The 62,192-nt window shown below is 31.5% G+C and overlaps 1 protein-coding gene and 2 long non-coding RNA genes across 4 annotated transcripts; 2 read left to right on the forward strand and 1 right to left on the reverse strand.

Annotated features, from left to right (window-relative positions):
* The first annotated feature begins 27,583 nt into the window (after positions 1-27,583).
* LOC139488700 (N-alpha-acetyltransferase 60-like) lies at positions 27,584-60,654 on the forward strand. 2 transcript variants are annotated; one of them, XM_071274518.1, is made up of 6 exons: positions 27,584-27,687; positions 51,946-52,144; positions 53,509-53,638; positions 55,079-55,175; positions 55,683-55,917; positions 58,398-60,654. In XM_071274518.1, the coding sequence occupies exons 2-6, from the start codon at positions 52,035-52,037 to the stop codon at positions 58,528-58,530; spliced, it is 705 nt and encodes a 234-aa protein (XP_071130619.1). In that variant the 5' UTR covers positions 27,584-27,687; positions 51,946-52,034; the 3' UTR covers positions 58,531-60,654. The 2 variants fall into 2 exon arrangements, with proteins under 2 accessions (XP_071130619.1, XP_071130618.1); XM_071274517.1 differs by lacking the exon at positions 27,584-27,687 and adding an exon at positions 49,477-49,594.
* Positions 30,864-32,730, reverse strand: LOC139490378 (uncharacterized). The gene is made up of 3 exons (XR_011656304.1): positions 32,655-32,730; positions 31,871-32,056; positions 30,864-30,998 (listed from the first exon to the last, which is right to left on the reverse strand). It is a non-coding gene; the product is annotated as an uncharacterized lncRNA (long non-coding RNA).
* LOC139490379 (uncharacterized) lies at positions 45,214-47,846 on the forward strand. The gene is made up of 4 exons (XR_011656305.1): positions 45,214-45,242; positions 46,021-46,076; positions 46,805-46,990; positions 47,734-47,846. It is a non-coding gene; the product is annotated as an uncharacterized lncRNA (long non-coding RNA).
* Positions 60,655-62,192: the final 1,538 nt, after the last annotated feature.

Here is a 62,192-nt window from a genome sequence, read left to right on the forward strand (position 1 = left end):
ATGAACGGACGGACCTACGGACCGACAGCGCTACTGAAGGTAGCATTGTGTTACTATTACCCTTCGAAGCATCCCTGGTGAAAGGTAATTACTCTAGAAAAAAGAAAGCTGTTGCGGGAAAAAAATGGTCGGCATTTCGACAAAAAAAAAAATCCAAAGGCGATATACGGTATCAAATGGTACAGAATGGGTTATAATATCTCAATCATTTATGTCAACGAAGCGTGACTTGATGCTAAGATTATTGGACCCTTTAACGACAATCAGCGTGTCAACTTAAAAATTGACTGTCGCAGGCAATGTTGTACTGACTTTGCTGTCAATCAAAACAATACATAACCATAATAGGTGAACCATGCCGAGTAGGGTTTTCGGAAATAGTAATCTTTATATTGTTTTCCTGTTGCATTGCGTTAAATATTGGATCCCAATTAAAGACATAAGCGACAACCAAAGCTGAATGAATCAGCATATTTGATTCGTTTAAAATTTCTGTCGTTTCAATTTGGGTAGCTATCATACTATCTGCTTAATGATAAAAGAGGACGAAAGATACCAGAGGGACAGTCAACCTCATAGATTGAAAATAAACTGACAACGCCATGGCTTAAAACAAATAGACAAACAGACAAATAATAGTTCAGAAGACACAACATAGAAAACTAAAGACTTAGCAACACAAACCACACCAAAAAGAGTCCAATCAAGTTGAAAATCAAAACACATGTTCGCCATGATATGATTTTTTATTATTTTGATGCCAAATTAGAGTTTCGACCTATATTTAGCGGTCCTGTGAACAAAGAAAATGATAGTGCAAGAAGAGCACCCGTATTGACCCACATTTTTATTGTCTTTCGTTTTTGCTAATGTGGTTTGTCTATAATATAGTACGCCTTTTTGTTTTTCTTTGTTGACATATGTGTTTGTTTTTACATTGATGAAGATTATAACACAATGATGACTGTTGTACGCCTAAGTTTACATTTATACCTATTATGTCTGTTTGTTTGGCAAAGTTGGCTTTAGATGAATTTGGCTATTTATTTAAGGTATTTTTGACAGCGGTTTCGGTATTTACACATCTTCGGATTTTCTCTGTTTCTGTCTTCGTGCCAATGTTTTTCTTTTGGTCACTATTATATTGTTTTTTTTTACCCTTGTATGTATAGTTTACTTAATTTGTACTTTATTAAGAAAGCGTATACTACATATGACATGCATTTATCAACTACAAAACCTTTTCTATCGGCGTCTTTGGCAATATACAATCAACTACAAAAAATATCATTGTTGGCGTCAATGTCAAACGTACTATCTGCTACAAACTCTTTTGTTAGCGTATTTCTTATATTTTTTTGTGTTTCTTTTTAATATTTAGTCATTTATGAACGTTGTATGTCTGCGATTTATTTCTACACAATTTTGGCTGTGGCCGAATTATTGTCACATCAATTTAAAATAAATCCCGTTTGAAAAGAAAATACAAATTTAGTTATATTTTAATTTGCTGATGACAAAATCGATATTAGTGCCAATGTAAATTATATTCAAAGATCTAGATCATTGGTAAGATAACCCTTACTAATAAGTTTGATTAAAGGTTTGATGAGTTTACACGGACCATATATTGATTTCCGCGCTTTCAGTATATTATACCCGTAAAACTTAGAATATGAAATACCATTTTTAAAACGTTTTCTAAGGTCAGTTTTGGAAAAATGTTCTTTTCATATACCCTACATGTATACCTATTTGTAGTTTTAAATTTTACATAATTTTCCATGAGGTGCTCTCAAAAAAAATTTTGTTTTTAAACTTCAGAAAGCAAAAAAAATCCAATAGGAAACCGATTAGTCGAGTATCATTTTGGTAATCGATAATCGGAACTACCGAGCGATAATCGAGTACTTTAAAAGTACTCGTTGACATCCCTTAATTTTAGACATTTCCATAAAATGTCTGTTTATTTGACATTTATAAATTACATAAATTCGCTATTGAACAATATCGCTATTTCTTATAACATTAACGTTTGGGAGCTATGATGAAACATTCTCAGATGGCTGCTTTTTATCCTCTTCAACCTGAAAAAGACAAAAATGTAAATAATTACACATGATATTAAATTTAAGGTCAGTTTAAACTGGTATGTCAATTGTGCTTAACCTAGTTAGGGAAGCAAGTCTATTCGTTAAAGTTTACCATAAAGTCTTTGGTTGCTTCATCATAGCTCCAAAACGTTAATGTAATAAGAAATAGTAATTGTAAATGTAATTTATTCCAGAAACAACAGTTTCATTTTCTTTAAGTATAAAATCATAAGAAATCAAGTCTAAGTTGTATGATTGACCCGCGACATAGAGATGTATTGTATTAAAAGATACTAAGGAAAACAATTTACTGTTTTATACAACACGCTGTTACGCATGTTACAGTTTCTGAAATGTTCTGCATCTCGCAAATAAAATAATAACAAAAATAGACGAATATGTTGGCATTACTGTATGCAAGACTTTCTTGAAAAATTTGTGAACGAACACTACTTGTGGGATGAAAATAATGAGAAAAGATAAATATGTTAGTTAATGAATGTTCCTAGTGTTTTTATTGCTGGCTCGGAGCATATTACACATTTGGTTTCATGGTTCCCCCTGTAAAATATTCAGTATGTCTGCGAAAAATACAAATGTCAAAGTTATCAGATAAGGGTCGGATACCAGTCTACCCACATAATAAAGTCATTCATGTTTATTAATTGGTCAAGAAAAATGCTTACTTTAACGTTCTTGTTGAACATGGCATAAGTAGAAAACCATGATAGACAACATACTAAATAAATAGCGATTAAATGAACAAACCACGCTTCTCAAGAAAACATATCTAAATGATGGTTAACTTACATCTTTTACATTTACAATGTCTGCCTTTGCAATCACCACGGGAACAACCAGATCGTTTGCAACAGTCATTACAATTCTTGTCCGCCTGCACAGCCTTTTTGTAATTGTTGGACATGCAACCTTTTACAACTAGTCTGCATTGATCATCGGTCATGTAAAGTGATTGTCCATTTACTGATACTATTCCTAAAATATACAATGTGCGTAGGAATTATCTAATTTAGAAATGTTATACTCTCCAGTATGTTCTATTTGACCGATTGCAATTGGGTGTTGTTACATCTAACAAAGTCTTCCTGAATTATTTTTCATAGAATTCCACTCAGGTACTAGGGTCAGTCTGTAACTTGCAACATTTGTCCGTTGTGAAGGCCTCAATGATACATTTAGATGAAGAACAACAAAAAAAGTTTTGATTCTTTGCTTATTGTTTGGTTTTCTTTTGCTGCGCATATAATGTTTTTTTCTTCATACCCTTGGTCAAAGAAAACAAAATCAGAGTACCTAATCAGGCAGTCTGAACTTTAACTTTATTTAACAGTTAATTTATAATTATGAACATATCAATGATAACTAATGTCAAAATATACTATAACAAATTTGGAACATTGAAGTTTATGCTTAAAATATTTGCCTTCATTCGTAAAACAGTCATGAAAATGAAAATGTTTAGTTTGCGGATAAAATAATTTTGAAATTTGTAACTTTTATTATATCATGGCACCGTTCCCTTATTCCCCCTTTGACTGTTATAATATATCACATCTAATATAAATTGCATATAAGCATGATAAGGGAATAAATTTATATGATTGGTCGAGAGGATTTTCGGTAGTGGCTTTTTATTTTGTCTCTGTTTGAATACGACGTTGACGAATTTACTTTCTGTTACCAATGTTAGCAAAATGGCGGCGATAATTTAAAATCCGGCTAAACGTGAAATATATTATTTTTCGACTCGTGCTAATTTTTAAATTAAATGATAAACAGTTTAATCACACTAGCAACGTGTTTACCGACATGGATAGTAGTTTGCACTTTGCTAGTAAACATTCATATCTTGTTGTCGACGTTATCCTTTAAAAAAATAAAGACAGGAAATACGAAGAGAAACACTCGCGTTAGGTCGAAATGTAGAGATAAGCGTTTGATGAACGCTATAACTCCATGAATTTTATATTCAACATACGTTACAAACTCGTTGCAACACATTACAGATACATTTGAGACACGTTTAGTACACGTAGTATCTGCCTCATGATCAGTCAACTTTCACATGGACCTTTACTTATGCGGGCGTGTTTTAAACATACGTCTGGCGTAGTTTCAGCGCTCTGTGAACGTATAAAAGGCATCCTTGGCGTATCATAAACGTATTTTGAAATTCAACGTAACTTGCTCTGACATTTAAAACGGCATATGTCCGTGAATTTACAAGACCATGTATATTCAGAAGTAGTGCAAACACTCTATACACGTCCCAGACACTCCAAAAGCACGGATGAAGGTACGATCGGAACGTGTCTCAAATACGTTCAAGGGACGTTTGTTTCTACGTAGCGTGTATTTCATCTGCGTTAGACAAATGCCAGACATACGCAAACACTATTTACTTCAACTTCCGATAAACGCATATGTAGGCTTCTCGTACGCCGTGAACACGTTTACAGCTCGTTAGACACATGGTATATATATGTTTGGCAAATTGACCGCGTCCAAAATTACTAGCGTATAAGCAGCGTACATGGGTTTTGACAAAGCCCGGCATACGTCGATGATATACCATGATCTGTGACGCCGTTGTAATGTAGACGAAATGCGCGTATAGTGTTTCAATTTATAAGCCTGGTACTTTTGATAACCTTTTCCACCACTGGGTCGAAGTCATTGCTGGTGGACGTTTCGTTCCCGCAGGAATCAGTTTTGTTCGAAATACTTAGGATTTTCTTATCACAGACAAAGATTATCTAGCCACATTACGCACAACGCTTTTAAAATTTGGTCCTCAATTTGTAGTTCATTCACTTTATACTTGTTTGGCTTTATAACTATCTTGATCTGAGCGTCACCGATGAGTCTTATGTAGACACTCGTCTGGCGTATCTAAGTATACGGCCTTTGGTTACTATATATATCCAGTACAAACAGTAGTATGGTTGTAAGGAGAACATGTGCTTAACACAGAACTACACCGGCGGTTATATTAAGCATTAAGAGGGAACTGCATGCTTGAATTATTAGATATATTTTTAATTTGAATCGTAAATATTACATATTTAAATCATGTATGGAAATGTGCCATAAGCATAAACGCTAAATATTTCCATGTTATTTCCCAAACACTCAATTACAATAAGTATTCTGTCATTCAGGTTACCGTTGGCTACCTTTAATATTCAATAATTAAAATCAGAAAGAGGTGACAGCTTAAAAACAAAATAATTGTATTATTACTAATAAGCCAGTGTCGTTTTAAAAGAAAATACGTTTAATATCACTTTGAAGTTATTTGTCGGGGTCTGAAAAATTTGTAAACCAAAAATGTCGTTTTAATCCAAGTGTTCTGTTTTTGACATTTGGAAGTGTTCTTTGGTTTGGCACTTAAAATAAGACATCTTGTGATATTCTGTAACTTGATAGTTAAAACAATATATATTTGTCGACGTTTAACTTCGCTGTTGTAACAATTATTTGTATTGATGTGCTTCATAGCATTCGGAACACAATATTATTTGATTTTCTTGGCAAACGGAACAGTGCATTTTTTTATGTTATGAATTATTTTTTTGAAAAATTATGTTTAATTTGTTTTCCACTCTGTGATGATACCCGATTTGATATATTAACGCTAAATAATTATGAGAGTGTAGACTACAAGAATTGTTAGTGAACGACCATTGAACTTCACGCGGGAGTTACGATCTTTCTTCATAAAACACTTTTCTGATCCTAAATTTCATGAAAAAAATCTTCTTTAAATTAAGATAAGTGATCCCTGAGGAATCTCAAGTTGAAAAAATTAAAGATATAGTTCTTACGCTTTTTATTCTTCATAAAAAGATATTCTGAATCTAAATTTAAATGTTAAAATTCCAATTTTTTTCTGTTTATTTGAATGATATAAATGAACACTTACACACATTCTCAAATATTCTTAAAAATATTGTCAACAAGAATGATCATAACTAAACATTGAACTTTAAACCAACTTTTTTGGGCAGTTTAGCCATTATGTAATTGCTTAAAAGTTACTCCGTTAACATCGAAATTTTCAGTAAATATATTATATGGTTCTTTTTCATTTGATGTAATAATTGTAATACATATGTATTGAATTTTGAGGTAGACTTTTTCAACTCATTGTCGTCATTCTATATTAATAAATAATATTGTGTTCCAAATGTCAAGAAGATCAGCAATACAAATCACTGTTCCGTCAGCCAAGTTGAACGTCAAGAAGTATTTTGTTTTAACTGTCAAGTTAAGGAACATCACTAAATACACAATTTCTAAAAGTCAAAAAAAACAAAAACAAAAACACTTCCAAGATGAATAATTTCTAAATTTAAATTATTTTAAATTAAGGAATGTATCTCCCTCATGCAAAGCTCTGATTCCTGTCACGGATTTGGCTATACTTTTTGGACCTTTTGGATTATAGCTCTTCATCTTGGCCACTTTTTTGTGTTATTAAAATTTGCTGTTACAAAATATTAGAAATTATTTTAAATTAAGGAATGTATCTCCCTCATGCAAAGCTCTGATTCCTTTCTCGGATTTGGCTATACTTTTTGGACCTTTTGGATTCTAGCTCTTCATCTTTTATATAAGCTTTGGATTTCAAATATTTTGGCCACGAGCATCACTGAAAAGACATGTATTGTCGAAATGTGCATCTGGTGCAAGAAAATTGGTACCGTTAATTTTAATCCAAATGCCAAGAAAAGAACACTTGGATGATAACAACATTGTTGGTCTACAAAATTTCCATTACATATAACATGAAAGTGATAATACACGCCTTTCTGTTTAAATCGGTAATTGCTAAATAGCAATTTCACAATTATTTTGTTTCAAGCTGTTACCTCTTTCTAATTTTAATTATTGAATATTAAAGGTAGCCAACGGTCACCTGAATGACAGATTACTAATTATTATTGAGTGTTTGGAAAATGATATGGAAATATTTAGCGTTTATGCAAATGGCATATTCCCATGCATAATTCAAATAGTATGTCATATATGGACGATTCAAATTAAAAATATATCTAATAATTAAAGCTCGCAGTTCCCACTTAATGCTGAAAATAACCGGCGATGTAGTTTTGTGTTAAGCACATTTTCGCCTAGCAACCTAAACATTTTTTTCCTTGCTTTATACGTGACAGTTACCACGGAGATACATGTTTTAATCAATGTTATTAATTTTTTTTTTTTTTTGTATTTCCTGTTTTTTTTTTTTACAAAATTGATAAAGTAAATACGTTGACATTGAGATCTGAATTTTCACTAGCAATATGCACCATACAATCCATGTCGGCAAACTGAAAAATACGTGTCAGTGTTATCATACTAACCATCTCACGGACGCTGAATTTATAACATTATGACTGTCAGAGGTAGAATTAGGAAAGGGTGCCAAGTAAAATACAAGTTTCAAGATTACTTTATCAGCAAACGATCGAATTGCATTTATATTAAAAAAAAAATCCTAATGTTTTAAATTTGTACATAGATTCAACATTTACTTCTTCATAATAGTAGAAGCATTATCTGAAGGTCCGTTTGATTGGTCCCCAAATAATAAAGCTTTCGAAAACTATACCTAATTGCCGATTTTTTGAAAGTGCATAGGATAAAAAATATACACAAAACTCTTTTAAATTTTGTAACGTCACAGTTGCTCCATCATGTGTGGGCTATGTCACGCAAATGAGGAAAACTGCAGAATTTATGCAGCTGTCTAGCAATATTTCCTTTGTGAAAAAATTGTGAATCCTTTGAGGGAATTTCAGAATAAAGTGAGCATTTCTTTCTGTCTGGCTGGTAAATTGTGAAATTGTTATCAAAGGTACCAGGATTATAATTTAGTACGGTAGATGCGCGTTTCGTCTACATAGCACTCATCAGTGACGCTTATATCAAAATATGTATAAAACAAACTAGTACAAAGTTTAAGAGCATTTAGGATCCAAAATTTCCAACAAGGTGTGCCAAATACGGCTAAGGTAATCTATACCTGGGATAAGAAAATCCTTAGTTTTTCGAAAAATTAAAAGTTTGTAAACAGGAAATTTATAAAAATGTATATTCAAAGTCTTGTAAACAGGAAATTTATTAAAAAGACCACATTATTGATATTCATGTCAACTCCGAAGTGTTAACTACTGGGCTGGTGATACCCTCGGGGACGAAACGTCCACCAGCAGTGGCATCAACCCAGTGGTGTAATGAAAATTAGGCTTGACAAATTTAAAGAGATACGGCTAAGAGGAATATGACTAATTTGAATTTCAAAACACAGGTCATTTCTAATATTTGAATGACGGAAAAATAATCTTGTCTTACTTCTAAGTAGTAATTATCATAATTATCTTTTTATATGTCCATGGTCTGTTATACTAATCAATTATACCTGCAATGCATGAGACAACGCCGACGGACATGAATGCATCCACGGTAATTATAACTGACCGAGGACAAATAAAAGTAAATTTGAAAAAAAACATGTCCTAATACTTTTACTAACCAAACTGTCAATGTGTAATATTTAACAAAGCCAAATCATTATTTTTGTGTAAAAATTGTATATATATAATTATAACAAATGCAATATTAATTAAAAACCAACTGTTCAGAGAACAATTGAAGGTCTTTCCACCAGTAAAGATCTTTTTTGATATTAAAATATGAAAAATCAGTTTAAAATGTTAGTTCCTTTGGCTTTATGATGTATTAATATGAATTTGAAGCAAAGGTCAAAATCTAGAACGTCCAATTAGCCTATGACCTTGAACTAACTTTCAAGGTCACAAACAAGGGATCTTAAACAAAAAACCCTAGGTCTTAAATATGTATGGTTAATGAGTTATATCACTTTATGTCTAATTCTAAATAAAGGATGGGCGAAAACTCCCATTAATTGTCTACATACTCGTTCAACCAAAATATAAAAGTAATGACATGTCGTAACGAACAATTTAGTAAAAATAATTTGTCGATATGTTATACAGTGCTTGAAAATAATTGAAAATATTCCAAAATCATAATTTAAAATATGACCTTGACCTTTGACCTTGACCTAATTTTCATTTTTTTTCGACCAAGGATCTCAAATCAAAACACTTTAGGTCTCTATCACTTATGGTTTACCAGTTAGAAACGCATTTTACTTATATCAAATACACAAGGGGGAATAACTCTCGTATGGAGTCTCCGGATAGCTTCGGTCAAAACTAAACTCCTAATCCTGAAGATATAACGAGCAATTTGGTAAAATAAATTTGTCGTAATATTTTACGGTTGAGGAGTTGTGGCCACAAGAAAAACAGTGTTTGGGGAAATAACTTTTACAGCGTCAAGTTTTTGGTTACGCAGTTGTCAGTTTTAAAAGCGTATAAACCATACGATATCATATTCCTAATATCTAAGCGAAATCTTGCGAAACAACAAAACTACGCAAAAAAAAAGTTAGGCGGAAGAAGTAAAATAATAATTAAAAACCAATGTTCAGAGAACCATTGATGGTCTTTCCACCACTAACACTTCAGGCTGCTTGGGATTACTAATCTTACATCTGCTCCTTCATTTTTGGGATGACTCTTTAATATGCCATGGTCGTCTAAAACGAATTTCTCTTTATTAATCCAGTAACTTTTAACTGCTGGTGAGGCTGAAAACAAAATGTTCTGGGTTGGTTCTTCTTTGTCTTTTAACCAACTTAAAAGCAAAATGAGATGAGGATCTTCAGACTGTCTAGTCTTGATCTCATCATTGCTAAAGCCTGAGAAATTGATACCCTCTGACTGAGTTACAGCTGCTACGTGGCAAGAGTTTTGATCACTAGCAATTATCTGTGCTGTTGATGGTGTACATATCAATTCAATATGTGTCGAAAACAATAATATATTTTGATATGAAAACATTGAAATTCAGTTTAAATGTCAATTCCTATGGCTTTATGATGTATAAATATGAATTTAGAGCAAAGGTCAAAATCTAGAACGTCGAATTTGCTTTTCACCTTGACTTCAATTTCAAGGTCATATACCAAGGATCTCAAATCAAAAGACCCTCGGTCTGTAATATGTATGAATAATGAGTTATATCACTTTACTCATTATTCTTAATATAAAAGGGAGGAAAACAATCATTTACTGCCACGGTATCCTCGCAATCAAAATTCAAGTGTTAAGACATCTCGTTACTAACAATTTAGTGAAAATAATTTTTCGATATCTTATACAGTTTTTGAAAATAAGTCAAAATCAACAAATAAAGAATATGACCTTGACCTTTGACCTTGACCTACTTATTATTTTTTGGACCAAGGACCTCAAGTCTCTATCACTTATGGTTTACCATTTAGAAATGAATAGAACTTAATTCAATGGAAAAGGGGGAATAACTCTCATATGGAGTCTCCGTAAAGCTTCGGTCCAAATAAATATCCTTATCCTGAAGATGTAACGAGCAATTTGGTAATAATCTTTAACGGTTGCGAAGGAGTAGTGGCCACAAGAAGAACAGTGTTTGGGGAGGTAACTCTTACAACGTTAAGTATTTTGTTACGCGGTTGTCAGTTTTTAAAGCGCATAAACTTTACAATATTATATTCCAAATATCTAAGCGACATCTTGTGAAACAACAATACTACGCAAGAAAAAAATTAGGCGGAAGAAAAATAAAAATAATCAGAACGAAATCAATAGGTCTTTCCACGGAAAGGTGGAAAGACCTAATAATAATCAGAACAAAATCAATAGGTCTTTCCACGGAAAGGTGGAAAGACCTAATAAGTATCTTTAAAAGTTATTTTATTTAAATAACATGAAAATGTAAATACTGTATAGCTTAATTGTTGGCCTATTTAAAGCAATGTTTGGTTTACAAAATACAAAATTTCTTTCTGGATTTTTAAAACTTAAATTAAATAAATTGATACACATCATGAAATGAGCAATGTAATGTTATTATGATTTAGACAACCAGGTCAAATAAGATCATGATTCTTAAGAATTCCCAATTTCTTGATGTTTCTTTTCCCCCGAAATGTATCTAAAGTGATAACAACAGAAAAATCATCAAAGCCTTTATTTTCTTAATGGCGCCGGTTATTTTTCATATTGGCACTGTTTTTTTCTTCATAACGGCACTGGTTTTTTTCATAATGGCATTGTGATTTTTTTTTCATAACAGCCCTATTCATCATAGCAGTTCTGTTTATTGACAATGGCGTTGTATTACTGCCCTGTCAGTCTGCAATGGACAACATTTTGTTTTTATTAATAAAGGGACAGTTTCATACATAATGGTCTATCTAACTGGCTAATAATCGTATGCAATGCCCAAGGAATACAGACATCTGTGCTCATATCAAATGTGACATGTTGACAATGGAACTAGAACATGTATATAAAAACAGAGGATTAACGAACAGGTACATTAAACAGTTCATAGTAGGCTAATAGAGGTAAGTAATAAATATAAATATAAAATAGTATAACATAGGTACATGTATGTACTAAGTATGTGATAGTATAACAGGTAAGTACTAAGTATATGATAATACAACATAGGTATTTACTAAGCATGTGACATCTTAAACATGCTCAGAGACTACTCTGAAGGTTTTCTTTGACGCCTGTCATGAAGTCATAATTATTTGAACGAATACTTAACTTGACTATATAATCAAAAGTTTTCTTATGAAGGTGTTTTTGTGATCAAATTTATCTAAATACATCCACGTTTTCGTTTTGTTTTGTTATGAAACAAAAAAAAAATACTTCAGGTCTATACAGTGATTGTGATTTATTTCATTGGGATCTACCATCGAATTCTTTTTTTTTGGAGGCAAGAGATGTAGATGATTTCTGAGGTAATCAAAATAAAGACATTTTTTTCAAATTTAGGTTAGGACATCGTTGTTTTTTCACACAGCTTGCTTCATATTCATGTACTTTATGTCCAGATTATTTTGATTATTTATATTGATTTATTAATTTAATTGATAAAAGCCTGGAAAGACAACGAAAAAAAAACCCAAACTAATGATATAAAAACCACCTGCATAATATTGACTATAACTACATAATATTATATATTATAGAATTAGAAAAATGAAGAGTACACTTGCTATAGTCCTGTTGTTCGTATGCCTTGTTGGTAAGTTTAATTATTTACTAGACTTCAAACAGTAAATCTAATTTTTTGTTGACCTAGCGATTGATGTTTTGTTCTATATTGGTTGAAATCGACAGACAGCAGTTCTGGCTTTGCCGATCCTTGTATTATAGCTTTTCTAGTTCCATTATACTGGTTGGATGATCGTGTACCAACATGTTTGAAATACATATGCTTGTCGGTGATGCGTTCAATTGTTTATATATATTTAATAAAAGATGCCAGTGTCAATGTTTAGGTTTAACCGAACATTTTTTTCAAATCAGCACTCCAGGTAAATACCTATCATAGTGTTTGGCTTGATTTCGGTTTAACCGTTTCTATTTTGGCTTTCTTGTTCTCAATAAAAGTTCAGCCAGACTGCTTGATTAGATTCTCTGCATGACTTTGTTTTCTTTAACCAAGGGTAAGACAAAAAAGAGTACATGCGCAGCAGCAAAAATAAGAAAAAACAACAACAAGGAAAGTATAAATGAGACCTTCAAAACTGACAAATTTTGCAAGTTTAACACTGAGCCTAGGACCAGTTTGGGCGGATTTCGAGAAGACTTTATTAGATTTAACACAACCAAATTGATCGGACCCGCTCAAATAGAACATACTGAAACCAAAATTAATAGTTCCTACGCATATTGTATATTTTAGGAATAGTATCCGTAAATGGACAGTCAGCTTACATGACCGATGATCAATGCAAATTAGTTGTAAAAGGTTGTAAGTCCCGCAATTACAAAAAGGTTGTGCAGGCGGACAAGAATTGTAATGATTGTTGCAGACGATCTGGTTGTGCACGTGGTGATTGTAAAGGCAAACATTGTAAATGTAAAGGATGTAAGTTAAACATTATTTAGATATCTTTTCTTGCAAAGTGTGGTTTGTTCATTTTAACGCTTTTGATTTAGAACGTTGTCTATCATGGTTATCTTCTTATGCCATGTTGAAGAAAATGTTTAAACAAACGTTTTCCGTTATCAATTAATAAACATGAATGACTTTAGTGTGTTGTTCGACTGGTATCCGATCGTTATCTAATAAACTTGACATTTGTATATTCCGCAGACATGCTGAAAAATTTACGCGGGGAACCATGCAATCAAACAACAAGGAACATTCATTAACAGACATTTATCTTTTTTCATTATTTTCATCCCACAAATAGTATCCGTTCATAAATTTTTCAAGACTGTCTTGCATACAGTAATGCTAACATATTCCTCTTTTATTTGTTGTTGTTTTGTTTGTGAGTTCACAACATTTCCGACACTGTAACATGCGTAAAAGCATGTTGTATAAATGGTATATTGTGTTCCTTAGTATCTTATAATACAATACATCTCTTTGTTGCGGTTCAATCATAAAATTTGAGAATTGATCTCTTATGATTTTATAATTTAAGAAAACGAAACTCTTGTTTCTGGAATAAATTACATCAGTTCGCTATTGAACAAAAGATCGGATATTTCTATTTATATTAACGTTTGGGAGCTTTAAACTAACCATTTCAATTTGAAATCATGCGTATTCATTTGCATTTTTGTCTTTTTTTAGGTGGAAGAGGATAAAAAGTAGCCATCTGAGACTCTTTCAAATTCACAGTTTACTGTTAACGCACTTTACTAAAATCTCGTTATATTCGAGACCTTCATTTGAATGATTAAAATAATTATAATTAGTTGCGTCATTTTGATATATTTCGCATCTTTATTTTTAACGAAGAACCGAGATCAGCTCCAAGTTTTGGTGAGTTTTGTGTTGCTCTGTTTTAGTTTTCTATGTTGTCTTTTGTGTACTGTTGTTTGTCTGGTTTTGTTATTTTGTTTTCGACTTACGAGTTTGAATGCTACTTGTTCTATTAACTAGATACGGGAAAGTGTTAAGTGGATTGGTGGAGTGGTTTTTTGTCGTGACAAGTGATAATTGTAAAAAGGTTTAAAACAATGTTCATTGTCAACATATCAGAAATCACAAATTAATTTCTTTCATGCATAGAATCAAAATGATAAAACAGTTTACTAATGTAGATGCCCGATCTACATCTCTGAACTGTCAGTAGAAATTTCCATAATTGTATAAGATTAATTGAATAACATTGATAATCAATGGTGAAATTAAAACATAATGTAGTCCTTTTTGTTTAAAGATTGATTGATTGTTGTTTCTTAACGTTCAGTGGGAAATATTTCATGCATGTTCAAGGCGATTTTTGTTAGAAGATTATTAACATAGATAAAAATTTGAAGTTATTAATTAAATGATGCATTTATATTTGTTTCAAAGTATAAAACTGTCATAATGTCGAAGAAACTGAAATTTAATGTAAATGTCTAAAATTTAGGTGTTGTAGTTGATATAAGTCTCGAATGCATGAGTCTTTTAAAAATTGTTTTATTATTAATTGTTTTGGCTTTTGACTAGTTGTTAGTAACTGCGAGTACTCTCAAATCGTACTTTCTTGTTAATTTGACATGTTGATACTAATTGTAATGCTTTTTTGTTAATGTTAACACGGATCTTGTCTATTTACCAGCTTTGATTGTTTGGAATTACTACAAATTGTCACTTCTTGTAGTGAATGAGCTTTATTTATTGTATGAAATGCATTGTCATATGTACTAATGTTGAAGGTTTACATCCATAAGCCAACGACCTACAATAGATAAAATGGGTATAATTTTGTATTTCAATTTTGTGAATGTTTTACCGAGCGAGTACTCGGGTATCGCTCGGTAAACCCAACGAGTAATCGATTAGTAAATCTTCACCCAATGACATACCTACAGTAAAATTGCAATTTAATCTTCTAAAATAAATATCACATGACTTTATAGAATTCGAGTGTCACTGATTAGTCTTTTGAAGACCAAACGTGCATCTGGTGCAAATGAAAAATTTCGATCCTGTTATCGATGATTAGTTTATTGTTAATTTATAATGTTTGTGTACACATGTTTGTAAAATAATTACCGGTTGGATCAAAACTGTACCGTATGCCTTATTGGCACTAAAATGAATTGTATATTAAAATTTCCTTAAAGAAGAAGTATCAAAAAAGGCAGCATACATGTTCTTAAATTAATCCAAACTATAATTAGGTACAATATATTAGGGAATAAAATTTTAAATTGAACAAGTTACCATAACGAAATTTTGGCATTTTGTTATGGAAAGTAATAATCCGAATAATTTTGTCTCTTTACGTATTCTCTATCGTAGATCAGTGAAAAATAACGACTGATTCAGAATTATTTTGAAACTAACAATGTTTTAAAGATTTTAACTCTTTGTTACTTTTCAGTTAATCAGGTTAGGACTATATTCATCTTTTGGAAAAATTTCTCCTTTTGATGAAATCGTTCCAATTCAAGTATAAAAGGTGAATTGAAAAAATAGCTTTTAAAAATCATGTGAGGGATAGCTACTTATTTGGTGAACTGTTTATTGTTCGAGAGGACATAGTCTGGACTATATGCTGACCTATAAAAGGACCACTTACCTCCCGATCATGCCGATTTGATCATTACCTCATTGACAGCACAAGATATACTGCAGATTGGGTCAGTTGAAAAAAAGAATACGACAAAAGAGATGATTTCAGCTTCCAAATTGTAAACTTTCTATTCCTATGTTGCAACATTCCAGCAGCTCCTGCATACGGCGTATATATTTCCCAATTGATACGTTATCCTCGTGCTTGTATTTCCTATCATGATTTCCTTGATAGAGGGTTGCTGCTCACAGGGGAGCTATTTAACCAAGAGTTCAATATGATGAAGTTGTAATCATCCCTTCGTAAATTTTACGGACGCCATCAAGAGTTGGTTGACCGTTACGAAATAACCGTTTCACAGATGATAACGGATATGTTCCTGATGTCGTTACCACAATTCTGTTTCCATTCCACGAATGTTGCCTACACAATAAGACTATTTACAGGGTTTGTAATAATATGAGCACAACGACGGCAGCCACATGTGGAGCTGGATCTGCTTTCTTTACTAGAGCATCTAAGAGCATCCCCGGTTTTTGGTGAGGTTCGTGTCGCTTAGACTTAAGTGTTCTATGTTGTGCCTTGTGTACTGTTATTTGTCTGTTTGTCTTCACATTTTTTAGCCATGGCGTTGTCAGTTTAATTTCGATCTCTTAGTTTGACTTTCCTTCTGGTATCTTTCTCCCCCTTTTGCTTGTAAACATTTTGGTTCCATTGTTAACTATTCTGTAGGGGAAAAAAAGCAAATACGAAATAAACAAAATAAATTTAGATCGATGATTTTTTAGATATATTTCAACCAACCGAATACATGTGGCCCTGTTCATTGTAAAATATATAATAGCAGTTTGGTATACCTGTAAAGACCCGAATATATCGTCTGCCAAATTACGCTTTTCGTCTTACTCTTTGAATTTGTTAAAACATTCAATTTTAATTGTCCGTGAGGCATGTAGGACAAATTTTGTTTTTGATTTATAATATTCAACAAGGCTTAACGTTAAGTGTGTGCTCATCAAATTCAAGAGAAACATAAAAAGTTAAATAACAAAAATACTCCGAGGTAAATTTAAAACGGAATGTCCTTAATCAAATAACTAAATCAAAAGCAAATACATATTAAACGAATGGAGAACAACTATAACATTCCTGACTTGGTATAGGCATGTTATTATGTAGAAAATTTTGGATTGATCCTGGTTTTATAGATAGCTAAACCTCTTAATTGTATTACAGTCGCTTTAAATTCCATTATATTGACAACAATGTGTAAACAAAACCAACAGACATAATAGGTAAAAATGTCAAAAATAAAAGTACAGCAGTCAGCATTGTGGTATAATCTTAATCACTATAAAAAAAAACAATAATAAAACAAAGCACATAAGCAAAACTAAGAGACAAGAATACAAAAATTGTACCATATCGCAATAACGCAATAATGACAATGACGAAATTTATAAGTACAGAGCCACGCCATGTGTATCAATGAAAAATGAAGAGTCATATAGACAAAGTACACTATCAAAGAATAAATACACAAATTATCACAGAGGATTGACACAATGACGAGGTGTATTAGTACAGTGTCACGTCAAATGGATATCACTAAAAGAGACTAAACCGTAAGAGTAATGTTCATAAAGACAAACAAAAGAATACTTTATCACGTTTTAATATTAATAAACAACCTCAATATCCATAATTTATATTTCAAGACCATCGTATATTATTTGTGCTGTTTTTACGGAATATTTATCAACAGGTTTGGTACCTTCCGATGACCTTAGAATAAGGATGAGACGTTATTTGACGTATACCTGGTTCATTGACAAAGAAAGCTGTGTATTTTGTTTCCTTAATTTCTTGTTTTTCCTGTGGATATATTAATGAAACAAATCAGAAAAGTTTGGATTATTAATGGAAAGAACATCATCAATATATCTGAATATGAAATTAAATGACCTGTTTTTTTTATCTTCTTGTTTTTGAAAAGTGTCTGGAAGAACTCCGATTTATATAAAAATAAGGAAAAGAGTACAAGAGGCGCCCAGTATGTCCACATAGGAAAGCCGACAATTTGTTGAAAAGTCTACCTCCAAGTTCAACAAGTATGTTTACAATAAGAAACTCCGGCATACTGATAACTTATTCCCCTGTGTAGCATGTTTTACCTTTTGGTTCACTATCAACTAGATATGGCGTAAGGTATCCCAAAGTAATAAATTTATAGCGTATGTATGCAACCATGTTTATGTAAAAAAAAACATTTGGATTATTTTATTATCATGTGTAAATTTCCATGTGTGCCTCGATCATGTGCTGCCAGGTCTGTTTGATAGTTTTCTATTTAATAATCAAAATAAGCAAGATGTAACAGTTTCAAAATGAACTAAATAAATTATCATATCTACTGGGATCTTACTATTTTATTTTATCATAATACTTAGAGAAAATAACATATATTTTTTATAGTATGATAATAGCATTAAAATAATGTGAATTCCATATTTTTCACAAATGGTATTTAATGGGCTGATATGAAAAATTTATTACATGCTTCGATTATCATCACATGTCTTTCCGTAACGTTATCAGATGGCATTCCGGCGATATTCGGCAATTTCCAGAAAATACACCTCAATGGTACATTTTCAGTGAAAAACATTACCAAGTAAGATATACAACAATTATTTAGATACTGGAAAGTATATTGTGTAAAATGAAAAAAAAAAAAGAAACAACAAACAAATGATAAAATAAATGCTTTTTTAAAAGTTTCAAACATAATCTAGAAAGTCATTTTAAAAATGTTGACTTTTTCGAACAGTGTTCAGTATGTTAATTGTTCAATTATGTTTTGTATCGTCCATATTAAAATATATCATACTGCTGTTTTTCTTTTCTGTTTAGGCATATAATAGAAAGATTTCATATCGAATTTACTACATTTGGGGTCCGACTTGCATTAACTTTTTGAACTTCTATTTGAGAACTTCGCAAAAAGATCAATAAATCAATCTTTCATTTTTCTCTATTGTTGAAGCATATGATAAAAAGATCATAACATGCGGCTCTTGGGCTGATATTAAACTTAAGGCTGATAATACATGCGATATGAAACATGCCATGTAATAATCGGATAATATCAAATGAAAAAATAACAATATTATCATACTTACTGGGAATGTCAATGTAAACGAAGGTAACTCAAAATATTGTGGAAATACAGAATTGGACAAACTGTCAAACAAAAAATTGTTTTACCGTCAGTGTTTAGTAATAATAAATCTTTACTTTTACAAATTAGGAAGACTTAGGGGACAACTATTTAACTATGAAAGGGATTGGTTTTTTTTTGTCAGAGTCAGATCATTTCTTTTTTAGTTTTACGATGGTATCAATCCAATTACCTTTTTCATAATTTAACACTAATCTTGATTCAGAATATGTTTATTTTCATCTGCTAGACCAAAATATTGTTGTTTCATAAAATTAAGGATCAGAATATTGTTAAATGAGAAAAAAAACACAACTCTCCCTTGGGGTGAAATGGTCGTTCCCTTACATTTTTTTTACCATCGAGCGGGAAATTGTCATTACTGTTCTTTCTTGTATTCCACTCTCATGTATTATAGCGTTTACATATCTAATCTGGTATCAATCACAAAAAGGTTAACAAATTAAAAATAATTTCTACAAGGATTTTTAATTGATAACATGAATAAAGGCGTCGTTCCATTTACAAAGATTAGAAAAATCAAAAAATAAAATTGAGAATGGAAATGGGGAATGTGCCAAAGAGACAACAACCCGACCATAGAAAAAAAACAACAGCAGAAGGTCACCAACAGGTCTTCAATATAGCGAGAAATTCCCGCATTCGGAGGCGTCCTTCAACTGGCCCCTAAACAAATATATACTAGTTCAGTGATAATGATAATAGTATGTTCTAAATGTCAAGAAAAACATCAATTCAAATAACTGTTCCATCAGCCAAGTTGGTCGTCAACAGATACATAGTTTCAACTGTCAAGTTACAGAATAACTCCAAGCGCACAACAAAGAACACTTCCTAATGCCAAGAAAAGAACACTGTGATTAAAACAACATGGTTGGTTTACAAGTTTTTCAGACTCAAACAAATGACTTCAAAGTGATAATAAACTTATTTCTGTTGAAATAGATAATCGCTAGCTAGTAAATTTACAATTTGGAAATTCATTTGTTTTGAAGCTGTTGCATCTTGCTTATTTGGAAAATGTCATACAAATTACCAGCGTTTATGCTAGCGGCATATTGACCATACATAATTCAAATATGTCATAAATGAACAATTCTAATTAAAAATACATATTATTGAAATATACAGTTCCCTATAATGCTTAATATAACAGGGGATGTAGTTCTGTGTTGAGCAAATTTGCTTCTTCCAACCCCAATATTTTTTTATTGGCTTTACACGCAAAAAGAACCACGGGGACTCGGTTGACGGACATAAATGTTTTGAATCAATGATTGTATCTTTTTTTATTTTTCGTGTTTCCTGTTTATTTTTACAAAATGGATAACGTTGGCAACAAGATCTTATGTTCACTAGCAATGTGCAGTATATAGACTACTATCAAAATCCGTGGCAGTGTGCTTTTACTGACTAGGACGTTTTATCAATTATATTTTGACAGTTAGATGTGGAATAAGGAGGCGGTGCTATTATAACATAACACTTTTAAGTTTTAAAATTAGTTTGTCCGCTAACGCTGAGTAAATATTCACATTTTCGGGGGGGGGGGGGGGGGGTCAAACTAGACATTTTACTGAATCAACTGACTTTTCATGACTGTTTTACGATTGAATGGCAAATTCTTCAAACAAAACCCTAATGTTTTGTACACCGATTCAACAATAGATTTAACAAAAAAGAAGCGTGGCATTACTTGAATGCACTTGTTGTCCCCCCCCCCAAAAAAAAAAACTTTCGGGATCGGACGTGTATATCAAAATGCAAAAAAATTTGGGATATAGGATAATAAACATCAATAATTTTTGACACCTCTATTAAATATTATGACGTCACAGTTACGTCATCATATGTGTCTGTTTCCTGAAAACCAGGAAAACGAAGAATACTGCAGGATTTATGCAGTTGATCACTCATATTCCCTTCGTAAAAACATTGTGGGAATCCTTTGAGAAAATTTTAAAAATAGTTTATTTTAGAGCTAATGCGATCATTTTTAGAATTTGATGGATGCAGAAAATAGTTTTGTCGTTAACTGTCCAGTAGTATTGTATTAATTAATGGGTGTTTTTTCATAATTCCCTGTTATATTTCCATGGCCTGTTATTATTGTGGAAGTGCCCATAATTCCAAGAGGCAACGTCGAAGAATATTACTTCAAAGACCCCGAGGCCGTAATAACTGAGGGCAGACAAATAGCAGGGTCAATTTGAAAACACCCATGTCTAATATTTATACTAATAAAACCGTCAATGTTAAATATCTAACAAATCCAAATCATTATGTTGGTGAATAAATTGTATATGTATACATCATACATCATACATATTAGATCTGTAAATTTGCTTTCGCAAATTTTTTGTTATTTCCTCGCCGGGATTCGAACTCATGCGAACTCATTCGAACTTAATATATATATATATAATTAGAGCAAATGCAGTATTAAAATGAAACTTTAAAATTGGTGTTATGGAATAACATGTAAACGTTAATATAAGCATTGTCCGATATAAAGCGATGTATAGCATACAAAATACAAGATATGTTTCTGGATTGAATTTTTAAAACTTGATATGAATAAATTGCACGATACACATCAAGGAATGTGTAATGTAATTATAATTTGACAACCGGGTAAAAATAAGAATGTGAGTCATGATTCTTGAAAACTCTCAATTTCTTGAGTTTTTCTTTTCCCTATAAATGTATTTGAACTGATAGCAACTGAAAATCCTTCATAGCCCTTAAATATTCATAATGGTGCCGGGGGTCAATTTTATACATAATGCACTATTAAACTCGCTGATAATGGTTTGCCCAAGGAATACAGACATATGTGGTTGTATTAAATGTCACCTGTTGACAATAGGATACGAACATGTATATAAAAGCAGAGGAATAACGAACATGCATGTCTAACCGGTTTATAGGAGACTAACAGAGGTATGAACTAAGTATATGATAGTATAACAGAGGTATGTACTTAGCATAGGATAGTATAACAAAGATATGTACTAGGTATAAAATAGTATAACATAGATTTGTAATAAGTATATGATAGTATAACAGGTATGTACTAAGTATATGATAGTATAACAAAGATATGTACTAGGTATAAAAAACATAGATTTGTAATAAGTATATGCTAGTAAAACAGGTATGTACTAGGTATAGGATAGTATAACATAGATATGTACTAGGTATACAATAGTATAACATAGATTTGTAATAAGTATATGATAGTATAACAGGTATGTACTAGGTATAGGATAGTATAACATAGACATGTACCAAGAATATGATAGTACAACATAGGTATGTGTAAGTACTAAGTATATGATAGTATAACAAAGATATGTACTAGGTATGAAATAGTATAACATAGATTTGTAATAAGTATATGATAGTTTAACAGGTATGTACTAAGTATATGATAGTATAACAAAGATATGTACTAGGTATAAAATAGTATAACATAGATTTGTAATAAGTATATGATAGTATAACAGGTATGTACTAAGTATATGATAGTATAACAAAGATATGTACTAGGTATAAAATATTATAACATAGATTTGTAATAAGTATATGATAGTATAACAGGTATGTACTAAGTATATGATAGTAAAACAAAGATATGTACTAGGTATAAAATAGTATAACATAGATTTGTAATAATGATATGATAGTATTACAGGTAAGTACTAAGTATATGATAGTATAACAAAAATATGTACTAAAAATATGTAGCCAAGGCTCCGTGTTGAAGGCCGTACTTTAACCTATAATGGTTTACTTTTTAAATTGTTATTTGTATGGAGAGTTGTCTCATTGGCACTCACACCACATCTTCCTATATCTATATAGGTATAGAATAGTATAACATAGATATGTACTAAGTATATGATAGTATAACATAAGTACATGTATGTACTAAGTATATGATAATACAACATCAGTATTTACTAAGTATACGACATTTTAAACATGCTTAGATACTACTTTGATTTTTTTTTCTGTGATGCCTCTCATGAAGTCATAATTATTTGTACCAATACTTAACTTGACTATATAATCAAAAGATGATTTTATTAAGGTGTTTTGTTATTAAATTTATTTAAATACTTACACTTTTTTCGTTTTGTTTTGTTATGAAACAAACAAACAATTTCAGGTCTATACAGTGATGGAGATTTTTTTTATTGGGATCTCCAATGGATTTCTTTTTTTGGAAGGCAAGAGATGTAGATGATTTTTGAGGTTATTGAAATAAAGACTTTTTTTTCAAATTTTGGTTAGGACATCGTTGCTTTTTTCAGACAGCTTGCTTGAAGTCGATAGAAAGCAGTTCTGGCTTTGCCGAGATTGTATAATAGCTCTGCTAGTTCCATTGTACTGGGTGGATGATTGTGTACCAATATGTTTGAAATACATAAGCTTGTCTGTGATGCGTTCAATTGTTTATATATATTTAATAAAAGATGACAATGTCAATGTTTAGGTTTAATATGTTTAACAAATATTTTAAAATCAGCACTCCAGTTAAATACCAATAATAGTGTTTGGCTTGATTTCAGTTTAACCGTTTATATTTTGGCTTTCTAGTTCTAAATACAAGTTCAGACTGCTTGATTAGATTCTCTGCATGATTTTGTTTTATTTGACCAAGGGTAAAACAAAAACTAGTACATGCGCAGCAACAAAAATAAAACATCAACAACAAAGGAACGACAATTTTTATGTTGTTCTTTATTTGAAAGTATCAATGAGGCCTTCAAAACTGACAAATTTTGCAAGTTTAAGATTGACACCAGGACCAGTTTGGACGGTGTATGATTTAACACCACCAAATTGTACCCGAAGAGTAAGAAAAATGAAGAGTGGACTTGCTATAATCCTAGTGTTCGTGTGTCTTGTTGGTAAGTTTAATTATTTTATACTTGGCTTCAAAAAATAAATCTAATTTTACATTGCCGTTGTAAAGTTTGATTTTTTGTGGTCCTAGCTAGGTGATGTTGCATTCTATATAGGTCGAGGTCGTCAGAAAGCAGTTCGTTGCTGATCCTTGTCATTATATCTTTGCTAGTTCCATTGTACTAGATGGATGATTGTGTACCAATATGTTTGAAATACATATGTTTGTCTATGGTGCGTTCAATTGTTTATGCATATTTTATAAAAGATGACAGTATCAATGTTTAGGTTTGACCAAACATTTTAAAATAAGCACTCCAGGTAAATACTTATTATTGTGTTTGGCTTGATTTCGGTTTTAAATTTGGGTTTATAGTTCTAAATAAAAGTTCAGACTGCTTGATTAGATACTCTGCATGATTTTGTTTTCTTTGACCAAGGGTACAACAGAAATCAGTACATGCACAGCAACAAACATCCAAAAAAAAGCAAAGGAATAACACTTTTTATGTTGATCTTTATTTGAAAGTATCAATGAAGCCTTCACAACTGACAAATTTTGCAAGTTTAAGACTGACCCCAGGCCCAGTTTGAGTGGAATTCTTTAAAAAATAATTCGAGAAGACTTTGTTAGATGTAACACCACCAAATTGCACCCGATCAAATAGAATATACTGGAGAGTATAACATTTCTAAATCAAATAATTCCTACGCACATTGTATATTTTAGGAATAGTATCCGTAAAGGGACAGTCACTTTACATGACCGATGATCAATGCAAACTAGTTGTAAAAGGTTGCATGTCCAAAAATTACAACAGGGTAGTGCAAGCGGACAAGAATTGTAATGACTTGCAGACGATCTGGTTGTGCACGTGGTGATTGCAAAGGCAGACATTGTAAATGTAAACGATGTAAGTTTAACATTATTAAGATATGTTTTCTTGTGAAGTGTCGTTTGTTCATTTAAACGCCTTTGATTTAAAATGTTGTCTATCATGGCTATCTTATTATGCCATGTTCAAGAAAAAAGCAATTTCCTTTATTAGTTATTAACATGAATGACTATTGTGTGGTTAGACTAGTATCCATTTTCTACCTCAGAAATAGATTACCTTAACTGTTTTTGTCAAAATTTTTAGGAATATTTGGTCCTCAATTCTCTTCAACTTCGTACTTTTTTTTTTATTCGAGCGTCACCGATGAGTCTTTTAGAGACGAAACGCGCGTGTGGCGGAAATATAAAATTTTAATCCTGGTATCTATGATGAGTTTATTTATATCCGACCCTTATCTGATAACTTTGACATTTTTATATTCCGCAGACATACTGAATATTTTAAGGGGACCCATGCAACCAAATGTGTGATATGCTCCGAGCCAGCAATTTAACAACAAGGAACATTCATTAACAGACATTTGTCTTTTTTCATTATTTTCATCTCACAAATAGTGTTCGTACACAAATTTTTCAAGATTGTCTTGCATACAGTAATGCCAACGTATTCGTCTGTTTTTGTTGTTGTTTTGTTTGCTAGATGCATAACATTTTCGAAACTGTAACATGCGTAAGAGCGTGTTGTATAAACAGTATGTTGTGTTCCTTAGTATGTAGTAATACAGTACATCTCTTTATCGCGGTTCAATCATAAAATTTGAGAATTGATCTTTAATGATTTTTTAATTAAGAAAATAAACCACATGTTTCTGGAATAAATTACATAAGTTCGCTATTGAACAAAAGTTCGGATATTTCTATTTATATCAACGTTTGGGAACTTTAAACTAACCATTTCAATTTGATATCATGCGTATTCATTTTCATTTTTGTCTTTCTTTTTTTTTAGGTTGAAGAGGATACAAAGTAGTCATCTGACATGCAGTTAACTGTTAACGTACTATACTGAAATCTCGTTATATTCGAGACCTTTATTTGAATGATTAAGATTATTATATTTAGTAACGTCTTTTAGATATTTCTCATCTTTATTTTACGAATAACTGAGATCAATTCCAAGTTTTGGTGAGGTTCGTGTTGCTCGGTTTTCAGTTTTCTATGTTTTCTTTTGTGTACTGTACGTCTGTTGTTGTAATTTTGTTTTCGACTTTTGAGTTTGAATGCTCTTTTGGTGTCAATCGCCTCTCTTTCACAGCTACTTGTTGTATTGACTAGGTACGAGAAAGTGTTAAGTGTTGGAGTGGTTTTCTGTCGTAGAAGTGATAATTGTAAAAAGGTTTAAAACAATGTTCATTGTCAACATAACAGAAATTAACAAATTCGTTTCCTAAATGCCATATTTTACATAGAACCAAAATGATAAAATGGTTTACTAATGCAGAAAGTACCGGATCTAAATCTTTGAACTGTCTGTAACAATTTCTATAGTTGTTTAAAATATGATGAAAGCAATCATTCTATATAATTGTTTAAAATATGATGAAAAACAATCATGTCAGTGAAATTGAAACGTGAGAGCCTGCAATTGTTCTTGCCGAGAAAAGGACCTTGGTGTGAATCTACACTGCTTTTGAAAATACTATTAACATCTTATCAACCTTTTGTGTTATACTAGCATACGTCACTGTTTTTAAGAGAACTATCGTTTGAATTTTATTGGGGGCTAGGATGAAAAAAAAATGGCCTGGTTTTTTTAAAGTTGTAATCAGGCTCTGTCCTGCCTGTTTATTTTTCATTATATTCGTTCCTGCATTTTTGTATATAGTTTTGACTTTTATTACATAATTGAAATCCTGTCTTTTTTACCACCACCACCACCACCACCATAAAAATTCTGATGGTAGCTCACTTGTAAACAAGTTCTTATTGTCTGATTGGCCGGTTTGCTGAGAATTGTTTATATTATCACAACTTGGATTTCAATAGAATATCATGATGACAATCAAATACGGACAATTACTCTAACTATCAAGACATAGAATATAATTTATAAGTGGCACAAATTACACCAATAAATGATTAAAGGCATACTATCAATCATATCAAGTTGTCACATATTATCATCATACTACGGAATATACCTGATATCTTTACACTCTGAGAGACCGTATGACATCATTTAAAAAAAGTTTCGAATACGAAATCTATCATATATATAGAGCAAAGTTTTCAGGATGCATAATGTTGTCCCTTTGTTTAATTAATTGATTGATTGTTGCGTAACGTCCAGTGACAAATATGTCATGCATGTTCATGATCATTAACTAATCGAAAAAATCTGAAGCTTTCAATAAAATAATGAATTAATATTCTTTTATAACTGTGTCAAGAATTTACTTGTTAAATTTCAAATTGTCATATATAGATTTCTTTCTCTTAATAAAAGTCTTAACAGAGTTGTTCAAATATTGTGTGGGCCGAAATGACCTTAAATGATAAATAGCTGAGAAGATTCAGACTTGTTTGGGTTAAAATATGTCATTACATGTTCGATCTTGCTCATTTTATTTTTTTTTTAAATGTGTACCGTTAATAGAAAACGTTTTTTCAATATATTTATTTTTCACATTACTTCTTTATATTCTTTATGAAGATACAGAAAAGTACGGAAAGTATATATTTGTTAAACGGGGATTACGGAAGTGCTAGACACAATTTGATAAATCAAAAATTTTACTTCCTGTTTTGGAATGTTTACTTTCATCTTCGACGCCCTTGTATTGAAATGTTTATCCTCAACTAATAAAAAATCCTTTAAATTAAAATGGAAGACCACAGGGTAATTGATCATGATTTTGTTTGAATGATTTATAAACTTTAAACTTTCATAGATATTAATCACGCACCTGCATAAAAACCAAGAGAAATCCAATAAAATTGATATATTTCCACCACAGGCACTTGTTTCTAGTGCTGTTTTTATCCATTGGAAGGTTAGAAACAAGTGCCTGTGATTTCCATCTCAAGGTCGGTGGAGATGATGATAAAAAAGAAGGACAAAAGATACACATTTAAACTCATAGATCGAAAATAAACACCATGGTTAAAAAACACTAACAGACAGTCAAATATTTAGTACTGAAGACACAACATAGAAAACTAAAAAACTAAGCAACACAAATTTCACAATAAACTTTGAGTAATCTCAAGTGCTCTAAAAGGGTAAGCAGAACCTTCTTCACATGTGGCACCCATCGTTAATAATCAACATGTATGTTGTTACTCGGTGTTTTAACATTCTTACCAGCCTGACCAGTAAACATTCAACAGGTTCTTAGTGTCACAATAAAAAAACTGGAACCACCTAGACGCAAAATGTCAATAAATCGAAGGCACCTTCACTCTGTTGTACATCCTGATTTATAAACATGATAAACAAAATAATGAATGAAAAATAAACATTAACATGATGTACAACAACATACAACAACAACCACTAAATAACATGCTCCTGATTTGGGACAGGCACATACAGAATATGTCAGAGTTTAACATGTTAGCTGGAAAAAAACTACAAGTTGAAAGAGCTTAACTTTATATTGATACATGTACTTATAAATGTTGCTTTACTTTAAGCACCTTTTAAAACTGTTTAAGTTAAAATATCATGACTTTTAAAACTGTTTAAGTTAACATATCATGTAAAGAATAGTCAATTCAATGGCATTTAAAATCTTAAATAAAACTATTCAAATTAGATATATTTTCATCTGATATTGGACGGAAGATGTTGTTCATTTGTAATAATAATCTTTTATTCGTAAGCAATACAACTTATAGAATACAAGTTACGATTATTTAAAAAAAAAGCTTATAAAACAGCCAAATGGATGCCCAAAAGTAAAAATAGGAGTCACAGATCCGATTGAATACAATTATCAGCCAAATTTTATTGATTTTGTAACATTTGTTTCAAATATGACAAACTTTTTACCCAAAATCACCAGCACCGTATCAGGATCCACCAGCACAACAACAAGACCAACCATCACAGTATCAGGACATAAAAAACAGAGAAAATGCAAAATTTTAACAAATTGCACTTGTTTTTCACAAAATAATTCTGTCTTTTTGATTTGGGTATAGAAAGCGTACTCCATGAGCATTTTTGTTTTATTTTTTCAGTTCTAGATTTTCTGAAAATGAGCACTTTTGTGTTACGCTTACTGAAACAGTTTAGAGGGTAAATTTCTAATGGTTTTCCTAAGAACCCATAAGAAACAAAATTGAAAAATCTCAACGGTTTCCTTTCATTTTATATTAGAGAAATTGTCAAAAATCATCATTTTCGTCTTTGTTTACATTTTTTCAATGATCCCCAGCACCCGTCAGGACCAAATCACCAGCACAGAACGTTCTCTTGCAGGACAACCTTACCCACCGTGTTAATGCCACGAATATAACAATTGGTATTATTTATTTTGCAGGTCTATGACTTGTGGAAAATGAGAAATTCATCGTGACTTCTTAAGCCTATATTCAATTTTATTGAATGAGAAAAGGTTCAATGAAGTACATATTTAATTAGCATTGACGATCACATTCCCAATTGCCAGAAAAATCGAAAGTAATATATTCTTTGTTTAGACACTCATTTATATTTTGCACCCAAGACGTGCTTTTTCTTCACGCTAGAATCAAAACTTTTTTAAATGCAAAATGCAGTTAGAAGTATAGACCATTTTGCCCCCAAAATTTCGAAAGGTTTTGCAAAATAGAACTAGGTAAGCAATGAGATTTTCTCTTTAACAGTGTACTACAGTCTATGAGCATTTATTTGGAACATTGTATGTACCGATGTTCTTTATGTTGACGGAACACATATAGACCATTTTGCCCCAAAAATTTCGATTGTTTTGCAAAATAGAACTAGGTAAGCAATGAGATTTTCTCTTTAACAGTGTACTACAGTCTATGAGCATTTATTTGGAACATTGTATGTACCGATGTTCTTTATGTTGACGGAACACATATAAACCATTTCGCCCCAAAAATTTCGAAAGGTTTTGCAAAATAGAACTAGGTAAGCAATGAGATTTTCTCTTTAACAGTGTACTACAGTCTATGAGCATTTATTTAGAACATTGTGTGTACCGATGTTCTTTATGTTGACGGAACACAATATCATGTTTATTTTTTTCTCTCTACATTTTGGTACTAGGAACAGTGCATATGTGAATTTTCAATGTCTTCTCAATTCAAACTGCGTATTTTTTCATTATTTTTATCTTAACAGTTGGAATGGCGTATTCATTTATGATTTATTTTGTCAGTTTGAATTTGGCATGCTGTGAAATTTTCATGAGCAGTGTGAATTCAGACTTGAATGTTTCAATTGTACGATGGTTTCCCCTCGATTTTTTTTATCGAATTTTATACAAATTTAGTACATTTTAATGGTACTTTAAATTTCGAAAATGTAGATCAGGTACATACATATAAGTTAATTATTGAATCATTGTTGGGTCTATCTGAAAGGATTGCATACATGAACTTCTAATATTTTGACAATGCACATTTTTGATTGCATATATGAACTATAATGGTTTACTTTTATAAATTGTTATTTGGATGGAGAGTTGTCTCATTGGCACTCATACCACATCTTCCTATATCTATTTTACTTTGACAATGCACATTGTTTTGAACTTTTTTACAATCACAATCACTGATGAGTCTTTTTTTAAAACGATACGCGCGTCTTGTGTACATATTTTTTTTTATCCTGGTAGGTATATCAAATCAACACAATGGACTTGCTCGTTTCGAAACACAAGAACAAGACACCCAGATTTATATAATCAAAACACCAAACTCCGGACAGTGATCGTTTCCGTTCAGAAACTATTTTTCTTTACTCCATTAGTGTAGAGTAGTATTCGGACCCGTATGCGGATCGGAACTGGAACTGCCGGGGAGTTTGTCAAAACACATGATAAACAAGTGATGGGAATTGAAATGCGTTAATTTTTTTATTGAATCTTGGCAAAGAATGTGTCATATATAATAATAATTCAGTATATATTTAGGTAATACAGGAACAGAAAATTGTAAATCAGTTACATGTGACGATTCTGTATTCTCTCTAACCTGAAAAAAGACAAATTGAAAATAAAGACACATGATATTAATTGTGATTTTTATAGTGTAAACTCTGTAACTGTGTTAAAACTATTCAGGGTAACAAGTCTCTCGGTCAAATTTTATTATAACTGTGATATGCTTTCATTTTTCTTGCAAGCATAACAAATGCCAGATGTAAATGTTGACAGTTTTGTATACATGAAAGACAAGGATATCAGTGTAAGCTATTGAAAAATAGCAATATAAAAGAGGGACGAAAGATACCAAAAGGACAGGGATGTTCTAAGATATTGTTGAAAAAACTGTCAGTTGTAATTTATCAATACATAGTAGTTGAAAGATGTACAGCGATTTATGATTGCTTATATATATATATTGTCTTCTGATTTTTGGTAGATAGTTGTCTAAATGCTTTTTTGTTTTTGTTTTTCAACTTCAGATACTTTATTTCACTATAATAGTTGTTAACAAATCCCCTTAATGTTACAACAATGGCACTAAGGTTCTGCCCTGTATGGTTAATTACCAATAAAACCAGGGGATTTCATTGACAAACTTTTTATAATTCTACATAGTATTGCGTGTTAGTTACAATTTACAGAGTAATAGCTGTCTACAACATGTGTGCATTACTTTACTTAACAATGAAAAAGAAAACTGAACTTTGACGGTTTTTTGTTTAGCTTTTAGTTTCTGATTAATCGACAGTGAGAGAGCATAGTTGTCTAAATGCAATCATACCACATCTCATTATTTTTATATTGTATGTTATATTTGTGTCTAGAAATCACGATAGACAGCATATCAAATTAAAAGTATTAGATAAAAATTAAAAAAAATACATTCGCAGAAAAAAATCTAAATAATGTTTAGCTTACATCTTTTACATTCACAATGTTTGCGTTTACAATCACCACGTGCACAACCCGATCGTCTGCAACAGTCATTACAATTCCTGTCTGCTCTCACAACCTTGTTGTAATGCCTCGACTTGCAGCCTTTAACAACTCGTTTACATTGATTTCTGGTCATAAAAACTGACTGTGCATTTACGGATACCATTCCTAAAGTATATAAGTATAATACATTAGATTTGTTTTCTAGAAAGTATCCCCTCTATTTTTATCTTATTTCCTGAAAAGGCAATCATGGATTAAAGGGGAAGTAAACCGAGTTTTTGGTGGGGTTTGTGTTGCTAAGTCTTTAAAAAAGAGGTTCGAAAGACACCAGAGGGAACTGATGTTGTACTGTTACACTGCTGTCTCAGCTGGTTAAGGGGAGGGTTGGGATCCCGCTAACATGTTTAACCCTCCACATTTTGTAGGTATGTGCCTGTCCCATGTCAGGATCCTTTAATTCAGTGGTTTTCGTTTGTTTATGTGTTAAATATTTGCCTTTCGTTCATTTTTGTACATAAAATTAGGCCGTTAGTTTTCTTGTTTGAATTGTTATACATTGTTAAGTCGGGGGCCTTTTATAGGTGACTATGCGGTATGGGCTTTCCTCATTGTTGAAGACCATACGGTGACCTATAGTTGTTAATTTGGTCTCTTGTGGAGAGTTGACTCATTGGCAATCATATGTAACATCTTCTTTTTTTTTGGATATATAATCTATATTTGGATATTTTCAGAACTGAATATATATGGCAAATACACTTACCAACAAGACACACGAACAATAGGATTATAGCAAGTCCACTCTTCATTTTTCTTATTCTGTAAAACATAACTAAATTTGGTAGGTATAGTTAATATTATGCATTTGATTTTTATTCGATTTTTTTCTGTATGTTTTTAGTTTGGTATAAAATAACTAAATAAGGCAATGTAGTTATCATGAACATGACGCAGGGTACCTGAACCAAGTTATAAGAAAAAAGTAACAATGTCCTAATCTACTAGGTAAAAATAAAATGATAAATACAAATCTTTTCATTCCCTCAATAAATCGTCTATATCTTACCCTCTCCCGAAAAAAAGATCTTCTTTCTTAAACTAGTTACCCACAGAATAAATTAGCCATCTTGGCCTGTAATATTGTTTCATTTATATAAAAACACAAAACGAAAACATGGAATCCAATGCATTAATATAACTTTGATTAAAACAAAATTTAATAAAACAGCTTTTAAATACCCTTGTTCAAGTTTAGTATTACGTTTAAGAAAAATTTCGACAGTTCTATCATTTTAAACTATCATATACTTAGTACATACTTATTTTACACTATCATGTACTTAGTACATACTTATGGTGTACTATCATATACTTAGTACTTACCTCTGTTAGTCTCATATACACCGTTTGGTATTCTTCTTTTGTCATTCCTCTGTCTTTATATACATGTTCTAGTCCCATTATCAATATGATACATTTTTAAAACATGACCACAGATGCCTGTAATCCTTGGGCATTACACACGACTGCTGGACAGATACACGACAAAACTATGTTGTGCATCCATCAACAAGTAAATGACCTATGCAATTCAAATTAATTTTCCCCAAAGTCCTGTCTGTTTTTAATCGTTTTCCGTGATGGTTTTTTTCCTTCAAAATTCACCATCAAGACAGGAAGAAATGCACCAGAAAAAGACCATACCAAAAAGGCACCGACCATTCATTTCTAAATTTTGTTTTGGGTCAGAGAGAATTTTTTTTTTCAGTAATGGCATATCAATATACGATACAGTACCATGGGATGTTATGACGTTAAAACGTACAATTGTACTTTAATGGACGTTAACTGTGACATATTGGGGAAAGATGTATTAAAGTAAATAAATAGCAAAAAAAAACGTGTGTTTTTTTTCTTTCTCAAATCAATTATGTTAATTAGTTATATAAAGAAGTTATTCATAATGATTGAAAAGAAACTGCTTGTGTTTTCTTTTAGAACACAAAAGTTATGTATATCTTCCCACAGTATACAAATGTCGACATTTCAGAATTCAGAGTTACATCGCCAATAAACCATGACGAAATTTGTTTTTTTGTAACTGTTTATATTTTCCATGTTTCACATCAACTGGATTTGGCAAGTGTGTGCACATTTAAGAAACAACGAGTCTATGTCGTTATTTATTTTTCAACTGTTCTTGAATTATTGTGTGGCTTTTTTCCTGCACAAACTATTTTTACAAAGGAAACACAGGGATTCCCCCGAAGGCCAACTGCATCATGTGCATAAATACTGCACAAATGGGTAAACAAATTGAAATGATTTCCGAAAAAGATTAATTGATAACATGAATAAATGCAGTGATCCATTTACGAAAAGTAAACAAAATCAATTAATATTCTGTTCCAAATGTCAAGAAAAACATCAATACAAATTACTGTTCCAACAGCCAAGTAAAAAGTCAACAAACATATTGTTTTAACTGTCAATTAACGGAACATAACTAAATGCACTATTTTACGTGCCAAAACAAAGAAAGTTTCCAAATTCAAAGAAAAGAACACTGGGATTATAATAATAATAGTCTTTTATTCAGAAGCAATACAGCTTATAGAATTTACATATACAAGAATAATAGCATCAGTGAATAATTGCATACATGTTAATTATGAAAATAACCTTGGTTTACAAGTTTTTCAGACCCCAAGCAAATAACATTGAAGTGATTATACATGCCTTTTTGTTTAAATCGGTAATTGCTAATACAGTTATATTATTTTCATGCTGTCACCTCTTCCTAATTTTAATTATTGAATATTAAAGGTAGCCAACGGTCACCTGAATGACAGCATACTAATTATTATTGGGTGTTTGGACAATAACATGGGAATAGCGTTTATGCTAAAGGCATCTTTCCATACATAATTTAAATATGTCATATATGGACGATTCAAATTAAAAATATATATCTTCCGGACCATATGAGTAGTTGGACCATACGTGTATGGTCATGACCATATGCGTATATACTCATATTGTCGGGGTAATTAAAAATTTTACAGTTTATTTTTAATACTTCTAAACTCTTCATATGGTATGACCGTTTTTTTTAAAAGACGCTACCATATAGGTTATTTTCATAATTATATTATAAAAAAAAGATTAGCTAAATAAAAATATAGAAGTTTCAAATAGTTAATTTTACTTACTTGTCAAAACTATGATAAACACATTTTATACCGATGGTCATTACCGATGGTCATTACCGATGGTCATTACCGATTTGGTAATAAGAGTGAATGGCAATATGTCGACTTAAAAAAATAATTTATAAAAATTTCATAATGAACTGTTACACAAGAAGTCACTGGAAAGTAACATACTAGTTTATTTAAGTTGTCTTGTGAATATGGTGTATTGCAGTCATGTTACGATATTTGAAATCTAGAGCTTCTTAAAAACACCGTAGACATATCGGAATGGCCCTAACATTGCGCACGATGATCCGACAACACGACGTCGTCAAAGAGAGTTTTCTGAAACTTTTGACGTACATTTATTCAATTTGTAAGTTTCATTTGCTTTTTTTATGTAGATTATAAATCTGTTTCTATTAATTTTGTGATGTCTATTTACCATGAATTTATTTACCGCAAGTTGTGGATATCGATTAAATAATTTTTACCCTTAGTTCTATGGAAAGCCAACGGGATCAGAATTCTTAATTTGTAACTTGTCAATTCGTAACTTGTAACTCTGTAATTTCTAAATTGTTAATTCGTAAATTGTTAATTTGTAACTTGTTACTGTGAAATTCATAATGCTTAATTCGTAAATTGTCAATTTGTAACTTGCACCTTTGTAGTTTCAACATTCTTAATCGGTAAATTGTCAGTTTGTTACTTGTAACTGTGCAATTTCATAATGCTTCATTTGTAAATTGTCGATTTGTAACTTGTATCTTTGTATCAAAATTCAACATTCTTCATTTGTTAATTGTCAATTTGTAACTTGTAGATTTCAAAATTCTTTATTGGTAAATCGTCTTTTTGTATATTGATGTTTTGTAACTTGTAACATGTATGGAACGCGGGAAGCACATTAATAGATATTACAATTTGTCGGGGATAATGATGGATTATCGGTCGACCATTATAGATGTACGGCGTAAAGTATACTTTACGGTCGACCATCATAGATGGTCTGATTAATGTGACTCGCGCGCAGACAATGATAGTTACTTCTTTGATAATGCATTGACAGTCGATAAGGTGAATTGTTTCGAAAATGATAGTTAACCTCGACCAAGTGAATTAAAACACAAGTCGTAAATTCGATAATTTTAGATAAAACCGGAAATGCTAGCCAATTGTAAAATCGATTTTGATTGGCGGTCAACTTTTTTCTTTGGATGTTAATTCCTTGAAGTTAATTCCTTAAAGCAAAAGTTACTCTTTCTCAAACATGTTCAACAGGTGTTTTAAAAAATGATTTTCGGACTTCATAAATTGAGACACTTGTTTTGACTATGATGGTAAAGTGCATCGGACTATTCGTGCAACAGAATGAACACAAGAGGAACATAGTTCCCAATTTTCAATCCACGAATATTGAAGCTTCTTGTTAAATTTAAAAGTTCCACACATAAATAAAGTTTTGTTTTCTCTATCGTTTACACAGTAAAATATCTTTTATTATCATATACATGTATATTTGTATTTTTTTTCTCTAAAAGGTTTGATTTTTACAGGTAAATCCATATTACAGGTGGCTAGATTATCACATGTTTACCTGTTATATTGCTAATAGGTGTCAGAAGTTAAATTTCTATAACAACTGGCCCCAATAAACGTTGACATAACAGGGAAAAAGAAGTAAAAGTTTTAATCAATAAATTAATTCGTGACTGTTCAACAGTAAGAAACAAATTTTCAACATTCATAAACAAGAAATCTTTAAAGATTTATGCTCTATGGTTTTTTTTTTTTTTTGTGTAATTATTTGGGTTTTTCTTATGTACAAAAATCTATATATCATTTCATATAATATTTTATGAAGTTAGTGTCTTAACACTGATTAGGACTCCTAAGTGTAATAAGGACTTATAATATGACACTCTTGACAAGAAGGAGTACTATTACATGTTAAAAAAATATTCATGTTATGTTAGAAATTTAATGCATAAACTCAAAATAATAAAATAAACAGAATAAAAAATAAATAAAGTATTTAGCAATGTTAAACTTGCCGGTTTGTCTTTGATTTTATCGAAAATCAATGAACCGCAAGACATGGGTCAAATTACATATCTGATTACTCTATTATCTTTAAAAAAAATGAAAATTTTAAACTTATTTGCATAAGAAAATATCTCGGACTTTATATATGTTTAACATAGAAAATACTTTGAGATTCCGTGATTATTATTTTTAATAAGACATCTATAGCTAAAAGCTAAAGTATACCTTGGTGAATTCAATATTGTGATGTCACAGCAGATCTTAGAATACAGAAAGTTGTTACTTATAACGATATTTTTATGAATTGACAAAAAAAAAGTTTGCCCCGAGTAACCGCCCTTCTCCCCTCTATGAATTGGTATTTCCGAAGTGGGAGGCTAAAGTTTAAAAAAAAAACCGCGATCTAACAGACTACGGAACAGCAGACAGTGGATACAAAATTTGATATGTTTTAAAGACACCGTCCGTTGGACACAAAATGATTGCACTGGATAATTTCAACTACCACATGATACCCTATGATATTTGACATATTTAAACTCGTCTTAGGAATATATTCTCAGAGAACAAAAACGAATTCAGTAAATGTTTACTATAAAAACAGACAACATACTTGCTGTCTTGAATACACTTGTGGCTTGTATTGTTTAATTCATTTTTAAAGCAACATTTGAGCGATTGTTGGTTGCTTAACGTCCAGTGGCAAACATTTCATGCATATTCTAGACGAGAAGTAGTTTTAGAAATTATTAGGTTTAGCAAATGTTAAAATGCTCTCATCATTTTGCAAAAGGATATTTTCTTAGCTATTAAAATTGGTACGTCATATATTTTTCTGACAGAATTACATATTTTGCTCCAAATCAACACATACGATTCTAATCACATTAAGAACATTGCCATTTTAATATTTAGGAACTTATTGTTAGGGTTCACTTGAGAAGGAAGGAATATATACATTGTATTTATGTATGTGTGTAGTTCATAATGTTCAAACTATATGTATACTAGACTATACTATTATTGTTATTGTCTTATTTATGTCATATATTGTACTATGCTCTTTGTGAGCCGTTTTGATGGAAATTAAAATCTTGTTTTTTTTCTGGTAACTTTAAGTCTCGGTAATTATTGATATATTAGGGCTTTTGAACCCGTATAAACCCGCTGCATTTGTTTGCACCTGCCCTTTGTTGTTCAGTTGTTGTCTTTGTTGGTGTATTACTTCATTCATACACAGCTACTTTTGCATAGGTTCTATTTCTGTACTTAAAATCTGTAGTAATGGAAATTTACTTTTAATATTTAGTACTATTTCTTTACTTTAAAATTATTGTAATATTTATGTACTTTTATTTTCTAGTACTTGATTTGTACCTAAAATATCGGTACAAAAATAATACCAATAATGATCACAGTATTCCATGTTGGAACATCATAATTTTATGTGATTTGAAAAAGACAAACTTTCAAAATTCTGAAAATGTAACTGTGTAACCAAAAATCTTTAGTACTTAAATTTCAAGTACAAATCATGTACTATAAAATACAGGTACCTAAATATCTCCAGTGACAATCGGTGAGGACGTGGGGCATGTGAGCGCGCTCACTAAGGTTCTTTAATTTTATTTTTCCACGAAAATATTTGCACATTATTTGGGGTTTGGCAATAGGAGTATGTATTTGGTCATTTTAAGAGTAAAATGATAGCCTGGGATCCTGGCTGACTGCTCGACAGAAGAGCCAGGCGGAATACAACCTGGTTTGTCAACATGGTCAATAGGATATTAGGATGTTACGAATTCATTGCAAATGATTTTTTATTTTATATTTGACATGCAAATTAAAAAAAATATAGTAAATTGATTAACATCGTGAATCATTTCAGTTAATTAACAATTGACAACATGTTAGATTTAGTAAGGTTGCCGGGCTATACGGAGGTGTGGCACCAGGTGGGGTTCATATCGGGAGTACGGGCATTAAGCAGCTTTTGAGATCGAGGGACTCGTGAATATTTTGGTCATTTTGGTTGTACATATTTATTGTAGGAAATCTGGTAGCGGCAAAAAATTAAGCTTCTTGTCAAGGAAAATACGATTTTGTCATTGTTGAAGGCAGTAGGTTGCCTATAGTTGCTTACATTGACTTTAATTGTACTTATCGTTGGTGGATAGTTGTCTCATTGGCAATCATACGGTTTATTACCACATCTCCTTATTGTATATACCTGAATAATCCAGTCGTGATATTCCACTGACCAACGACTATTTCATTACCCTCGTAATTAGGAGAGATCAATTATTTTGAGGGACTGAACTAGTCGGGATGGTTTTTTTATATAGTTTCCGAACGAAAGTCCACTTCAGTAATACAAATAAAACTGGGATCCTGTAAACATGCAATTTTTGTTTTGCTTTAATTAATGGATTAAAATTACTTAGGTATATATTCCACATGGAGGTACTCCGACTTACAGGAGGATTATACACCGAAGAAGAACCCGAGTGCCATCTGTCGTCATAATGATCGTTAGCATAATACAACGATGACATTTAACACTTCGACATTTCACACATCGACAATTCATGAATCGACAAGTCACATGTTACAAGTTACAAAACATCAATATACAAAAAGACAATTTACCAATAAAGAATTTTGAAATCTACAAGTTACAAATTGACAATTAACAAATGAATAATGTTGAATTTTGTTACAAACATACAAGTTACAAATCGACAATTTACGAATGAAGCATTATGAAATTGCACAGTTACAAGTAACAAATTAAACTGACAATTTACCGGTTAAGAATGTTGAAACAACAAATGTGCAAGTAACAAATTGACAATTTTAATAATTAAGCATTATAAATTTCACAGTAACAAGTTACAAATTAACAATTTACGAATTAACAATTTAGAAATTACACATTTACAAGTTACAAATGGACAAGTTACGAATTAAGAATTTTGACCCCGTTGGCTTTCCATATAATTCACCTTAAAATGTGTATTGTCGTTAGGAATGAACTTGAAGCAAGGGAAAATGGGACAGAAGTATACGGTTTCCAATAAATGAATTATAACAAAACTTTACTTGCAGGCTGCTAAAACTGCATGGTGCATATCATCTGTCATTGTAAATTTTTCATCTCTTGATTCAACCCTAATACAAATGTATTCGACACTCTTCAAGTAAATAAAAACATATTTACCCTTGATTAATTTGAATTGAATTGTATTAAAAATTTGCTTGACACATAACTTGTTGAAATACAACCACTAGATAAAATTACTTTTATTATAATAACCCGATCTTGAAAATTATTTTCCCAGTCATTTGAAGTTGCTTGCTTTTAAAATGTACTAATCTTCTCCTGAATCGTCTGTATAATACGGGTTGCATTAATTCAATGAAACTGTTTTTGTCGCTGTTTCCGATAAGTCTTTCAGTTACCTCCGTTTCATGCACAACATGCACCGTGGTTTTGTTTCGACAACCAGCATTTTTTTTTCAATTTCACCACTCGGTTCGTTTTAAGTATCAGGAATATACAATGGAACAAATTTTGCACATGTAACGTCGACAAAAAAAGCGTTGTTTGGATATTTCGACGTTTTTCGACGTTCGGGCAAAATGGCTACCGTTTTGTAATGTTTCGTAGCATTTTATTCCTGTAAGACCAAAACATGCAGTTAATAAAAAGAGAATCTAGACTTTATGTACTTTTCATGTATCTAACTGTTGTTTTGGTAAATTATAAATTACTTATTGAAATATCAGGTAAAAACTCGCATTAATTGCTTGGACAAATGAAATATCAACTTGAACAAAATGGTTACCGCTTGAAAAACGACTGTAGAGATGGTTTTATAGAATCTATAATTTTTGAACTCACGAACAATGAGGCAAGTGTTTGTTCATTTGGTATATGTTATAATTATCTCACATTTTTTAGACATTTTTAGCTATGTCTACTTATAAAACTACCTTTCAGCCGTTAAGTCAACGAAAAACGTCATTGGACATTTTTCTTATTCCGGCTTAATATGCTGCCACCGCGTCAAACGAAATTCGACAAAAGAACGGTTTTAATTTAACTGAGAACGGACACACTTCGTTGCTTCTGCCAAGTTTCGGGAAGATGAGAGAATAAAAAATTGAATCACTATACATAAGAGATAAAACAGTTGTTTAAAAATGTAACGTTGGACATCCATTTTTTCACATAGCTTTGTTGTATTAATCCTCAAATATACTAGATATTACTAAGCATATGACCAAGAGCTATTAGAACATAAAGGAAAACAAATAATGAATTAGTTTTATAGGGGTTAGTGTTTGATATTTCGAAGATTCTGTTTTAAATCATAGGGGTTGTAGGAACAGCGTACGTGACGTTCCTAGACCTCGGTATCACTGTACGCGGCTACAAAAAGACTAGCTTTTCACTCGCATACAAAATGTGTATTAAATGAATGGATCGTGCACAACAAAGACTTGCAAATGCAAAAAAGCTATGATACCGCTAGAAGTAAATGTCACCCCAAGCCTACATGCAAGAATGTAATTAGCGATGAAAACTAACTATGGCATTAATATTTATTTTTTACGTAGTATTTGAATATTATAAAAATAATACATTGTCATGTATTAAAACATCATTGGTTTTTTTAGATAGAGTTTTTTTTTTTTTATTATTGAAACTTTTAAAATATAATTTAAAAAAAATACATATATATATCATTATATGGTCCAAATACTCATATGGTCCGACCCGTTAATAGCCAAATAAAGGCAACAGTAGTATACCGCTGTTCAAAACTCATAAATCCATGGACAAAAAACAAAATCGGGGTAACAAACTAAAACCGAGGGAAACGCATTAAATATAAGAGGAGAACAACGACATAACACCGAAACGTAACACACACAGAAACAGACCAAGCATCAGACAAAACACCACGTGTATTATACTCATATGCTCATGTCATATGAGTATACGCATATGGTCATGACCATACGCGTATGGTCCAAATACTCATAAGGTCCGGAACATATATAATAATTAAAGCATGCAGTTCCCTCTTAATGCTTAATATAACCGGCGATGTAGTTCTGTGTTAAGCACATTTTCGCCTAGCAACCTAAACAATTTTTTATTTTGTTTTTCGTATTTCCTGGATAGAGTAAGTAACTTTACATTGAGATCTGAATTTTCACTAGCAATATGCACCATACTATCCATGTAGGCAAACTGAAAAATACGTGTCAGTGTTATCATACTAACCATCTCACGGACGCTGAACTTATAACATTATGACTGTGATAGGAAGAATTAGGAAACGGTGCCAAGTAAAATACAAGTTTTAAGATTACTTAATCAGCAAACGTTTGAATTGCATTTATATTAAACAAAATTTCCCAATGTTTCAAATTTGTGCATAGATTCATCATTTGCTTCTTCATAATAGAATAAGCATTATCTGAATATTTGGTCCCAAAATAATAAAGCTTTCAAAAACTATATCAAATTGCCCATTTTTTTAAGTGCATAGGATAAAAAATATACATAAAAAACGCAACTCTTTTAAATGTTAGAACGTCTTAGCTACTCCATCATGTGTGGCTCATGTCATGAAAATAAAGAAAACTGCAGAGTTTTTGCAGCTGTCCATCTATATTTCCTTTGTGAAAAAATTGTGAATCCTTTGAGTAAATTTCAGAATGAAGTGTGCTTTTCTTTCTGTCTGGCTGGTAAATTGTGAAAATTAGGCTTGACAAATTTAAAGAGATACGGCTAGGAGGAATATGACTAATTTGAATTTAAAACCCCAGATTATTTCTAATATTTGAATGATGGACATATAATCTTTTACGAATTGTACGATGTTTTACGTTTGCAGTTAGATTCAAAACAAACTAGACACAGCTATATAATATAGTTAATTGCTACCTCAGTTTGCTATTAATAAGTATTGCAATTTTCATTGTTATTAAATGTAATATCAGTATTTAGTTCAATTATAAGCTTAAATCAATCCCAATTCTATCTTATATTTGAGAAATAGTTTTAGTCATTCAAATGTGACGTCATTTTTTGTGTGCTGTTTTAGAATTTCAAATGTGACACCATTTTTTGTGTTTTTTTACCACTTCGTATGTCACATACTTTTTTTTTTTTTTTAACTTTTTGCATTGAGGCCTTAACTATGTCGGGTGTGTCTATTTTTTTGTGTGGGTTTATGTAATGTATCCGGGTAATTAGTTTATTCTTCAGTTTTATCATGTATATCTTTTACATAGTCATTTTATAAAATTTACTGTTTGCAAATGCATAAATTGTTCTAAATAATAAGGATGTTCTTATCCCAAGCAGAAAACCCTAGCCGTATTTTGCACAACCTTTTTGAACTTTTGATCCTCAGTGCTGTACAACGTTGTGCTTGTTTTGACTTTTGGACTTTTGTATCTGGGCTTAACTGGTAGGTCTTGTGTGGACGAGGCGCGCTTCTGGCGTATTGAATTTTAAACCTGGTGCCTTTTGTTAGCTATTATTCGTGTGTTTCTTTGTCTAATATGTTCTCTTATATATTTTTATTTTAGTCCTGTAATGTTATGTTGTCATTTTAATGTTATATTTAACATTGCCATTAGAGCGGGAGGTTTGGCATGCCACAAAACCAGGTTCAACCCATCATTTTTTTCTTTTAAAAAATGACCTGTACCAAGTCAGGAATATTGCCATTGTTATAATATAGTTCGTTTCTGTGTGTGTTACATTTTAACGTTGTGTTTCCGTTGTGTCGTTTGTTTCTCTTATATTTGAGTGTGAATTCACATTACTATAAGACGTGTTACGGTACTTTACTATCCCAAATTCATGTATTTGGTTTTGATGTTATATTTAATTGTTATTCTCATCGGATTTTGTCTAATGCTTAGTCCGTTTCTCTGTGTGTTACATTTTAATGTTCTGTCGTTGTTCTCCTCTTATGTTTTGATGCGTTTCCCTCAGTTTTAGTTTGTTACCCCGATGGTGTTTTTTCCAATCGATTTACGAGTTTTGAATAGCGGTATACTACTGTTGCCTTTATTTAAAGAGATACGGCTAAGAGGAATATGACTTATTTTAATTTTAAAACACAGGTTATTTCTAATATTTGAATGATGGACAAATAATCTTGTCTTACTGCTAAGAAGTAATTATCATAATTATCTTTTTATATGTCCATGGTCTGCTGACGGACATTAATGCACCTGCAGTCATTATAACTGACCGAGGACAAATAAATGTCAATTTAAAAATACCCATGTCTTACTACTCTTACTAACCTAACTGTCAATGTGTAATATCTAACAAAGCCAAATCATTATTTTTATGGAAAAATTGTATATATATATATAATTATAACAAATGCATTATAAAAAAGAACTTTAACAGTGCTGTTATGGAATAACGTGTAAATGTAAATACTGTATAGCTTAATTGTTGTCCTATTTACAGCAATGTTTGGTTTACAAAATACAAGATTTCTTTCTGGATTTTTAAGAATTAAAATTAAATAAATTGATACACATCATGAAATGAGTAATGCAATGCAATTATAATTTTGACAACCAGGTCAAATAAGATCATGATTTTTGAGAATTCTCAATTTCTTCATGTCTCTTTCCCCCGAAATGTATTTGAAGTGATAACAACAGAAAAATCATAATAGCCCTTATTTTCATAACGACGCCGGTTATTTTCATATTGGCACTGTTTTTTCTTCATAAAGGCACTGTTTTTGTTCATAATGGCATTATGATTTTTTTCATGATAGCGCTATTTATCATAGCAGTTCTGTTTATTGATAATGACCTTGTATTACTGCCCTGTTAGTCTGCAATGGACAAAATTTTGTTTTTATTAACAAAGGGACAGTTTCATACATAATGGACTATCAAACTGACTAATTATCGTATGCAATGCCCAAGGAATACAGACATCTGTGCTCATATTAAATGTAACATGTTGACAATGGAACTATAGAACATGTATATAAAGACAGAGGAATAACGAACAGGTATATTAAACAGTTTATAGGAGACTAACAGAGGTAAGTACTAAATATAAAATAGTATAACATAGGTAAATGTATGTGCTAACTATAGGATAGTATAACATAGATATGTACTAACTATAGGATAGTATAACAGAGGTATGTACTAGGTATAAAATAGTATAACATAGATATGTACTAAGTATATGATAGTACACCATAGGTACATGTATGTACTAAGTATATGATAGTATAAAATAAGTACATGTATGTACTAAGTATATGATAATACAACATAGGTATTTACTAAGTATATGACGTTTTAAACATGCTCAGAGACTACTTTGATTTTTTTCTGTGACGCCTCTTATGAAGTCATAATTTTTTGAACCAATTTTTAACTTGACTATATAATCAAAATGTGTTTTTATTAAGGTGTTTTTTTTTATCAAATTTATTTAAATGCTTCCACGTTTTCGTTTTGTTTTGTTATAAAATAAACAAAAATACTTCAGGTCTATGCAGTGACGGTGATTTATTGTATTGGGATCTACCATGAATTTCTTTTTTTGGAAGGCAAGAAATGTAGATGATTTTTTAGGTATTCAATTGCAAAATAAAGACATTTTTTTTCAAATTTAGATTAGAATGGTTTCTTTTTCACACAGCTAATTTCATATTCATATACCCTATGTACAGATTTTATCGATTATTTATATTGATTTATTAATTTAATTGATTATAGCCTGAAAAGAGAGGAAAAAAAACCCAAACTAATGATATAAAAACCACCTGCATAATATGGACTATAACTACAAAACATTATATATTATAGAATAAGAAAAATGAAGAGTGGACTTGCTATAATCCTATTGTTCGTGTGTCTTGTTGGTAAGTTTACTTATTTTATACTTGGCTTCAAAGAGTAAATCTAATTTTACATTGCCGTTGTAAAGTTTGATTTTTGTGGTCCTAGCGAGTGATGTTGCATTCTACATAGGTCGAAGTCGTCAGAAAGCAGTTCTTTGCTGATTCTTGTCATTATATCTTTGCTAGTTCCATTGTACTAGATGGATGATTGTGTGCCAATATGTTTGAAATACATATATTTGTCTATGGTGCGTTCAATTGTTTATATATATTTTATAAAAGATGCCAGTGTCAATGTTTATGTTTGACCAAACATTTTAAAATTAGCACTCCAGGTAAATACCTATTATTGTGTTTGGCTTGATTTCGGTTTTATATTTGGGTTTATAGTTCTAAATGAAAGTTCAGACTGCTTAATTAGATACTCTGCATGATTTTGTTTTCTTTGACCAAGGGTACAACAAAAATCAGTACATGCACAGCAACAAAAATCGAAAAAAAGCAAAGGAATAACACTTTTTATGTTGTTCTTTATTTGAAAGTATCAATGCAAGCCTTCACAACTGACAAATTTTGCAAGTTTAAGACTAACCCCAGGACCAGTTCGAGTAGAATTCTTTACTGAAAAAAATAATTCGAGAAGACTTTGTTAGATGTAACACCACCAAATTGCACCCGGTCAAATAGAACATACTGGGGAGTATAATATTTCTAAGTTAATTAATCCCTACGCACATTGTATATTTTAGGAATGGTATCCGTAAATGGACAGTCAGTTTTCATGACCGATGATCAATGCAAACTAGTTGTAAAAGGTTGCATGTCCAAAAATTACAACACGGTAGTGCAAGCGGACAAGAATTGTAATGACTGTTGCAGACGATCTGGTTGTGCACGTGGTGATTGCAAAGGCAAACATTGTAAATGTAAAGGATGTAAGTTAAACATTATTTAGATATTTAGAAGCGTGGTTTGTTTATTTACACGCTTTTGATTTAGTATCTTGTCTATCATGATTATCTTCTTATGCAATTTTCAAGACAAAAGTTAAAACAAGCATTTTCCTTTATCAATTAATAAACATAAATGACTTTATTGTGTGGTTCGACTGCATGGTATCCGACCCTTATTTGATAACTTTGACATTTGTATATCCCGCAGACATACTGAAAACTTTACAGGGGGGACCATGCAACCAAATGTGTGATATGCTCCGAGGCAGCAACCAAACAACAAGGAACATTCATTAACAGACATTCATTTTCATTATTTTCATCCCACAAATAGTATTCTTTCACAATTTTTTTAAGATTTTCTTGCATACAGTAATGCCAACATACCGGTATTCGTCCGTTTTTTGTTGTTGTTTTGTTTGCGAGGTGCACAACATTTCCGGAACTGTAACATGCGTAACAGCGTGTTGTATAAATGGTATATGGTGTTCCTTAGTATCTAATAATACAATACATCTCTTTGTCGCCGTTCAATCATAAAATTTGAGACTTGATCTCTTATGATTAGATAATTAAGAAAATAAACCACATGTTTCTTGAATAAATAACATATTAAAGTTTGCTATTGAACAAAAGTTCGGATATTTCTATTTATATTAACGTTTGGGAGCTTCAATTTGATATCATGCGTATATATTTGCATTTTTGTCTTCTTTATTTTTTAGGTTGAAGAGGATAAAAAGTAGCCATCAAATTCACAGTTTACTGTTAACGTACTATACTTAAATCTCGTTATATTCGACACCTTCTTTTGAATGATTAAAATAATTATATTCAGTAACATCTTTTTGATATATTTCGCATCTTTTTTTTTACGAAGAACTGAGATCACCTCCAAGTTTTGGTGAAGTTCGTGTTGCTTGGTTTTTAGTTTTTTATGTTGTCTTTTGTGTACTGTTGTTTGTCTGGTGTTGTAATTTTGTTTTCAACTTTTGAGTTTGAATGCTCCTTTGGTGTCAATCACCTCTCTTTCACAGCTACTTGTTCTATTGACTAAATACGAGAAAGTGTTTAGTAGTGGAGTGCATGGTTTTCTGTCATGACAAGTGATAATTGTAAAAAAAAAGGTTTAAAACAATGTTCATTGTCAACATAACAGAAATTAACAATTAACAAATTCGTTTCCTAAATGCCATATTTTACATAAAACCAAAATGATAAAATGGTTTACTAATGCAGATAGTACCTGATCTACATCTTTGAACTGTCAGTAACAATTTCTATAATTGTTTAAAATATGATGAAAAACAATGATCATGTGAAATTGAAACGTGAGAGCCTGCAATTGCTCTTGCCGAGAAAAGGACCTTGGTGTGAATCTACACTGCTTTTGAAAATACTACTTACACATGTTACATCTTATTAACGATTTGCATTATACTAGCATGCGTCACTGGTTTTAAGAGAACTATCGTTTGAATTTTATGCGGGGCTAGGATGAAAAAAAATTGTCCTGGTTTTTTAAGTTGTAATCAGGCTCTGTCCTGCCTGTTTATTTTTCATTATATTCGTTCCTGCATTTTTTTTATTTATAGTTTTGACTTTCATTACATAAATTGAAATCCTGTCTTGTTTACCACCACCGTGACCACCACCATAAAAAATCCGACGGTAGCTCACTTGTAAAAAAGTTCTTAATTGTCTGATTGGCCGGTTTGCTGAGAATCGTTTATCATGATTTATCACAACTTGGATTTCAATAGAATATATGACAATCAAATACGGACAACTACTCAAACTATCAAGACATAGAATATAATTTATAAGCGGCACACATTACACCCATAAAAGGATCAAAGGCATACTATCAATCATATCAAGTGGTCACATATTATCATCATATTAGAATATACCTGATATCTTCGCACTCTGACAGACCGTATGACATCATTTAAAAAAAGTTTCAGGGGAATACGAAATCTATCATATATATAGAGCAAAGTTTTCAGGATACCTAATAAATGTTGTCCTGTTCTCAGTATTGATTGATTGTTTGTTGCTTAACGTCCAGTTAACTGAATTGAAAAAATCTGAAGCTTTCAATAAAATAATGTATTAATATTCTTTTAACTGTGTCTAGATTTTACATGTTAAATTTCAAATTGTCATATATAGATTTCTTTCTCTTAATAAAACACGTAACAGTTAGAGTTGTTCAAAGATTGTGTGGGCCGAAATGACCTTAAATAATAAACCGCTGAGAAGATTCAGACTTGTTTGGGTTAAAATATGTCATTACATTTTCGATCTTGCTCATTTTATTTTTTTGTTAAAATGTATACCTTTAATAGCAAACGTTTTTTCCGATATAATTATTTTTCACATTACTTCTTTATGAAGATACAGAAAAGTACGGAAAGTATATATTTTTTAAACGGGGATTACGGAAGTGCTAGACACAATTTAATAAATCCAAAATTTTACTTCCTGTTTTGGAATGTTTACTTTCATCTTCGACGCCCTTGTCTTGAAATGTTTATCATCAACTCATAAAAATTCCTTTAAATTAAAATGGAAGACCACAGGGTAATTGATCATGATTTTTTTTGAATGATTTATAAACTTTAAACTTTCATAGATATTAATCACGCACCTGGATAAAAGCCAAGAGAAATCCAATAAAATTGATATATTTCCACCACAGCCTTGTTTCTAGTGCTGTTTCTATCCATTGGAAGGTTAGAAACAAGTGCCTGTGGTTTCCACCTCTGAGTCAAGGTCGGTGAAGATGAAGAAGATGATGATCAAAAAGAGGGACAAAAGATACACATTTAAACTCGTAGATCGAAAATGAACACCATGGCTTAAAAACACTAACAGACAGTCAAATATTAAAACTAAGCAACACAAATTTCAAACTCCACAAAAAGCTTTGAGTAATCTCAAGTGCTCCAAAAGGGTAAGCAGAACCTTCTTCACATGCATGACATGTAGCACCCATCGTTAATAATCTAATAGTATGTTGTTACTCGATGTTTTGACATTCTTATCAGCATAACCCGTAAACATTCAACAGGGTCTTAGTGTCAACAATAAAAAAAACTAGAACCACCTAGACGCAAAATGTCAATAAATCGACGGCACCTTCACTCTGTTGTACATCCTGATTTATCAGGGTTCTCACTAAGGGGAGTCCATGAGTCCAGGACTCATAAAAATCTGTCTGGACTCATCATTTTCAAAACTGGTGAATCCTAAGATGCATCAAAATTTGTATAAACTGAACACTCATAGCAAGGATTTGTATCTAACTATACAAATCCTTGCTCATAGTCATATCATCATTTTATAACAATAGAAAAATAGATATCTGAATGTAATGTCATTTCATTACTCTTTTAGGTGATGGAGCCTTAAAATGATAAATTATATTGCAATAAGATATCTTCTTACTGTTGGGACTCACCATGGACAAAAGTGATGAGTCCCTGGACTCGCCTTAAAAAATCCTTAGTGAGAACCCTGGATTTATAAACATGATAAACAAAACAATGAATGAAAAACAAACTTTAACATGATATATAACAACATACAACAACCACTGAATAACATGCTCCTGATTTGGGACAGGCACATACAGAATGTGGCAGAGTTAAAAATGTTAGCTGGGAAAAAAACTACAAGTTGAAAGAGCTTAACTTTATCATGTTTATATTGATACATACCGGAAGGTAGTCCAAATTATTATGACGTCTTGGAAGACTATTTAAAATTTTTGCTATGATGCCTTCCTGCGACGATGTAAGGCATCAAAGAAAAGTCAAAGAAAAAAAATATGGTAGCCTTCAAGATGTCATAATTATTTGGACTAACCAGAAGGTAAAATTATAGTTTAGTTTTCTGGACTTTGAAAACACTCGACAAGCAGGTACAGTTAGTACAAAATGTAGGTTTGACACAAGCATGACAAGGCAAGCTGATGAGAGAGTCAAGTTATGTACTAATAAAGACTGTTAACCTCCAGAAATTTTCATGAAGATTTCAAATAAGAATTTCTTTACATTGTTTTCTGTCAAGTACTTAAAGGGCAACCAAAAGTCTATCAAATGCCATGAACAGGTGACAACAGTTAATTAAAAATGTAGTTTCTTTAAAAAACTTGCAGAAAAAGTTAAATTAACTGACCACTGCCAAAAAAAAAAAGATACTGATTTTGCAGTATGGATTATTTCTCATTGCAATTTTCATTTTCTATTTTCAACTATTTTCATGATATTGGCAAGGAGCATAACTGAAGAGACTTTTATTGTCAAAATGTAATCTTCTATACTACGAATGTATTGTCACTAATAATTAGTACTATTACAATGTATTATATTATAAGAGTGTATAACCAGTAAAATACCTTTTGCATACATGTACAGTAATTAGTTCAAAAGAAAAACACCATTTTTTGTCTTGCCTGTGATGCAAGTTGCTGTATCGAGATGTGTTACTTTTCTGTAGGAGGCTTTGTTGTCTTTGGTGGTGTCAATTATTGGTAAATTTTCTGCTTGTCTTTGTGGTGTCAATTATCGCTAAGTTTTCTGCTGTAGTCAATTTGAACATGTTACAATATACTGCTTGTGATAGATCAATGATATTTTCAATAAACATGATAAAGTTGCATTACTATCAGTTTTAGCGACTATTGCAAAGCACTGTTCTTCATTGTTCTTTAACAATAATCATGATAATCCCACTAAAAATACTAAGTACATGTAGTTCAGATAACATCTAATACATTTCATATTGACAATTTTGTTGAAGCACTGCTCTATTTGTTATGGTTAAGTCACTTAAAAAATTTTTTTTTAGCAATGCTGCAGTCAATCTGAATTTTCTGTTTACAGACAATACATATAAATCTGTGTCAACACTTTATTGTTCTTTTACAGCATTTAAAGAGGGAATTTCATTGGTCAATGACAAACATGGTGATATAAAAAGATATAATGGTTCTTCATTGTGAAATGACTACAAAGATATGAGCACAGCTTTGTCCTTCAGTGTCCAGAGAGAGATCCAGTTACGATTCCTGTGTCCAGAAGATATTGATGAGGTCAAGAAACTTTGCACAGAATGGTTCCCTATTGAGTAAGTTTTATAAATTATCCCCCTTTCTAAGATACACAAGAGCTATATAAAAAAGATAGGCTATTTTAGTGAGTCCATGATGGACACAATTGTAAATTGACAAACATTCATAATTGACATTATTTTATGATGAGAGGCCTTGGTGGCCAAGTGGTCTAGGTAGTTCAAAACTTCTACTGTAATCACTAGCTATAGCCAGTCACCACTGAGGTTGTGAGTTCGAACCCGAATCATGTTGGTTCAATTTACTCCAATCTAAATTGACTAGTATTGTCAGTTTTCCTATCTAAAGTCTGTGGTTTTCTTTCAGCATTCGGGCTTCCTCAAACAATAAAAACTGGCCACCATAAATACTAGCCCAAAAGGAGTGTTTAAAAGTGGCGTTAAAACACAAAAAATCAAATCAAATTAAATCACAAGAGCTATAAAACACGTAAAAAGAAATCTAATTTCGGTGAGTCCAAGATGGACACAATTGTAATTTCACAAACATTCATGATTGACATTATTTTCTGATTTCATGTGATACTAAGCATGTGGCACAGTAGGTATATTTGATTTAACTTCACTTCAATAACAACTAACTAAATGAATGCATCAATTTAGATGTGGAGACTAGAATAACAATTTGCTTTCACCTCATTGACTTAGAATACTTATTTACCCAATACAAATGACTGGTCCACTTGTACATGTTCAGCTACATGCAAACCGCTGAAAAGTATACTGTTATTAAGGTGGTACCTAACACTACAGGGAGATAACTCTGTAAAGTTAGCTAAACGTTTTAATTACGTTGTGTTGTAAAGGGAATATTAAGCTTCTCAATGATCAAAATTGGTGTTTGTCAAACTGCTATATAACCAGTGTAATTTTTCTGACAAAACGGTTGGTTCAAAACTTTTGAAATTTTTATAGTTTTGTTAAAGGGTCAAAGTAAATACTTTGACAAAATTTTATGAAAATTAAACGATCCAAATAAATTTTAGTGAAAGTGTTAGGTACCACCTTAAAAAAACATCCTTTTAGACAACTTTCCCTGCTATACTCAGAAACATGGAAAAAATAAATTGATACATTTATATATAAAGAAAGACTAACGGTAAATTTGACTTTATTTTTTTAAACTTTTATTTTAAAAAGATACTATTTATACACGTACACCTTTCTCAAATTACGGTACGATGTTAAATGAACAATTAAGTTAATTCTGTGTTATTCCATAATATCAAAGGATAAAAATAGTTATTTAAATACATGTTACAAAATTGCTATTTCAACATCAGTATTTGACTGTATTATCTAATTTACCTACAGGCGAGACATATCTCTGTTTCAACCATTTTATTATTGATATTTTCCAGATATCCAGATACATGGTATCAAGAAATAACCTCCAATCCAAAGTTTTACTCACTTGCTGCAACATTCCAATCAAGGATTGTGGGTATTGTTGTAGCAGAGGTTAAACTTCTGTCATCTCTAAACAAAGAGGTTAGTCTGAGTATGTTACTCATTAGAATAAACACTCTCACTTTAAGGTCTAAATGGTCCATTTACATGATTTTACAGCATAGGTAGGAAGAAAGTTTTAATACAGAAATTAGTGATGAACAATAAAAAAGATTTATTCCATTGTTTTTTTTTACGCCTGTCAAAATTTTGATGGGAAGTATTATGGTATACAAATGTCCGGTGTCCGTCTGTCTGTCTGTCTGCCGCCTTAAACATGTCGCACCGTAACTTGAGAACTACTTATCTAAATTTCATGAAACTTTATATAGTTGTTTCTTATGATACTCAAATGATCTGTATACTTTTTGGTGAAAATAAGATTAAAACTTTTTGAGTTACGGCACTTTGTAACTAAAACAGGGGTGTGTTTTTTCACATGTCGCACCTTATCTCAAAAACAATTTTTGATTATTGCTTAAAACTTTACACACTTTTTAGTTATATTAATCTTAAGATCTGTATACTTTTTGGTGATGATTAAAAATTTCATTTTTGAGTTATTCAGTATTTTGTAAAAAAGGGGGAGGGTTTTTTACATGTCACGCTGTATCTCAAAATAGATTTATGATTATTACTTAAAACTTTACACACTTCTTTATTATATTCCAATATAACATTTTACACAGAATAGTCCCTCATAAATATCTTCTTGAAAAAATATAAATTTTCCAAAGCTAATGAATGTACCAGTTGTAAAGAAATAGAAACTATAGAGCATAACTTTTTTTTAATGTACAGAAATAAAACAATTTTGGAGAGAATTTTCTAATTGGTGGTATTTTCTTTTTGTAGCAAGAACATTCTTGAAAAAAGACAGTGTTTTTTTTGGTGTTTTGAATCTGATAACTTTATTGTTTAAATTATTGTACTCTACAGGCAAAGTGTTACATTAATTATGTAATGATCATGCAATTAGACAGACCGTTAATATATGTGCAAGCTTTCCTTAAATTTTTGAAAAGATGTCTGGAAATTCTAGAATAATTATATCTGTCTAAAGACAAACATAAAGTCATTTGGATGTGATCAACTATTGTTCTTTTGAAGGTCTTCAACAATGAGCAAAAGTATACCCTAAAGTAAACTACTTTATAAATGGCCATCAACTACTAGATTACCGGCACATTAAGAGTGGCGTAAGGTTAAACATATTTGAGAGCTTTCAGTCATTCTCATCACCTGGAATTAGGTTGGAACAGTGATGTAACAGTACAACAAAAAAACTAAAAAAAAATGAAAAAGTTTTGACTTCTCATATTTGTCTTAAGCACAATAAACAAGCAGCAAAATGAGAAGAGACACAAAGTATATCAAGTAAACAAACACATATGTTCTTAAACTTGTTTTACATTCATACAGACATTTTATTAACACAATTGAAACATAAATTTATTTTATAACATGTTCTTATTTTACCAGGACGCAGACATTCTAGCACCGCAGTTCCCATCAACTTCTCAGGTGGCATACATTTTAAGTTTAGGAGTTGTAGTAGACTTTAGGAAACATGGGATAGGTATTTATAATTTATTTAAGTTTAAAAGTTCAGAAGAAATTGAGGTTAGGGAGTTATAGCATACTTTTAGCATACTTTTATGTGAAGTATGTGAATAAAAACTTCAGACTTGATTTTACTATTTCTTTTACCTTTAATACATTAACTATTTTAACAGTGCAAGATATTATAATCTAAAAAAAATGAATGTTGACCTTAATAGATGTTTTAAAAGTTTTAAAATAATGACATATTCAGTAAACATTTGTCTACTGAACTACAGAATTCATGTAGACCTCTATACCTCTTAATCTGTAGTTTAAGAGAATGAAATATTGTAAAGAGGCTTGTTTACAGGCGTAGACATTCCCAGACATTTAAGTTTTTTTTTGTTGGAGAGATTCTCAAAGACATATAGACAACATTTATTCTTATTTACATTTGTATACTAAATATGAATGGTAATTAGTAGAGGACTGACAGGTAATCCTTTGTAAAAATTAACGAGAAATAATTTGTATATTTCAGCTTCCCTGCTGCTGGACAGTTTGATACAAAGTCTGACCACCAAAGAGAGATCAAACTGTAAAGCTGTGTATCTACATGTACTGGCCACAAACCACATAGCTATCAGGTTTTATGAGAGACGCAGATTCAAAGCACACAGTTTTCTACCGTATTACTACTCCATTCAGGGAAAACCTCGAGACGCATACCTTTATGTGATATACCTAAATGGTGGTAAAGCACCATGGTCATTCATATATCCTTTAATAGATGTGCTGTTTATTATGCAGTCAAACCTGCACTGTTTAGGCCAAATAAAAATATATGTGTGGTTCCAGTAACCCTACCTTCCCTCCTTTTTTCGCCTCAAAAATAGCCTACCCTAAAGATTTTATTGCCTTTTTTCATTAAGCACTGTTAAAGTCAGAATGTTGCTCCCATAGACTTAATGTAAAAAAAACCATAAAATAAAAAGAAATCCCTACCTACCTACCCTAACTTTTTTTCAGATGTAACTGGAACCACACATACTTTTTTATTTGGCCTTATTATACAGTGGTACATTTACATAGTAACAAAGTTGTATTTAGAGTAAAATAACAAAATACCAAACTGCAAGGGAAATTAAAAATTCTTTATATAATGGCAAAATCAAAAGCTGAAACACATCTAATGAATGGAAAACAACTGTCATATTCTAGACTTGTTACAGGCATTGTAGAAAATGGGGGATTTAACCTGGTTTTATAGCTATCTAAACCTCTCATGTGTCAAATCCACCTCATTAGAACTAGGTTTGATAGTAATACCATTGAGGCTCCCACAGGGTACCCCCCTCAGGTCACAAGGTCGCTTTTAAATTTGTCAAGAGGTCGATTTTAAGGGAAATGTACAGGTCGCAGGTCGTTTTTTCCCAACACAGAGGACGGAAGTCGGTCGGAGGTCGTTTTTTCCAAATTTTACAGGTCGCAGGTCGTTTTTAGAATTTTCAATTTCTGAGTTCAAGTCTCACATTTAACTTCACTATTAGTTTTAATTATGTCACTAGTAAACTAATTTTGCATTGAGATTGCTATTTGAACTGGGTCAAACTGATTAGAATATAGATTCTTTGTCCATACTATGACCACACGAATATAGAATACTACATGTATGTTCTACGTTTCAGTAACAGGGGAGGAAATGACATAGCTAACATAAAATGTTATTTTTGCAACGTCAAACTGCGACATATCTAGAAAAGATGCATTTTTCGAAAAAAAGAATTATGATTTTAACTTATTTAACTTGAAAACAAGTACATAGACCCTTTTTTTTAAAGATGGCATTAAGTTGGATTACATATGAAAATTATTTGTACATGTTGTACTAATTTTAATTAAAAAGTCAATATTGAAATTTTTGAAATTTGATAAAAATACCTCACAAATTCTGCTTTATTCCTTAAAGCCTGAAACTTTGTTAAAAAATTAAATTTTTTCCAAAATTTATTGTACATAGGCCAGGTGTTTTTAACTTGTTGGTTTACGGATTTCCCCATGAAAAAGTCGGGTCGGTCGGTCAGAAAAAGTATGAAAAAAAAAGAAAAAAAATATCTTTCAGGACAGAAAAATATAAAGAAAAAGATATATTTCACCTTTACAACAATATGTTTGGTATGCTCTTTTGTCATCATTTCTTAAATTTTAGTTCGATGTCAACTGTCATAAACATCGCATGACATCATCTAAATATTTCAAAAAGGGGGGTTGTGTCCACGGGCAAAGACGAAATTAAATCGTCATTTCACAAACAAGAAAAAAAACGGATCCGCATAGCTCTTTATCAATTTCAGGAAATTTGGCAAATAATGATCATCAAGCACGAAAACTGATAAAGAAAAAATTGCAAAAGCGTTGTATGAAAATAAGTTTCAACATTTGTGTCAAAAATGTAATAGACTCGTCCACTGGAAAAATTAGGATATTTGGTTCATCAGTTGTCATGCATTCCCGTTTTTTATATCCAAATGGATGGGTTTTTTTTCTTTGTTATCTATGAAACAAGAAAATTCCAAATGATTTGTTTATATTTAGTACTTTAAGCTGAGTCTTCCTTGTTTGGACAAGTCAATTTTCCATTTTTCTATAAGATTATGCATCTTACGGAATGATGACAAACATAGGAAACAAACTTATTGTATTTGTGTAAACGACAGTTCAAGGTCAGTTATTGATTTGTCTGTTTTTAGATACGTAAACATATGGATTATTTTTGAAGTTTATTCTTTCACAACACAAAGTGTTATCAATTCTATTAGCTAGTGTTTAATGCATTTCATTTCATAAAAAAGAATATTTTATTTATTTTTCAGGGATAGTGTATTTGATAGGGTTGGCGGGAATAAATTAAAAAAGCATGAAATGTCAATTTTATTTTTCATTCTGCAAATCAGAAAAATAGGGTCGGCAGATCTGTAAACCAACAAATTAAAAAACGTGGCCTTAGGAGTAAATGTACTTTTAAAAAGAACTTAATAAGATATGCATTATGTATCTACAAATGTACTTTTAAAAAGAACTTAATAAGATATGCATTATGTATCTACAAAAATCCGCTTGTGTTTTATCTGTTGAAAAACTTTGGTGTGTCTATCCAAAGGAAAGAAATGTCCCAAAAAAATGAAATTTGAGTAATTAGAGTAACACATTAATAAATAATATGTGCATCAATCAATATTTTCCTTAACCTATGAACTGATTATATGATGCAATGTGGTGAAGTTTTAACCAAGTTGCAGCCATGTGCTTTACCTAGCCAGATCATAAGGACAGTGAGGGGTTGGATCTGCCGATTGTTAGCGGGAGCCACGTCAAACTACAGTAGCTAGCATCTAGTCACATGATCTGCTCAGGATAGAAATATACATGATTACTAAAAATAACTCACATGAGAGTCATTGATTTTATTTTAGGAATAGAAATAGTGCTGTTTCATTAAATTATTTGTATATACTGATATATGGTGCCCAGTTTTCAGGGAAAAAAGAAGTGGCAGACCAGGACAAATGTCAATGGGACTTACCGCAATATGAAATATTTTGTTGGTTATATGAACGGCATACACCTTAGCTGGATTATACAATCAATAGTTCGTATAGATCACAATGTTTCCAAACAAATTGTCTTTCTTTGCATATGTGCAGTGATTCAGAGTGCATATGTGCAGTGATTCATATTGCATATGTGTATTGATTCAGAGTGCAAATGTGCAGTGATTCAGAGTGCAAATGTGCAGTGATTCAGAGTGCCTACACACTTTGATTCATAGTGCAAATGTGCAGTGGTTCAGAGTGCATTTATGCATTGAATTAGAGCAACTTGTGCAGTAATTCAGAGTGCATATGTGCAGTGATATAGAGCATATGTGCAGTGATTCAGAGGGGTTGTCTTCCAGAAACAACATCTGGTGGACCAACACAAATCTTACTGGAGTCTGTTGAAACTACAAATTATTCAGAAGAAAAATCAAGTATCTAGCTATATAATAGGATTTACATAAGTGACATTTGTATCAATCTATGTAAGAGGCCCCGCCCCATTGGAGTAACCTCGGACAATGAAGAAGGGTAATGTGGGAAGTGTTTTTCCCCAAGACAAACTTTACTTTCCATGAAACTTTTTTGTGTGTTGGAATAATATCTAATACAGTTCATGTTACATTGATGCATAATATTTTTTGTAAATATTTCATCGATTTTTTACATTTTGAATTCCAAAGAAATTAATTTTTACTGTTATCAAATAGTGGTTAATATAACTTTTTTTGAGTTCATTCATTCATTTTGTATTTGTTTGTGTGTTCTTTCATCATAGCTGGATTTTTATGGAATTTTTAAATAATATTTCTTACTTAATGTAAATGTGCAATCAATTTTGTCATCCCATTGAGTTTATAGGGTTTCCATAGTAGAACATGGACTTAGATAATGCCATTTGTTAAATTGTTAAAAACGTAACAAGGGGTTTGGCAATGTTGTATGTGCATCAGTCCTAAAACAACGATTGAATTTCAATGATTCTTTCAAATCTTTCATAGAAAATGCCACTATATTGGTCTCCAACATGGGATCTTGTTTGTTTTTGTTTTTGTTTTTTTTGGGGGTGGGGGGGGTGGGGGGGGGGGGCTTTCTTGTTACCTAACATCTTATTTAGAATGGCCTGTGACTTCTAAAAATGTTCAAAACAGTCCATATTAAATTTGCTGAAATCAGGCCTGATGACCTGAGGCATTTTTAATGATAACTGAAGTCTGACTTTTGCTGTGATGAAAAAATGTATGTTTTACAACTTACTTCCCCATATGTAATTCAGTAACAGTAATCTCCCTTTGGCTGGTATTTTAATATTGGAAATTTTTGACATGAGTTATGGATTGAAGTATCAATAATATAAAATTTGCCTACTTGTGTAAGCCATTTTCCCTTGAATTTCATGATAGATCTTGATACTATTTGAATGTGAACTTTATATAAACAATATTTTAATCATGTTCAAAACCGGCCATTTTTTTTGGCATTACAACCATTGAAATATATTAAGTTTATTTTCAGTTGAAATATGTAATTTTATGGCTCCCAACCTTACAGTTGTTGAAGAATATTGCATGTTTATATTGTTGAGTTAGAAAATAATTGTTATAGTTTGATAGGAGTTATGACCCTTGGAAATATAAATAGCCTCATAACTGCTCTTACCTTTTTTTCTTCCCTTATTTACTGGTGTAATTTCCATAATTTGGGATTTAGATTCATAAAAGTAGTTTGGTTGCAGAAACTACTTCTTAGTGCAATAATCATGACACAAAATTATAATACATACAGTACATTATGTGACCATGATAACTATATATTGCAATAGGAAATATTGGAACATTTGTCTATAATTTTATCGTTCATTCATCACTTTTTTTTACCCTTTTGTAATAAAAATATTAAATGACATAAAAGCTATTATTATATCATAATTGTCTTTAAAAAATAAATAAAACATGGATTACCATATTTTACGGAGGGGGCATTCAGTTTACCCTTGTCCATCTGTACGTCTGTACATTTGTCCCAAAGTTGCTCAACCAAATGTTGTGAAATTTATACACAATGCTTATTACCACAAAACACAGATGGTGGTGTCACTTCAACCGTTCTAGAGTTATGCCCCTTTACAAATGGAAAAATTGATGAATTTTTCTTTTCTGTTGGCGTACTTAAGTTTGCCTCAACAAAATTTTATGAAACATATATACTCAATACTTATTACAACAAAAATCAAATCAAGTACAAATTTGGGTGACATATCTAATATATATGTTCCTGGGTGACGTCACTTTTACTGTTCTTCAGTTAATTATATCCTTTTATCCCTTTACACGATATGCAAGCAGGAGCATCATCTGTGTCCCATGGACACATATTCCTTATTTATTTTTTAAACAAGTAGCTTTTACTGAAGTAATTATGATTTGGAAAGTTGTGTAGAAAACAATAAACTTATATGAAGATTTCTAGTCTGTTTGATTTTTCTGTACATTGTAAGTGATAAAAAATATAATTGAATAGAGTTCAAGAAAAAAATTATTGTATAGAATTCAAGAAAAAAATTATTTTATAGAATTTAAGAATATTTAATATACTGAGTGCCAATGAAAACGCAACACCTGGTTTTTAAAAAATAAAATTTATATTAGAAATGACACTCTTTCAAAATAATTTGTTCTTGAAAATTAACAATGTTAACAATAGATCGATATCAAACAAAAATGTTTCATTGTCATCTTTCGGGTGCAATAGGTAAACGAAACATCCAATGTCTAATCATGAACTCACAGTTCTAGCAAAAAAAGTTACAACCCCGTGGTGCAGCGCAATTTCAACAGCCCCGTGGAATTGATCATCCCGGACGTTTAAGGCAGTAACCATTTGATTTTCTGAGGGGGCTATGTTTTTTTTTTCTGTACAATTTTTTTTTTTCGCCTGCGGTGAAAAACAATCTATTTTTTTCGTGACAAGTCGAAAACAATTTTTTTCCTTCAATTTTAGCATTACATATAGTGGCAGCTGAGGGTGAAACAAAAATTTTTTTTTTCTCAGAATCCAAAACAAATTATTATTTCCTCCAAAAACTGGAAACAAACTTTTTTTTTCCAAAAAAAACCATAGCCCCCCCCAGAAAATCAAATGGTTGCTGCCTAATGTTATCCTGAGGAACGTTACTCCACTTGTCCTGCAAAGCAAACTCAAGCTGACTTTATGATATTGGTGATGGTTTCATCGTCTAATTCATGTCAAATCTGATGCAAAATTTGCTCGATCAGACCAAAATCCGGCGAAAAGCATGACTTTTGGCTAATGCGGGTGCCAAATGTCTATGTAACCACCACTGACGGTTTTTGGTACATAATGAATGATTTTTGGTCTACAGAATTCTATGTTTACGCCAGACGGCCGTTTAGATGTCACTAAGGAAAGACTGTGGTGCTCTTTAACAATTTCTG

The sequence above is a fragment of the Mytilus edulis genome, chromosome 9 (assembly GCF_963676685.1).
Source record: "Mytilus edulis chromosome 9, xbMytEdul2.2, whole genome shotgun sequence".
NCBI lineage: Eukaryota > Metazoa > Mollusca > Bivalvia > Mytilida > Mytilidae > Mytilus > Mytilus edulis.

What these genes read in the sequence shown, in the direction of transcription:
- LOC139488700 (XM_071274518.1), top strand. Translation starts at nt 52,035, where the DNA reads ATGAGCACAGCTTTGTCCTTCAGTGTCCAGAGAGAGATCCAGTTACGA. An exon ending in CTTTAGGAAACATGGGATAG is followed by an intron (nt 55,176 to 55,682) that starts GTATTTATAATT and finishes TGTATATTTCAG; the next exon opens with CTTCCCTGCTGCTGGACAGT. An exon ending in AAAGCACCATGGTCATTCAT is followed by an intron (nt 55,918 to 58,397) that starts ATATCCTTTAAT and finishes TAACCTATGAAC; the next exon opens with TGATTATATGATGCAATGTG.